This window comes from Coturnix japonica, chromosome 3, assembly GCF_001577835.2.
Source record: "Coturnix japonica isolate 7356 chromosome 3, Coturnix japonica 2.1, whole genome shotgun sequence".
NCBI classification, from domain to species: Eukaryota; Metazoa; Chordata; class Aves; order Galliformes; family Phasianidae; genus Coturnix; species Coturnix japonica.
The window spans coordinates 39,467,532-39,539,620 of record NC_029518.1 but is presented as its reverse complement, the minus strand read 5'-3'; the positions used below and the strand labels follow the sequence as shown (position 1 = coordinate 39,539,620).

At 40.5% G+C, this 72,089-nt stretch overlaps 1 long non-coding RNA gene across 1 annotated transcript; it reads left to right on the top strand.

Annotated features, from left to right (window-relative positions):
- Positions 1–46,689: 46,689 nt before the first annotated feature.
- LOC107311501 lies at positions 46,690–64,954 on the top strand. The gene is made up of 3 exons (XR_001554096.2): positions 46,690–47,039; positions 63,129–63,228; positions 64,630–64,954. It is a non-coding gene; the product is annotated as an uncharacterized LOC107311501 (long non-coding RNA).
- The last annotated feature ends 7,135 nt before the right edge of the window (positions 64,955–72,089 follow it).

The following is a 72,089-nucleotide window of genomic DNA, read 5'->3' as shown; positions in this document are numbered from 1 at the left end:
AGGATATACACCATGTACCGTGACTGCATGTTGAAGATAATGATTGGATTCAATGAGTGCTTAACCTATGGATAAAGTAATTACTGAATTTAAAAGTGACTGCTAGACACTGATAACCAAGTGGGATGAGCTTGAAACAAATGTTTAAAGAGGAGGTGGTGCTTTGTCTCTTTGTACTGAGACTACTGCATAGTGTAGTAACCACCTGCCCACCAAATTGGGATTGTAGCCTGTGGCACTATCGTAGATTCAGTATCCCAGCAAATTGGCACAGCAAGGGTGCTGGCATCTGAAGTGGTGGGCTTGGGAGTGGGTGATGGGGTTCTGGTCATAGGCTGTGAGTGAGCAGCTATGCAGTGGTCTAGTAGTAAAGGAATTGGTACCCAGGGTATTAAGGAATTGCAGTGGGAGAGTTACATCCTGAAAGGAGCAGGATAAATGGGAAGTGTTAAGCACTTAATGCAACAAATTCCAGATTTACCAGGATGGTGTTTTTATTGAACCTCAGGGCTAAAATTTCCCAGGAGTTATAGGGAGCATCTACCTTACATGTTCACATGCATCTCATTGTGTGTCAAAACAAACACAACAGTTTTTACTGAAAAGAGTTCTGCACACATAGGCATCTGAGCTGAATTTTCAACCTCTGGCAATTGCCTGACTTTATTTTGTACACTTGCAAATTGTGCTCCTTTGGGGTGAGCTGTTTCAGACAAGGAAGCTGGGGAATTAAGTGCTCTGCTTGGCTCAGAAGATGGCAAGAAAACAAAAGAACAAATAAGGAAACCCATGACCAAAAAAAGATTAATAAAAAAAAAGACATTTTGGCCATTTGGTCATAAATAGTACTGTTCAATAGCACAAGAAATCATGCAGACTGTGCAGGGAGACATAAAACCTCTGAATTATGTATTAATATGTCGTATAAAAGGAAAAAGTGCTAAAGAAATACTGTAGGAAAAATAAATAAAACCACCATTAGTGAACATGTCCCATTTGGTCAGTTATGTCAAACATAAAACAACAGAAAATGCTGTTTGGAAGTTAACAACACTTTTAATTTTACTGCTGACTTTTCCATTATAAGACAAGCAAAGGTGTGGTTAGACCATAAGCTCATGAATTGATTTTAAGTCTGCATCCATCTAAATCAGTAGGCTTTTAAAATATGTATCTGTATAGATATTTCTCTGAGTATATGAATGAAGGAAGAGAGGAAGAAAAAACTTGGAAAGTTGTGGCTGCATGAGCAGGCTGATGTGTTGCAGAGAAATTATGACGAAGTAGAGGGCTGGATGATAACTGACCACATTAAATTTAATGAGAGCAAGTTCCAGATTCTGCACCAGGATAACCCTGGCTATAAGTACAGACTGGTGGATGTGAGGCTGGAGAACAGCCCCATAAAAAGAGATCTGGGAGTTCTGGCTGATGGCAAGTTGAATCTGAGCCAGCAGTGTACTCTGGCAAGCCAAAGAACCAACAGTACCATGGGGTGCATCAGAGCCAGTGCTGCCACCAGGTGAGGGAAGGGGCTGTCCTGCTCTGATCTGAACTCTGTGGCCACACCTCAAGCACTGCGTGAAGCTTTGGGCGCCATGGTATATGAAAGACATAAAGCTATTATAGAGCAAAAGGAGGGCTACAAAGATGGTGAAAGCCTAGAGAGCAAGGAGTATGAGGAATGGCTGTGGTCCCTGGGTTTGTCCAGCCCAAAGCAGAGTTGCTGAGGGGAGGCCCCGTGGCAGCTGCGGCTGCTCATGGGAAGTGGAGTGGCAGTGCTGAGCTCTGCTACAGCCAACAAGGCCCAAGAGAATGGCATGGAGCCCCTCGAAGGGAAGGGGCAGGGTTTGTGATAGGGAAAGATTCTTCATCAGAGAGTGGTGGACATGGAACAGGTCCCCAGGGCAATGGTCATGGCCAGAGTTCAAGGAGTGTTTGGACAGTGCTCTCAGATATACATATGGTTTGCATTTTGAATGATGCTCTGTGGAGTCAGGGGCTGGGGCTGGGCTCAGTGATCCTTGTGAGTCTCTTCTCCTGGAATATTCAATAACTGAATTGGAGGTGATGCCCAGAGGCTCTCAGAGGGTGTTTGGGTGAAGAGCTGACTGGTAGCAATGAGGACCAGTGCCTTTCAGTTACTGTGTGGAAGAGGCACATGGGCACACCTTGAAAAGCGATGTCCTGCTTGCAGCAGCCTGGTCAGTCCTAAATGGAGCAGACTTAGCTCAGCAACACATGTGGAGAATGAAAGAGCCTCACTCAGATTGCAGCTTTAGTTTCACTCCGTCCGGCAAATGTTCCCAGCTTTAATGCGCAATGACAGGTGCAGCAGCTGGCTGGCATTGCAATGCAAGCTCTGGAAGCCTTGTAGGATGGGGAAAAGCAGCTGCCTACATTTGCACAGCTGGGCCTTTTCATCCAGTGAGTTTGTTTATCTACTGAACTGCCCACTGCAGGACTGGATAGGCTCTGGTTCTCCTCTTTCATGTCCAAAGCAGCTGGTCGGGCCTGAATGTACCTGTCCGACTTGAGCTGTTCAGATCCAGGTGCCACTTCAGAACTGCTTGCAGTTGCATCTTTTCCTTATTTTGGAAGCTGTAGCAGTGACCAGATCACATGCCTTGGCTCAGCCCTGAGTGCCAGGAATGCTTCTCTTCTGCACAGATTTCTCAAGGGATTAAAACAAAACACACAAAAAAGAAAAGGGGGGGTTGGGGTGGGAGGGTGGTGATGGTGGGCAAGATTTTACTAGCAGAAAGCACAAATGACACAGAAACCACTGTGCTGCTGCTGCTGCTTCATTAGATACATTGGCATGCTGAGGCTGCATTGCAGATATCCTCTCAGTGTGTTTTGAAAAGCAAAATTCCCTTTGGTCAACTCAGCTGTGATCATCCTGCTTTCCTTAGCTTAGCCACAGCAATGCCAGTGACATCTCTGCTGTGAGGTGCAGATCAGTGAGTTCTGTAGCAACAGCTGGGGCTCAGTCAGGTGCTATGGCACCTGCTCTTGGGCTGCTCCCATCTGTTGCTGCTTGTTCATGTCCCCCAGCAGTGTTGCCTCCTCTGTGTAGGGGCTGTAGATCAACGCCCAGAGGATGTGACTTGCCAGACATACTGGAGCTCATCTTCCCTCCCAAGGAATAACATGGAGACCAAAGAGTCCCATAAATTCACTTCAGCTAATGTGTCTCCCCTTTAGTTTCTGCCATTGGTGGGCAAGTTTGCAGAGCTGGGTCTTTGGCTTTTCAGTTCAGGACTCCCCCAGCACAAGGAAATGCTATATACTGATACCACTTTGCTTTAGTTTTAGGAACCTGGAAGAATGTTGCAGAGAATGTAAAGGGAGAGAAAGAAAGAATAGAAGGCAAACATGTAAATAATCATAATTAATCTGAAGGCCTAAAAGGCAGGCCTTGCTTCCCACTGAAGTTCACCATATGTTCCAGCACTTGTGTGAGACTCCCCAGTTCACATGCTGTTCATTTGAGTAAATGCGCACAGACCTTCAGCATATTCATATTTTTATTATGTAGAAGCTAACATTTAGCTTTCTTGTTGTGGGTGTGTTGCAGCATATGTTAGTGTTTATGTTGCAGTGAAAATGGATCTCTTGTCTGGAAAATATCTTTGTCTAATATTCTAGCCATTTGTTATTTTGACCTTTTTTGTAATGACGTTTTGTCAATAGTGAAGGCAAAGATGAGTGGGATGAACCAGGAAAAGGCAAGTCACTTGTGTGTGGCATCCATGGCATAATATTTTTGCTGGGCCCTTGAGGAGATACCCACATCCAGGTACAATTCAGAAGGTCAGCCTCAGCTGGGGGGGAAATGATTTCTTTAAAGTGGCTATGGAATGGGAAGTGGTTTTTTCTCCTTTTTTTTTTTTCTTCCTATTTCAGTTGGAAAAACCAATATATGATAGTGGTACATCTATTTTCTTAGCTTTCTGTGTACGTGTGCTATTCTTTTCAGTTTGTTCATTTGTTTGTTTAAAAAAAATAATATTTTATTTTCTAAATTTGTCATGGCAGAATCTCCAGCATTTTCAGTGGGAAATATGTTTATGTCATTGGTATCTGTTTTCTCCAGGGCCAGCAAAGACAAGAACTCAATATGTTATTACTGGAATGAGACCAACAGATAACATGCTATGATTTTCTCTAATTAATGTCAAAAAATGTAATTCAGTGTTTCCACTGAATTTGGGGTCTGGTTTCCTTATAAAAGCCTCCACTGGAATTGTCACAACTTTTCTGTGTTCCAGGATACATAGGAGTGGAATAAAGCCTTAGCCAACTCCCATGGCTTGGCACTGCAGCCAAATCAAGAGGGAAGTCCCTGTAGTGAATTCCTCCTGCACCCACAAATTAAAGCTTGTTCTATGTGACCTCTTGGTTGGAGACAGCAGGCATCTCTTGGGCATCACTTCTGCACCTGCCAGAGATTTGATGGGTAGCATAATCTGGCCTCTGGCAGTGCTGGAGATGCACCAGACCCCAGGGAGGACAGGGAAGTTTTGGGGTCCTATGGCTATGCACTATATTATATCCTAGTAGTGCCTGAACTGTCACCATCTGCTTGTAGTGCTGGCCACTGTGAGGTTCCCAGAGTAGCAGGCTTACAGATGGGACCTAGGTGGATAATCACAGGTCATTTAGGTTGGAAAAGACCTTCAAGATTAACCAAGAACCTCACCTACCAAGTTCCATCACTAAACTGTGCCTGTTAGTACCACAAGACCATGATCTTCGTGCAGTAATTGCCTCCTATGCCCAATGTTTACTGCAAAAAATCTCCATCTATTTTGAAGAATTAAATTAAATCAGTTGCAGCACATATTGCTGGAAACTGGTCCTGTTATCACTTTGGTCCAGGTGTGCCATCATCTGCTCATCACACCTACCCCTTTTGCTTTGACTTGTTTTTTTTTTGTTTTTTTTTTTAACCTCTCTGAGGCAGCTCCCATGCCTGAAAAGCCATGTTTGTATACGAAAGAGAGCAGGAATAGTAAGTCTTTGGTTCCCATTAATTTCATTTTCCATTATTCCCAAGCACTATGGTCTGACCGTTGGTTTGTTTTTGGAAATACCTGTCTTCTGTATTCACAGAAAAGTCTAATTTCATTATCTGCAGTCCTATGACTTTGTATGCTGTGTCCAGGACAGATTCAGTAGTTAAGAGCTGTGGGTTTTTATGACCTCATATGATGACTCAGGCAAGGCATGTGAATTCACAATGAGCAGTAACAAAGGGTGCTTTTGCCTGTGTGGATATCAGATTCTCCACTTGTAGCACTATGAATATTACTGCTTGTGAGTTCCACGCAAACAAGACTGGGAAAATGCCTGGAAATCTTTTCAGTTCAGAAATAATGTCTCCTAGGGCTCTGTGCCAAAGGTTGTATGGGAAATTTTACCTTTTTTTTTTCTTCATGCAGCTTCGCTTTGACTGCAACCCATGCACATTTCAAAACTATGCTAACTACACTGAAAATAAAAAGACAAATTAGGTTTGAAGTCCAAAGTAATTACTGTTACAAGGATTAGAAAAAACAGTTGTTGAAATATGCTTTTAACCTTGATTTGACAGTATTTACAGGATTGATGTTTCCTGAATCTCTGCAAGCAATATGTTCCAGGCCTGCTGGACATAATATAAAAAGACTCTGACACTTAATGATTTATAGCAGTACTGTGTTTCTGTACAAGCCGGAGCCCAATATCTACCAAGTACAGAACATGACCGGGGCAACAGGGAACCAAAACCTCATTTAGTTATACAGAAGCCTAAATTGAGTAGTGCTTTAAAAATCAACAGGATCTTAAAATGAGTCTTGTAAGTAACTCAGCAGCAAGTGAAAGATTTTGGACGTGACGAGGGTATTTTTGACTGGCTTTATGCTGCACTGAATCTGGGACAGCTGGATTCTATGCGGTTCCTGCTCCAGGGAAGCCTGTGAGAAAAGACATATCCATAGTCTGGTAACTGTCCCCATTTCCATTTTCAGCTGTTTCTTCTCTTTGGATCATCAGAAACAGTTGTTTTTTATTTTGTTTGTTCGTTTCTTTCCAGTTTCAGATCAGTAACTGCTCTTTTCTGAATCATTTGCCAAAACTGGCAAACAACAGAAAATCTGAGGTTCTTTGCTTTTGAAACTATAAAGAAGCAATAAGAGGCTCCAATATTTTGTCATGAGATGATTTTTCCAACGGTACTGCTTTTCCTTGCTAAAGTGCATCCTGAGGTGTACCACAAAGATAGAGGGTTGCTTACACAAGAGAGGTTAGGCTATTTTATGAATAAAATACCAAGCAAAAAATATATAGATTTCCACTGCAGAAACTCTCTGCACTGCTCAGTCTTCAGCATCTTCAAAGCAGCTATTACCAGGTGCTGCAAAGCAAAGGCTATTAATAATGCACTGTCAGAGCCTGTTCAGCCTCTCCCTCTTGGATACACACCAGCCCACTGTGGGTGTATCCCCCAAATTGGAGCCACATGTCTTTGTGCTTTCTCAGTCTGGGCAGAGTCCAGGGATTGTCTCCGATCTGGGTTTCTAGGAACATTTTTGTGGCAGAAAGACTTTCTAGGATTCTCTATGAGCTGAGAACCTAGAAGCGCAGAGTTGTTCTTTCCTCAGCATTTGCGGTTTCTCAGAATCAGCTCTGTTAGCTTTCCTGCTGGAAAAAGGGTGGCCTGCAGTACTAGTGAATGCCTTCTCATCTGCTTTCCCTTGTCCTGCTCTGTTCTTTAAAGACCTTTCTTTAAAGAGAAAATTATTGCTTTATAGTTTTGTTCCATCTAGTCAGGATTGATTTTGGTGTTGATAATCCTGTCTGAGCAATCTATTCTGAGGCAGAGATGTAGCCACTGCTACAAAAAATACAGGTCTAATACTCATAACAGATATTAATGAGGGTTTCAACATACAGAATGTCAGCGATCTAAAGAATTTCTGTACCTCTGTTCCTCGAACCATGGCACAGAGATGTTTACCCTGCATCTGCACCACAGTAGCTGTGCGTTTCAGATAGCTGCATATGGAAGCAGAATTTTCTGTGCTTTCTAAGAACACAGAAAGTGCTTAGAAAGTGAAGATACTGTGCTTAGTGCTTAGATAGTGAAGAGGTTTTGGGTTGTCCTTAATAACAAGTCATATCAACAAACTGAACTGTTACTCATGTCTTTATTCTGTGGAAATACTGCATTCTTGTAGTCTGACTTACAAGGCACTATTTAAGGCTGTTAGAACTTTTCCATGTAGAATTTTCCAGGGGGCAAAATTCAGCTTTCTATGAAACACGCCGCATTCGAATTGGAAGAAACTGTTCCCCCTTAAGTCTATCAGTAAATCCACTGCACTGTCCTGAGGTAGCTGGAAACAACTCTCTCTAACATCTTTAAGCCATAAAGATCTGAAGTTGACAAAGTGTTTGTGGCATCTCTTGCTTCTCGCTATTTTTCTCGATAACTAGGCTCTGGGGAAAAGTCTTCAAATCCTTAAACAAGCTGAATGAGATCACTCCCTTTGATCTGTGCTGTGGAAACTTCTCACTGCTTGCACTGCACTTGTCAGAGTAAGAGCCACACATGGGACGCCCACGGCTCTTCCACCTGCAGGAATGGCACTTACCACAGAATAAGATCCGGATACAGTGCAGGCTAGGAGAAGGAGGTTGTTGTTTTGTTTTGTTTTTTTCTCTCCTTGATGATACTGTATTTGCTTGAAGAAAAGAAAATATATATTTCCAGAAATGCCTGGAAGGATGCCTGGTCTGAGAGGAAAAAAAAAAAAAAAAAAAAGAAAAAGAAAAAGAAAAAGAATGAGTCTTCCAGATTCTACGTTTTTTCCCCTTTTGAAAGGAAAAAATGAGGGATCCATGTAATAGATGTCTGATCCTTGCACAGCAGTGTCAGATGTTAGCTGCTGTTTGCTCTCCAAGAATGAGTGTAACTGCTAAATTTTGGTACAATATAAATGTTTTTGCCTATTTTTGTCTTTTATGATCTTTCTGAACATTTACACCAAATTAGATACCACGAAGTCTGAACATACGCCTGGTGATGGGCCAGCTAAATACAGAATGTGTAGCCATTTGGAAACTTCACTTAGAAAATATTTGCTTAATCTTTGTGCATGTATGCCATTAGAATACATGAATCACTTTAATATTTTGCATTGTGGTTGTTCCTGGCAACTGAGGATCTTTCTTGAAGAATTTATGAATTAACTAGATTTGCTCTATTTTGTCAGGTAAATGGTTTTTCCAACTTGTATTATTATGCCCATGAAAAATTCCTTCTGTAGATATTTTTTTCTCTTTCTGTGGAGTCCAGACCAACACTTCCTCTGCTTCCTTGGTGGTTCTTGTAAAGGATTATTGCTGAGTAGTTCTTGATGTTTATAGTGATGAGGCAGATCAGATACTTTAAGTAACGGAATGTGACTATCTACCTGGTTTCAAAAACCAGTGCTCATTAATTTTCCCCTGCATTTTTCTTTCAGTTAGTGTTACTTATAAACCAGTATTCAACATAAACTACTAATAAGGAATATTTGCTGAAAGCTTTCTCTCATGGGCATCCCTAGCATTTAGGAAATATCATGAAAAGGTGAACAATGTGTGATTTTCTGAAAATTTTGGATGTGTTTGCATGATGATTGTTATGAAGCTTTTACTGAGAAACCTGAGGCCCAAGCATGATGGTAATTTCCTTTTATTATTTCCATACAGTGATACTATGGCACAATAAAGCTGGAACAATCTTCAGTCTTGAATACTTATCGCTAGATGAGGGTTTATAATCTGGATGAGTTGGAAGTAGAATAGATGCATGCAGAAAATGTGCAAGGAAAAAAATCTGAATCTTTCTGTACGTATCTATGGCTAGCAAAGTGTTAGGGGCTCTGCAGGTATTCTGCAGGCAAAGCTCCTGCTCCACTGTGGAGCTGAACCTACAGCTCTCAGTGCTGAAGAAGTTCTTTCATGTTACTTCTCTGCTTTCCATCTAAGGAGAAGCGTGGTCAAAGCACATCATTAAAAACTCTGGAGCACTCGTAACATTTCTGTAAAGGAAAAGATACCAGTTAGTAACTGTACCTTATTGCAAACAGTCATATAGTCATGTGTGACCTCTACCTGCATCAGAAGCTTCAGAAAGCCATTCACAGTAACGCTTCTCATATTTCCTGGAGACATAGAACATACTGGCAGTTCAGCTTTAAGGAACTGATTTAAGTTGGGAAGAGCCAATGGACCAAGCTTAATTGTGCTCTGGGTGGGTAAAGCTCCTCTGAAAGAAGCGCTCAGTCTTTTCAGTGATTTTGTTCCTGAAGCAGTGAATTTGTTGCACTGTCTCTTGCTTATGGGACCGCCTTCCTTTTTCCTACTCTCCCCCTCTTTCTTTCCCTTTTATGTATTAATTCACTGTTGTCATGATTTATCTAGCAATGCAATGTGCAAGACACAAAAATCTATATGTCTATCATTCCTCCATCTGAATTTTTTTAATACTGAGCTTTCCAGGATGGTCCAACATGCCTGGTATATCCTATTTAATGTACTCTGTGTGGCACATGGGATAGAAAAAGGGGCAAAAGCATCGCTCCTCTGTGGTTTTCTGCCTGTTCCTTTAGCCAATAGTATAGAGCTAAATATTTTATTATTCTTGTAGAGATAAAGGTACATGCGTTTAGCATGTTATCCGTCAGTGGCAATTTGAGGTTTAGTGCAAACATAAATTGTTCTTTAGGGAAGAGTAAGAATCTGTGATAGCTTGTTCCCACAACTGGCTGATCTATATCAGCCCTGTGACAGTCCTTTAGGGAGAGCTAGTTGCAATTAGCTCATTTATTATTGATTCAGCCTTTGGACAATTAATCAGAATTAATCAGAGTGGTGCTTTTGAAGCCTAAAAATATGTACATAAAGCCCAGGGATGCCCAAGGTTGCTGAAGGAAGCATGTGGTGAACGTTGGAATGTTGTCCTGAGAACTGAGTGCAGCACTGCCTTTTTCATGGTATGAAGAGATTTTTGAAGACTTCTACTTCTCTATCATCTTCCCTTCTCTGTACAGTGTAGATGTGGGAGAGGCAGAGCATAAATAATAGGACATGTTGAGAAAAACTGTTCTTGAAAAATTTCAGCCCAATTGTAGATTTTTCTTCCCCAGTCACTCCTTCTTCAGGCAAAGCCCTACCTCCCTGACGTTGTAAGGCACTGGAGCCTGAAATTAGCTTTGTGATCTTATTACTGCAGCCCTTGTGCTTTTTTTCCCCCTGCACTTCCACATATTAGTTGTTACTTCTGTTCTTTATAATTTAATTTCAGACATAACATAATCTTGTTGGAGTAAGTGCTTTTGTCTCTTTTTGTTGTTGTATTTTTGTTCCTACAGAATACGAACAGTAGTGCCTAGAAGCTAGGGAAGAACACTGGCGTAGTGTAAGGAGCTGATATGAACTAGTTTTAAAAGCCAGTGTGTGTTTGCAAAAGATTTAAATACATATTTTTTCATGCAAAGAAATGTTTCCTCTTATCCACACTCTCAACTGTTTCTAAATAACTTACACTTAGATTGCAAATATCCTGATAAAATAGTTTGGGATTGCATGGATGGTGTACTAGGTAATTTGGAAAGAAAAGCAGTGGAGAACTTACTAAAGTTATAAAAAAATAGAATATTGGTAAATACTAGATGCACATTAATTCTCCTTATATCTTAGACATACACTGATTTTATTAGTGGTAAGTCTTAAAATCAAATACATAGTAATGTGGGACAAGTCACTGAATGTTATTGGAACAGTAGTAGTTAACTGAGTAATAAACTGAACTACGCTTGAGTTTATTTTTCAGTCAAGATGTTTAAACTAAATACATTGTTCCCTATTTCATCTTAGCGAGACATTCCCTCAAAGTAAATGTTTCATTCTGCCCCAGAAGTTCTGTCTCTTGTTAATACAGTGGTTAACATCTGTGATTAATTAAATCATTTTTGCACACTATCCAATCTAAGCCAATGAGCAGAACCGGATATAATTTGAAGGTTCAGTGCATTCTCTGGTGTGTTTTATGACTATTTTTATTTTTTCCTCTAAGGGAGGTAGAGATGCTTGGGTGAAAAGGCTGCAGTTTTGTTTAACTTCTCCGATTTTTGAGGTAAAGTACCATGGAGTGTAACTGAGACTGAGGCACCAGTGCATTACAAAATTATTGCCAGTGTCACATAGTGTTTGAGATTAATTTAGCCATAGGTCTTGTTGTCTGAAAGATTTAAGAGTAACATTCTAAACGAGAGTCCCAACTATGTATTTAATTTAGATTTAATATGACAGTTATTTGTTCTGCTAATAAAAACCCCATTGCATATTAAAAAACATATTAATTGAGGATTAACACAGATGTAGTAGATTTAGAAATCTTTGATGAAAGCATTTGAAAGCTTCATTTGGCATTTACAATTGCTGTAAATATATTAACAGCATTAGTGTGACTGTCTTTTTAAATCTAGTGCATCTTATCCATTTTGGAACAGAGTGCTATGGCTTTTCATCTGGCCACCTCAGCTGAGCTGTTTTGTGTGTTGTTCAGCCACTATTTTTTCAGTGCCATTTGTAGGTGCTGCGAGATATGTAGTCACTTTCTTGATCTGAGCATAGAAACCTGTGCAATGGCTTTAAAGATCATACACTTTGTGTGACTTTTCCTTGGAAAATAATTATATATGAAAAGTGGCATTTCTCCATTTTTTCTGGAGTCTGCTTCCAGCTTACTGCAATCCCAGTGAGGATGTGTATGTATATCTGCACGTGCATAGTGGTGTAGAACTTGACTGAAGTGGTTGTACGCAGAAAAGCTGATACAGCCTCATTGCAGCGTGGTACAGGTCAGCCTGAGGTGCTTCTGTGCCCTTCCTGAGCAGCATCCTCTGTACTCTGCAAGGAACGTAGTTAATCCTAGGGATAGCTGTTAGTGATGTAGTCCATAATTCTATATGAAGTATCTGCTAGGGATAGCCTCTGGCTATGCTGATTGACAAGCTAAGGCCAACTGGAGCTGTTGGTGGAATCTTTGTGGATGGTGCTGAGTTGATATATCTTGTGTTCCTGTTCCCATCTTTTTGGGCAACATAATTTAGTGATCCACTTTGCAAGGAGTGACAGCTAAATTTAACCTCACAGCACCCTTACTGAGGGAAACATTAGCTTGAAGTCTGTTGGAAGAAACAAAAGAAAGACTGTGTCTCCTCTGGGAGTTCTCTTCATGGAATATCAGGCATAGAATGTGTAGGGGGCAAAGTGTTCCTTCTGAATGTGTGCATTTTTTTAACTGGCCATCTTTTTTGGAAGATGGCAGTCAGTGTGAAGGAGCACATACTTTGTCAGGGCAATCATCTTCTGCTTTTATTCTTTTTAGCTTTTAGGGAAGTGAGAAGAGAGTACTTCAGGTATCTGTGCTGCACTCTGGTTCCAGGCAAACCTGCCCTCTGCTTTCTGCCTTGCAGGAAGAATAGTCCTCTCTACTGTCCAGTTAATGCCTCAGCAGCACCCTACTCTGTTATTCTATTCCTACTCCTGCTCAACAAGCTTTGAGCCAACTTCAGGAAGACACCACATTTGATTTGATGACAGCAGCATTCCCTAAAGCACATCAAGACCCTGGGCAGGCACTACACATGGTCTTGCCTTGAGGGCTGGAATGCAGCCTTGTAGTAGGATCTAGTAAGGATGTATTATTATAAATCCTTATCATGTTTATTTCACTTTTCATTCTCATTCCTTCCAATCTTTTGATAGTTTGCCTCGGGGCAGATTCAGCTATATATCCAAAGATGCAACTTTACATTGAATTAATGTGTATCTCTTAGCCTGTTAAAAAGTTAACAAAAAAGGAGTAGGTGTCACTATTTTGCTTATGGTGGGAATTTGATGACGCACTGAACCAAGCAAAACACACTTCCAGAATCTTAACTAGTTTGATTGCATCGTCGACACTGTTATTTCAACAGCTCGGCTCTCCGGCATCTGGCGTAATTGGAAGCAGCAACCAGCAGGTATCAGATGTCAGTATGAATTGTCTCCTGCTGCGTGAGCACTGACTATGAAATTGATTTGCTGTCTTCTTTACGCAGTTTTGTAATGAAAGTAATGTAAAGTCCCAAACAGACAAATTCTGTTTTCATGTACATACAGTTAAAATAAGTATATGTATAAAAATTAGAGAGGGGAAAATACGTCAACAGGAGTTTACTATGGCACCATTAGGCCCTGCTTCCGCACAGGTGGTTGTGGTTGCAGTCCCCACTGTGTTTTTTAAGAAGCTGAGCTAAACCGATAGCTGGAAACCAATTTCTTTGGGTACTTGTATGGATCAAAAGCATAAAACATGAGGAAAAAGAACCGTTCAGTGAGTGAATTTATATCTCTATTTTACTTACTGGAGATAATAAGGCAAGAGAAAGACAGGCTGGAAAGCAAGTCTCCAACCTGGAGCAAATTTTTCCCTGATTTGTCATCAGGATGATTGAGAGCCCTAAGACTATAAAACTGGCCTGAGCAAAGTCAGTGGTAAATTTCTGTTGATTTACTGTAGCCAGAATGTTGCCTTAGGGCACATCAGAAAAAAATGACCGGCTTCAGAGCCTTCAAGATGCTGTCATGTAGAGCAATTTCACAAATATTTATAAAGGTAACATCTGTTGAACCAGCTATCTTAAACACCGATTTAGGGCATGGCTAGGAGGTTTAGACGAGGTAAAGAGGTGTTGTCACCATCCATAGCCTTGAGAAAAGCTGGATCGCTGGCTTCTAGGCAATAGCAATACAAGCCACAGAGGTGAGGCTTCTCTGAGAAGAACTATGCCCATTCTCAAGCAGAATAAGAACTGGCATTGAAAAAGGAGTGTTTATGAGCCTCTTTCTCAGCTTGAGGTGACACTTGGCTTTCATACAAGATGGCTTAGTCAGCTCCTACTGTATTCAAATTATTTAAGGTTTTTAAAAAGAGAAATTGCAACACATTCCCTTCCTGGGATGAAATCAGCTTTAGCATCGATTAGTGATTTCATCTGCCTTTCAGACAAGTGCAATGAAGAAAAATATTCCCAACATCTGGTTCAGTGGAGCTAAAAGCACAGTGTTTAATTGTGTTTTTGTTCTGACACCCAGTTGCATAGCAATAAAGGGGAACATATGATATAATAATCTATATATAGGATAGGTGGGGCCAAACCTTTGACTGGAGGCCAGTTAGTCTGGTATTGCAATCTTGGTGCTGAAATGAAGGCAGCTGGTAACCTTCAGCAGGTCACTAGAAGTTCCTCCTAATTTCAACTCCTCTGTTGATAAGGGAAAGATCCGTGGCTGTTTTGGGATTGACACTTGTCATAACAGGATCCAACTGGCCAGCCCATACTGAGAAAGGTAACAAATGCCCCAAAAATCAAGGGACCAGTTCTACACCAGGATAAGCACAAAACAATCTACAGGGAGCTGGCTGCTGTGTTCAGAGGGCAGGTTCCCACAGAAGAAGGAAAATGCTGCAGTTTTCTTCTTTGCAGAGGAAATCAGCCTTGCTTGTATCCAACCATGGGGGGAGATAGCGGTCATTTGTTCAAGCAGCTTGCCCCTTGTTTTTCCCCACCACAAGACGAAGGTAACAGTGATTTGGCTCCTCCACATACCTAGACCACTTTCTTTCCTCAGTCACGTGTAACAGCTTGTTTTCCCTATTTCTGAGGCAAGGTCTGATTTCACAGCCTGAATCCAACTGCAAGGCTAGATTCAGATGCTTATGTTCTCTGGTGGGCTTAGGCCATTTTCCAGGGAAGCAGACTTTCTGTGAGCTTTTAGCCCTATGATTCAGCCTCGAGGAAAAGTTGTAATTCCACCTGTGAGAAAGTGCTGTTTTAGTTCTCTTTGCAGCTCACTCCCCAGAGGTATATGCTTCACAAAACCCTCCTACCTCCATACCAAAGCACTGTGTGGTCTTGCTCAAAGGCAAGACACCACTGACTCAGTCGTCCCAATTTGCTATTATGATTTTTCTCTCATTTTCAGGGGAAGACTCCCTAAGGTGTGCAGGTCTCCAACAACAAATGGTGGAGGAGGGTGAGGAAGACTTAAGTATTCTTCCTGCAGCTGCAAAAAATTGAGATGTATTAGGTAGACTGTTGCCTGCTGCTTTGTCTGTCATCAAAATCAGGAGAGGAACAAAGACCTGACCCAATACAATTTCTTATCCTGTTTTAAGTAAGAGAAGTTCCATCATTTATTTAAAGGGTACCATTACTGGAGTCAACAAGATTTATTATTACTATTACTATTACTATTACTATTACTATTACTATTACTATTACTATTATTGTTTCAATGTATTCATTAATGGAGAAAAGAGGGTCCTGGAAAGAACGAAGTACAAAGCTGAATACATTAAACAACAGACTTGAAGCAGTGAATTTTATAATGCATTTAACAGATTCTTCCAAGCTGTGTCCTTCCAGTCTCTTTCCTTCCCTTCATTGTTGTGCTGTGGGTGTGAGTGAACAGTAACACTGGGCATCAGTCTCCATAAGCTTGTTCTCTTTTTTCCTGTATCTGTCACTTTACAGCAACTTTTCTTGCTTTCCAGCTTAAATAGGCTCCTTACAAGGGTTCAATAACCCACATTTTTCGACTGAAGTTGAATCCAATTGCACGTTTAAATCCAATATGGTGGGGGAAATCCATTCTGGAAGAGCTCTGCGAGAATCTCAGTGTCCTTTCTCTTACTTCTTACAGATGACTGTTCAACTGTTCCCCTGGTTCATTTCTCATTAAAGGAATAGGCCAGTTCATCCTTCTATTCCTGAATTATTTTAAAGATAAATTTCAGGGGGATTAGTGTAAGCAGAATGGTTAAATTCCTGTCTAATTCTTGCTGAAAACTTACCCTTTGGCTATTTTAGTAGCAGTGAAACTTCTGCAACTGCATGACTTATCTGAATGTTTTACTGTTCCCTTTACAGCAAATGTTGCAGCATGCACATTTGATGTCAAGTTCCTCTTGTGAGCATTTGAGTTTTAGTGACATGAATATCACACAGATGGACATGAGAACCAGGCTGTTGACACAGTCTCTCAGTGCCCTTTTGTTTATGCCTATGACCCGGTCACACAGTACAAAGGGCTTCCTGCTAAACTACATGCAGCTGCCTGGCTGAAAAGCATGTGAGAGCTTTATTTGTCAGGCCTGAAGTCTGAGATCTTCTTGGAACAGGCTCCCAGATCCCACCCTCTGTGGAGACTGGTGATATCACCGCCCAGGCTTCTAAAGGATCCTGGCCTGTCTGGAATCTGCAGTCAGGGATCTGCTGGGTATTACAGCATGTATTTCAGCCTACAGCTCCAAATAAACTGCCCCAGTAAGGCTATGGTTTCTCTGGGTCTTCAAAGCAACACCACCCAATTATGTCTAGGGTAACAAAGTGACACACAGGGGACATAAAATGAGGCTTGGCTGGCTTATCTCCTTTCTTAAAATGTATTTCAATAGATCCACCCTCCACCCCTTTGAATCTCTTTGTGAATGTCTTGTGCTGCCAGAAAAACTGGTCAGAACTCTTTTCTTCTTTTTTTGCTGATAAGAAGGATCTGAAGATCAGTCTTAATCCAGATGCTTCTTGAGATGGCTGCACCACACAGCGCTGTGCTCACAGAATACTCGGCATAGCCCATGGCCAGGAGGAGTCAGAGTTGTTTAGATCATGCAGTGATCTCTGGGACTTTGGCAGGTAGTTGGACAAGATAAATGAAGAATTTCTTTGCAGTTTCCCATCACAACCTCAGATACCCAAATGGCAAAAGAGCATGTTGATCAGACAACACGCATTTCTTAACTGGTCTGTGTGGAACTGCATATTTAGAAGTTATTTCTCAACTACTGGGTGTCTAACAACATACCCTAGAGCCCAGGCCTCCCTATGCCAGCTGGCCAGAATATAAACTCTGAAGCAAAAGAGTCCGTGTAACAAATAATTTTTGTAGTCACAGGGTAAGATGAAGTTGCAGATGCAAACAGTAGAAAATGTAAAAATCATGAAAAGAACAGAAATCTACAAATTTCTCAACAACTTGAACTGAAATGGTATTTTCCAGTACATCTTGTTTGGCATATCTGTTTTCTTCCTGAAGTAGGAGATTGGTTTTGCTCTTCCCATTTCCCTGAAGAGCCACAACTCCCTTTATCATCTCCCAACACGTAGAACACAACTCTCACAACTCTTGTGTCTTTGGTTTTTCTTACATCCTCATTTCAACACTAGCTAGTGATCACATGAGAAAGCAATATTAGGAAACCATTTGGTATATTTTTAGCAGTGTTCAGACTGAAGTAGCAATGAGAAGGAAGGAGTGCCAGCCACATGTGACCAACCAGCTGTCAGTGGCCCACATTTTGGAAATCACTGATTCAAGTGACTGATAATAGGTTGTGGAAAGTTTCCCTTTTAGATCACTATTTCTAATTGACCCAAGCTAAAAGCATGATAGGAAGGACATCTAGCTGTAAACAACTATGAAATGTGTGAGAACTCTGCTTTTTAATGAAAGTGATGTATTTTAATTGGAAGTGAGTTTCTTTTGCACTACTTTAGCATCATGAGCCACTGAAATATTGCTGTGACTGGAATGGAGAGGTTTTGTGCTTCCTCCTTGCTATTGGGCACTTGGTCACCCTGCACTAAGTGCTGTGGTCTTGTCTTCTCTGATTTGCAGAGAGAGGAAACCATTAAACAGGTATAGCTCTATAAGTAATAATATGACAACCACACAACAACAGCAACAGCAAAAAATAATGCATGAAATGTGAGCAAACATTAATTTTCCTCCTTGAACACTTTGCCATATACAGCTGTTGTCTATGACCTCCAGCTCATCATTCTTCCTGTTTTCTTAATCTGCAAGTACTTTAGGAGTCAATAACTTCTTGTTATCTGGCACCTACTAGTACATATGCATCAAAGGCATCCACTTGCTAGTTATTTACCTGTACATTTGAGTAGATCTTGCTCTGCTTGTACATCACCTGTCTGTGAACACCTCTGCTCCAGTTTCAGCCAAGCGTGTCAGCTCAGCTACAAGGGAGGGACTGTGTCTTTACTGTGTGCTATCAGGCTTCTAGTGGTTTTCAGATCTGTTTTTTCCTGCTGGCTCTCACACCAACTCTGAACACAGCAGGGAGTTGGGCAAGACCTTCCAAGGCCCCGGCATGTGCACAAAGTAGGTTGAAGAATGACTCAGTAAGCCAAGTCTACTTAGGTGAAAAATGTCCCAGGCTCCAGCTGACAAGGAGAAGTAGCCTGGGTGGCTGTTCTTAGGGCTGTTATGTCCCACTGTGAGATTCATTTCTTTCTGTAGAGTTCTATTCCTTGCCAAGCTGCTTGCTCCATGCTGACTGCTGAGGAGGTGGCAAGCACGGTGCAGCAGCTGTGATGGACACTGTGGGACTGCTTTCCTTTGTGTTTTGACTGCAGCCATAGTTTGATTCCAAAGAAGTGCCCCAGCAACAATCTTTCAACCTCCAGGGAGGACATTTATTTTATTAATTTTTTTTAGGATGCATTTTGTAAATCACTCAGGTGGTGGCAAGTTTATGTATTTGGATGGCAAATTTATGTTGTGCTGTTGGTTTCAAGGAAATGCAATTGTGTGCATGGACTTTGGGCTGCTGACCTTTAAACAGAATGAATTTTTTGTAGAAGTGTGAAGTAGCCTGTTCATCTCTGTGAGAGGTACTCTGCTGAATGAAAATGCGCTCTTCAAAGACATAGAAAAATGAAAATTAAGGAGCGTGAACTGCCATGTTCATCTTAGCCACTGGTGCCTCCTTTCCATGCTCCTCCAAGTACTCAGAAGACTGTGACAAGCACTGACCATGTATATATTCAGCCTCATACTCTGTGTTTCACAGAAGTTTCCAGAAACCTGGGAAGGATCCCCTAGTACTATATTCCACGAGGAATGAGAGATTTGTTGCTCTCCCTATGTGACAAGAGCCAGGGTTTCCCAAGTCACACTGAGGATAGAGAAAGGGCAGGGAAGAGAGGGAGACATGCATTCATTCCTTTGACTTGGAGATGCACAGCTGTACACCCGAGTTACCAAGTCCAGTCCAAGTTATTTTCCTCAGACATCCAATCATCTTTTCCTTAGCACTCTTCTCCTCTCTCCCCACACAGCAGTGAGCTTCTCCTTCTTCCTCAGCATGTGTGCTGTCTATTTAGCTTCAGTGTCATGTGAGCTTTCAGCTTCGCTGGTTTGATTTCTCTCGAAGTACAAACTTTGACAGAGGCAAAGCATGACTATATGCTTGGTTTTCCTTTCGTGTTTATCCCCCCTCCTATTTTCTGCTAACAGTTAGGTGTGAACTGAACTGTTGTTGTAGGTCAGGTTCAAAGGCAATGAGTTCTTTCTTAGTATCCCTTGGGCTCCCAGCTCATCTGAAAATGAGTAGTCTAGAAAAACTCTTTGACTGCACAGAGTAATCCACTTTATGAGTGAACTCCTAAGGTTGATAGACTTCTCATTTGAAATAGTGTTTTCAATAATCTAGCCTGAAATCATGTATCCTGTGATAAAGAATAGACTTAGTGATTTCACTATTATGTCTCCAATAAACCCCGCTTCTAGCCTGAAATATGGAAAATAGTCCCACATTAAACTTTTCTTCACAGATTCCTTGAATGTCGTAATGATGTTACTTTAGCCTGCAAGCAAAGAAGGTTGTAAGGAGGCAACAGGGAAAGCTGAGTGCATGCATGGTAAAAGGGAAGCTCCAGAAAGGAACAGTGCTGTCAGCAGGATGGAATTATCCCATATTTCAAAAATGCTGATTTTAAGGATAGTGCTTCCCATTTTATTTCCTAAGAAAGAATGGATGGCATATATCAACTAGGTGTATTAAGTGATCAAGACTCAAATGTGGAGAGAGAGAGAGGAAAAACAATGCCACAGTTTGTGGCTACTGAAGCTGATCCTGCCACTGTTACACTGTTTATTTTGTGTTTGTTTTAGGAACCAGTTACATAAATGTGTTCAAGTCAGGTGTACACACCCTGCACTGACCCACACAATATTTCAAAGCAGTTAATGTTAGCACATAGATTTTAAAGCCTTTATAAAATGAGATGCTTAAACAAAGTTGAGCTTCTCAGCTGTTGAGGAAAGACTGTTCTGCCTCAGTCAGTGCGTGCATCTTTCGCCTATTTAATTCAGCGTCAGCTTTAATGAGACTCTCCTAATTGACAGTAGATGAAGATCTGGCCTTTTTTAAGGTGTAAGGAGAAGTAGTGGGCAGTGGCTTAGAATGCACAATATCCAGCTCCTGAGTGTTTTCAGTATGCAGCACTCATAAGCTACTGCTTGATGAATATGGCCTGAAGTGATGTGGGCAACTTATTGTAATTTTTTGCTGTGCTGTGTTTGGATTTATTTCACAGGCAGTCAGGTGGGACACCCCCTAGATTAAGACTTAGCGCACACATTTTGAATCTGTAGACTAATACTTGAGGTGAAATAGGAATTGCTTTATGTTTCTGAGCAGTAATGGCCTGAATTGCCAGAAATAACCATAATAACAAACTGCTTGTTTCCTGAGTCAGGCACATACTGCAAACAGCCGTAGTCTCGGTGCACCAATACTCTCTTTGTTTTTAATGAAAATAACAGGGATGGGAAATGGTCCAAGAAGAGCTTGTTCCCTTGGCTTGACTGATATTCTTTTTAAAACTGTCTACTGCTATGAAAATATATAATTACAAAGCTATTTAAATTGTGTGGGACTTCTGAGGAGAGGACTAGATTTAAACTTGAAGCTGCAGTCAGCACATACACAAACCAAAAATCTAGTGCACTGAAAATTTCTGTTTTCCGGGACATCCTTGGGGGACTCTGTTCATATTATTAGAAATGTTATACAGAGTTGGGCTTTCCAACCAGCAGTCCCTTCCTTCCTTATATGCCTTTCTCAGATGTACTCCTTTCTTGTATGCGCCCCTTTGTAAACTCATTTATCCTGTCGCTTGCTTCACAAGGACTTTTCTGCATGCTCCTTTCAGATTAGTAGTCTGGGTGTTGAGTCTGGGGAAGCCTCCCAGCTTTTCAAAGCAGAATTTGCGTCAAAGGATTTTATTCTGTTCTATTTCAAAGTCCTCATCTTACAAGAGCTGTCTTTCTTAGTCCATGTCTTTCCTTTCTTCTCTTGACCTTCTGAATTCCTACCTTTTATCATACATTGACTGTAATTCTTTCCTCTTTAAACCATTAAAATATCTATAGCGATCTGCTTTAAAAGCTAAGAGCTCATGAAGGAAGCTACAAAGTACACACATGACCGTTCAGGTATGTGTCCTTACTGGCAAATACAAGACCTAAAATTGTGGCTGCAGCAGTGGGGATTGTAATGTGGATATGGTGTCAGATGTGGTTATTGCTGAGGAGTAACTGCAATGTGTCAATGCAATACTTGATCCTATAGGAAAAGAAGGTGGGCCTGTCAATGTTCCCTAAACAACTGAACACTTGCTCAAGGTGCATTTTGGGGTGCAGGGGTTTTGAATTTGCTGATTACTGTCAGTTTATTAAAAAATCTCTTCTTGGCTCATGATGGACTATGCTATACAAGTCTGCTTCACCATGAATGAGTTTATGTCATAGGAGCATGTGCCACAAGCCCTCATAACAAAAGTCATAGTTTGTGACAACTGAGACCACTGTTGTTGTCTCTGAGAGATTGAGGAATGGAGGAACCTGAGGAATGAGCTGTCCTATCAGCCGTCCAGTCAATCATTATTGGTCAGCTGCTGTTTGTGATTAAATTGGTCTGTGGGGATTTCATTCTGCATGGCTGGCAAGCTGGTATGTGTTTCTGTCTGGGCTCTGCAGCCCTGGACCTCATTTGAGGAGGCAGGCCTATTGTTCTGTATCAGGCTTCAAATAGTTTAGCATATGTTAATTTGCATTGTCTGTTCAACCATTATTTGTTGCACTAGTGAGCTTCCTTCTAATTACAGTTCCTAAGCAGTCTGCTCCCTTGTAACAACTCTTGTTTAAAAAAGTAGTGGCGTGCTGACTGTGAGTTCCTGAACCCTCTCACATTGGAGAGATGAGGTTATTTGCACATATGAGACAGAAACTTGCTACCAGGATTTGTTTCTGATTAACTGCTTGGTCATGCTACAGTTTCTTGCCATCAGGGCATGTTAGTGGAAAAAAGTACAAGCCATGTGTAACCCACACTTCCACTGCTTCACAATAAGCAGAGCTGATGGACAGAAGAGAGTGGTACCGATTAGATCCGCAGTGGTGATTCACAGCCTGGGATTACAGTTTCTGCAGTTTGCTTGAGTTCGTACAAACCGAATATCAGATAACATCACAATTTACATTTTCCATGGAACACTGTCTCAAGAATGTATTGATTTGTGCTGCATCAGATTACACGAGGGTGGGAGAAAGCCAGAAGGAGAATTTTACATTTTTCCTGCTGACATTTGAAAAACAAGATTATAAGACTTCACAACTAGCCCTGTGTAACCTTCTGCAATCAGCCTTGGAAAGTCACTTAAGAGTTACAATTTTTTAAAGCTTATTTTTAACAGTTAAGAACTCTTTTCAAATCCCTTGAAGGAAAGTATTAGTCTGTTCCAGCCACCTTAGCCACAAGGAAGATGTGGAGAGACAGGTGGAAAAAGAGGCAGAAGGTGATAGCAGTTCACTCTTTGAGTTCAGTATCACTCTCTCTCTGCCCCAGAATAATCAAGAACCCAGTGAGGATTTGTTGATTGGCATTTCTGGGCTTCTGGATAATCAGCTCTTGCTTCAAAAGCTGTTGTCTTTAGTATCAATGGGGGCACTGCGCAGGAAGGATTTCTGAGTGTTGAATGGGATTGGTCAGCTCCTGCTCACCCAGCTAGTTCTGCCTGTTATGTCACATCCTCAGTGTCAGATTGATGGGATGATGATCCTGTCAATTGGGCAGGAGTTGGATTCCTTCCATTACCCAGTTCATATTGCAGCTCGCAATATCCAGTCACTTAGTATTTAATTAATTTGTTACTGCTACAGAAATTGAACACTCAGTGGTTGATTTTTTTTTTCCCTGAGCTTAGTTGTCTGTACTTTGAAATTAAACTGTTTCTAGGAGAGCAAATTAAGAAACCAAGCCATTAAAAGCCATAGTGCTAAGGTATATGCTTAAACATGCCCACTTTTTCAGAGGAACTGACCTTCTGGGTTTGCCAAGAAAAACAGTTCTGAAAAAGCCGAGTTCATGAGCAATGCACCTCCTGAAAGTCAGAGCTCTCTTAGTTATATGCCTACTTTAGTCATTGGAGTTTGGCATCAGATCTAACATATGTGTGGAAATGAATTGGGAGGGGGAAGCCGAGTTGTTTTTTGTTCTTTTTTTAAAACTTCTCAGCTGCTCTGCTTGGAAGTCACAGACTGCTCTTTGTAAGAGTGCAGCTGTGGCTAGTCCATCATGCAGTATTTTATTTTAGGATAAGACAAGCACCGAGGCATCGTAGCTCCTATTGTTTCTTGTCTGTCATCCTACGTTAGAAGAATTCAATGCATGCAGTGTTTGCCAAGGAGATGTGGCGTTAGAGCTGCATATGTAGATGAAGGCTCCCTAGATGCGTTGTACTGAAAAGTTCAGAGCCCTGAGCACACAGCAGTTACTATTTCTTCCCTTGGAATCTGTATAATTCAGTGAGGCACCACAGACCCAATAGTCTCAGAGGAACTAATAGCCTCTGCCACTGTGGGTCACTCTCTGAAGCAATGGGAGGAGACATCTTCAGAGTGCTGGGCCAGGAGTTGTACGATCTAAAATGTCAACTTGGAACATGTCCAAGCAATACATGAGAAATAACTGCAGAGTTGAATGCTCAGGTGCTGGAGATGCTTGGGTATTTGGAGAGCATTGCAGCTAAGTAAAATGACTTTAGACGTGTCTGAGAAAACAATGGAAACTGCTGAAATTGAGCTATTGAGAGATTCAATTTGCAGTGAAGGAGAAGGAAATTACCTAATTGTTTCAGTGCATTAGGAGATGAATGTATTTCTTCCTAGGGAGAACTCTTGTCTTGTTGTAATGATGTTGTTAACTCCTGAATCTCTCTTCAAGAAGGTGGGATACCACAGGTCTGCTAAGCAGTTAATCTCATCTCTTCTTTTGCTTCCCAGTTCACCTCCACTATGTACTCTTTTGCAAAGACAAAGTGAGGGGTCCCTAAGTGAAGAGTATTTCTGAAGAAAGGTGGAGAGGGGGAAAAGAACCCATGACTGCCACAAGTTAGAGGCTTTCCTAGGTTTCTATTAGTTTTGTTGTCCAGACTACAGGAGATTTGCCACTGTACTGAAACTATCCCATGGGAGAAAAAAGTTTCTGTGATTTCTTTGCTTCTTAATAAGAGATGCTACAGTGATACAGTATCACTACAGTAATAATATCCAACTTTTTCACCTCAGGAATTTGAGTCACCTTTCACCATTGTTTTTTGTTTGTTTCACAGAGTTTAGTGAAACATAGGCAACATTGAAGTGATAAAGAGGAGAATATGAAGATAAGTCAGGGTAAAGTCAGCAAAAGCCAAGGGGTAAAGAAAAAGGCCAGAGCTAAGCTGTATAGGGATGTCTCAGACAACAGGAGGAAGAATCTCAGAAAGGTTGAAGTGCAGCTCCATATGCCAATGATGAAGTGAAAAGGTGACCCCTAATACTGATGTCAACTATGGGTTACCACCGCACATGCCATTACCTTTATGGCAGTAGTAATAAGATAAAACCTGATTTTGCTTGGTCTAGAAAGTGAAAGAAAAGAAGAAAAGGGGCCATGGCTTGCTCCCAGTGAACTTGCAGCCCAGAGAGTCATCCTTTTTTAGAGAGGATTGGTGCAGCCTGGTTTCTTATGTTCAACAGCACTTTTTCCCAAACAGATTTCAAAGTCAAAGGGAACTAGAACAGTCACAGAAATGATTATTAAAAGAGATTACTGGAGAGAGTAGATGACGGAGGAGGGAGATCACTAAGGTGGGTTCATGCCCCTCACAAATGAATGTAATGTGGTTGGTGGTGTTGCACTGTGTAGGAAATTCAGTAGAAGGTCTCCCAACACCCTGCTGGGGCTCGAGCATGGTAACTTGGCTAATATTAAATATGCCAAGCCTAAGCATCCTTGGCAAGTAGGTGCCTACCAGCATAAATGGCCCGAGAAGAATGTGCAGGGTAAAGAGGTATAAATCTTAATAGTTCATAAATCTGACTTCCCTCTTTTTCCTTTATGAAGAAATGCAGCTACTTAGGAATCTGGTAACTGGCTTAGTGACAAGGGGCTGTACAGACTGCATGGAAGGAAAACATGAAAAGACATGAAGTAACATTTCCTTTTTTTCAGGTTTTCTCGTCCTTTGTTTTTTATCCACTGTGATTCTGAGAGATTCTGGTAGATATGGGTGGCTTTTTTTAAGTTGCTCTCCCCCCAAGCCCCCCAGGCATTTTGCAAATAGGAGAGTGAAATACAAAATTGACATAGTATATTTCACTTTTAATGCCAAGTGATTGGCAACTTACAGTCACTAAACATTTTGAATGAACAGTTTGTAAACTGATTATCTAAAATTTGTTTTCACAAACAATCCTTGAGGCAATTAGGAACACAAGAATAAATTTGTAGTGATAATGGCCTGTTTGCAGATAATTTATTTAAATAGAAAAGCAAAGTTGACTTAAAGAGAAAACAACCGTCCTGTAGTGAATTATTTGTTCATATCTGTTTCTGAGATGTGTCTCATCTCCTCCCTGCCTTCATGCATGACTCACAGGCAAAATGATGAAACAAGGGATGTGCATGAAAAAAAAATCCTCCATCTTTTTTAAACAGCCATTTTATCACTTCTTCTGTACTTCCAGCTTTTTACAGCAGATCAGGACTGGAAAAATATATACAGATTATGCAGCTAATGATACCCTGCACAATTGTATCTTTCCACTAAACCTTTATGTTATCTATGCTGTTGTTTTTGAAGCTTTTACTGGGTGAGAGATTTCTGAAGTATTTTTTATCATCAACAGGTACAGCTTTTTTGGGGATGCGTTTTGGAGAGGCTGCTCTTTCTTTACACCAAGGTTTATCGTCAGCGAATATTAAATAAACCACAACATATAGTGTGTGATTTTTATTGTTTGCCAAGGTATCTTTTTCTCCACAGAAGACTGCCAGTAACTTGGTCTGCAGTTGTCTGTGCATATATCTTCTGACTGCATTTCTTTTGTAATGATGTGCTGTGTATGCCATGCATGGGTCTGAAAATTCAACAATACAATAAATAAGAGAAAGATGATGATTGATTTAAGAGACCTATTATTTCTACCACACTCTGCTACTGCCATACTGGGACTGCAGTTTTGAGCAGGCGTCACACTGCTATCAGTATCTTTGAGATAAGCTTTAAATAACCACTGGAAAAACACTCTGGACAGCTTTATGAAGATAATAACAGCAATTAATCGTGACTCTTTGGGGAGAAACCCTCAGCAAAAACACTGAAGAAAATATCTCAGTGAGACCTCCTCGGTTGGATGCAAAGAGGGAAAGACACCCACTGGGAGGCTGGGATTAGCATGGCCCACGGTGGGTGGCAGCTGGCTTTGTGCCTGGCAGGTGGGCAAGATCTGTACTCCATGTGGGCAGGATATATGCTTCATGTTGAGAAGGATTTATGCTGTCCTGTTGCAGGCCCTTGTCCTCCTGCTCCCCTCTGCCACCATCTCAGTGACAGCTGACAGGCCAGCCCAAACTCTGTCTCCTTGGCCAGCCCCCTGTACAGGAGCAGCTGTTGAAAGGCAACAGCAAGACCAAAGAACAAGATTTATGTTGAACACTGTAAGCAGTGGCCTCAGAGGTGGTTAGACACAGCAGGGCAAAGGAGGCAATGTATCCTTATCCTGCCAATAGAATCTCAGAGGCTTTCTTGCTCCTAAAGTACCCTCTGGACTGAGCAGCGTGGCCTGCTATCTCCAGTCACGATCAGGATGCTCCAGGGCCATGTGAGCCCTGCTATTGCCCTTTACTCTTTCCAGGACATCCTGGAGGGTAAGCTGCCTGTCTGGGTCACCTCCTTGGCTGACTGTGTGGCCACAGGGTGAAACTCAAGTCCTGTCCTCGTTTCTGTGTGGGGACATTTCTGTGAGTGCCCTGCAGGCAACAGCTGATGACCTGCTGGTCAGGGCAGGAGCAGTTTCTACTCTTCTACCATAGAGGTGATTTCCTGCCATCCTTCAGCAGCTGAAAGAAATGCTGTCTAACCCAGCCAGAAGCTAGAAGTGCAAACCACATTCTCCCAGCTGACAGCCTGTAGCTAATGGTCTGCTGCTGCTTGTAAAGAGAGCTAGTAACTATGATGGGAGTGGATCCCTACTTCTCATGTACAGCATGTTATAGCCTCTAAAAAGGTGAAAAGTAATGACCCAGCTGCAACCTTGTTTCTAGACCTCATGCAGACATTCAGACTCAGAGCTGGAAAAGTGGTCTAGTGAACCAGAAATGTTTTGGGAGGAAAAGTGGAGAGGATATGAAGGTGGAGTGGGAATATCCAAAAAGTGTGAATAGCTGTTCCTAGTGGGTGCAATTTCTTAAGTCCTTGTTTAATTTATATTCCTCTCATTACCTAGCTGAGTGCTCACTGACTTTGTGGTGGCTTCCTGGAAGTCCTGAGAGCTGTCACTTTGCTATAGCGTTCTCTGGGAATAAATAAAATTAAGTGGTTATCTTGAAGTTGTGGCTATCTGTGGACTGCTACTTTTGTGGGAAATAAGCTCAGTATTATGCATGTGGACCGTGAGCCAGCAGTGAAGCCAAAGTGAGGAATAATGGTGCCTTTAGAGCTTTTATCTAAATGCCTGCTATTAAAGTTTTACATTCTGAAAGGAGCTTATTGCTTTCAGGCAGGACTGTTTTACCACAAGAAAATTGGAAAGGGGAGGAAGAAAGAAGAGAGGAGGGGAAAGAAAGAAAGGAGTCTTGTATTGTATAAAAACAATTGAGACTTAGTGGAAAGTGGAATTGGTTACTAATGATCTGTGGCTAAGAAAGTATTAAACAAATTCTGACTCCAGACTCTGTGATGATAAAGCTCAGTGGCTGAGAGTAAGGCAACATGAATGTCAGTGAAGAAAGAAAGCTATGATCTTGCTGCAGCACTATGTGGCTGCTGCTCTACACTGCTCAGCCTGACTGCATGATGCCTAATGCGTTGCAGTCCTACACTGACAATTAGCAGCAGTACTGGCTGCTCCTTTGGAGCAAAAAAACCCCTCAAATTTCTGTCTAGCATCTGTCCACACAGAGTCCTGTTGAGTGTTCGTTCAGAACTGGGTCATATGGAACCTCCATCACATCAGAGAAGAGTAAGTATAACTACTGCAGGAAGTGCTGTAAAAAATTCTAAGGCCCTGGTTATACAGGAGGTCAGGCTACATGATTATTTTAACAGTTCTTGCTGGCCTTAAGGTCTCTGTCTTTCTCTGCATCAGTGGGTCTGATTTACAGACTAGAGATGATAATCTAAGGTTGGCTTTCTTGTGTCAAATACTGTTGTTTGAAGCTTTCTGTTGCCCACTACATGTGATGACAGTTTATGCTACTTAGAAGACTTCATCTTACTGACAGTGTTCATACAAACTACTTTGATTTTCATTTTGTTTTAAATATTTGCAATGCCAGGCACTTCTACAGTGGCCACAGCCCCCATAGACAGAGAACAACTGATATGGCTCTTTACATAACATGCCTTTGGGACAACTTCTTCCTTGCACTCTACACAGACAATTTGCCCTGTACAGCTCTTCCATAAAGGGTAGCCTGAGAGTGCCCCTGCCCTATCCTGGTGTATGTGCACTGCTTACTCCTGCAGCAGTACAGTGGGAAAAGCAATCTTTCTGGAGACATTATGTTCCCTGTTTGTAAACATACCAGACAGAAGTCAAGAAGGTGAAGGCAGAGGAGTTTTCTTTCCTAGTTCTGCAGGTGGGCATAGCCACCTCTATGCTGAACTAGGACTAGGTGCAGGATTTGGTCAGTGTTTCTTTGTCAGCCACTGCACCCTCAAGTAATTGAAAAACTATGAACAAGTTGTAGTATCACTTCAAAGTCTGCATGGTGATGAGTTGCCAGATAGATGGGTTTTGTGTCAAAGCCTTGATCCAGTCCTGAGAATTGAAGAAATGTGGAATAATCACTGTCTTTTTGTCTATGTGTACGTCCATGGCTCACCCCTATCAGGTGCTACTACTGGCTGAGTGTCGTGCGCCAAAAGGGAAAGAAAACAAAGGCTAGGTATCCAAGTTCCATTCAGAGCCATTTTATTTTCTTACTTTGCTAGAATATTTTCTAGTCTGATGATTTCAATCACAGGCTTCTTTGTTTATTTGCTCTGCTTCTAAACTGTGATTTCTTAAATCACTCCCTGTTGGCCCCTTTATAATTCTCAGCTTCTCTAATAACCTTAATCTTCTGTCCCAATTTTCTCCTTCAGTGTTAACACCTGCTATTTTCTTCTCCATTGTAAACTGGAAACTCTTATAGTGCAAGTTTGTTTAGTGGAGTGGCTATAGTGAGCTGAAATATCCTAATCAAATCTTGTGCTTATATGGGGCTCAAGTATTAAGGAAACTTGAAAGAGGTGTGAAAACGTTTTCTGGGCAAACAGTGAAAAATTATTTATCTTCTGTACTATTACATAGGCAATTCAACAGAAACAAGTGGTATGGTCATTTCAGTCAGACTGCTGCTTTTGATCTTGCTTGTATGCTTGGGATTATTAGGAAAGGAAAAGAGGAATCCATATACATGTATTTTTTATGTGTTTAAGAATGCATGTATATGAACCAGTAGGCACTCAGGTGTTTTTCACTCATCAGGAAACCACTATTTCTGGGAAATCTTTGTGCTCTATCAAATATATGTGTTCTAGTTGTGCTAATTTACACCATCACACTAGAAGAAATGAAAAAGGAAAATCCGTTTTTCACTAATACACTCAGTATGTATTGTATTGAAGATAAAACCATCCTCTGTACTTCACATGGTCTCTGCTCCTACCTCCTCCTCTAGGTAGGAATTGTATCTATAATGGTTGCAGAGGATAATGTAGAACAAGACATGATGAAAGTAGTCTCTGGGCAGACCGAAAGCAGAAGGCACACTTTAAACAGCACCTTGGAAATGGTCATTCAGCAATCAAGCAATGGGGTCCAAAGTTAGGTACAAGCACTCATATTATTTATACCTATTCCTCATGTTCACAGTTGAGGTTTCCCATCAGAAACTGACTCCTAATACTGTAGGTAAGCACATTCATGAGTTAGGTTGAAAGTATATTACCAATTAATTGTACCAATAGCACCAATAAGTTCAGAAAAGTCCAGTTACAGAATCACAGAATGACCCGGGTTGGAAGGGACCTCAAGGATCATGACCTTATCATGATCTCCAACCTCCCTGCCTGGCAGGGTAACCAAATTTCCATGTTTACTAGATCAGGTTGCCCAGGGCCCCATCCAGTTCAAGGACACTAGCCCTGAAGAGGCTAATACAGGACAACACAAAGTCCTTTCTTCGGGTAACAGACAATTTGGATATTGAACAAGGTATGCAAAGTGGCCCAGACTGAGAACAAAATGCTTATCTGCATAAATAGCTACATTAAGTCAGACCAAGGACTCTTCAGCCCAATATCTTCTCTCCTGCAACTGCTGTGAGCACATATCCTATAGGAATAAAGAAAGATTATCCCCCATCACAAAATTGTAGAATGGCTTGGGTTGGAAGGAATCTCAAGGATCATCAAGTTCCAATCCCCCTGCCACAAGCAGGGTTGCCAGGTGTTAGATGAACTGCTACATCAGATAGGCCAGGGCCCCATCCAACCTTCCTTGAACTTATCTTCATAGTAGAGGTGCTCCAGCTCTTGGATCCATCTTAATGGCTCTCCTCTATACCCTCTCCAAAGGCTATAGATCTTTCCTGTGTTGGGGCACCTGATTTGTACACATTATTCCAGCTGGGACCTCATGTGGGCAGAGCAGAGGTGGGACAATCAGTGTGCAGGCGCACACTGCTGCCTCATTGCCTGGAGAACAGAAAGCTAGGGAGACCTTGTAGCAGCCTTCCAGTATTTAAGAGGGCCTACAAGAAAGCTGGAGAGGGACTTCTATCAAGACATGGGTTGATAGAACAAGTGATAATGGCCTTAAACTAAAAGAGGATAGGTTTATATTAGACTGAAAGAAGAAAATCAGAGTGGTGAGACAGTGGAACACATTGCCTAAAGAGTCTGAACCCTGGAAACATTAAAGGCCAGATTGAATAGGTTTTTTAACAACCTGGTCTAGTGAGAGGTGTCCCTGCCCATGGCAGTCCCTTCAAACCCAAACAACTCTGTGATTCTATGATTCCATGAATCTCATATTCTCAGCAGACGTTGATACTGCCCTAGACAATCACCTTTCCAGATCATTCAGGAATATATTAAACAATACATGTCTCAGAACAGACCCTAGCAGAATTTCACTGCAAAGGGTACTTTTTCTGTTGTAAGGACAGACCACTTTCAAGTCTGTTGGCCAATTAGCTGTCCTTGCCAGTTCTTTCACTCTTACTCCATGGTGACTACGTTTCTTTAGAAACTATTAATGAGATATGTTGTCAAATGCATTTTGAAAATCTAGCTGTACTCTTTTTGACTCACCACTTCCGTTTGTCAACTTCAAAAAACTAATGGATTTTACAAGGCAGAAATTTTCCTTACAGAACTAACATTGACTTTTCCAAGTAGACTGCATTTATACGGGCATCAGATAAAAAGTCTGTCTTGTGTTGTAGCTTTTACAGATTTGAGCACTGGAGATATCAGCTTGCAAGCCTGCAGATATCTGGATCCTCCCTGGCATGATATTTAGTAGCATTCAGTGTTAATTGTACCCTAAAAGTTAAATTGAGAGGTCACATTATTGATTCAGCTCTGAACTCCTTGGATTTTCTCAGAGCTCTTGGCTAAATACTGCCCAATAAAGAGAAGTCATTAGCACTTACGATAACTTTTTGATAGCCTCTGCACAGTTACTGACATTTCAGATGGGCTCTCTGCAGCACTGCCTTCAGAAAAGGCTTCTAGCAAGGAAATCTTAGTCACTTCTACAGTGAGCAGTGATGCAAATAGTCATTCTGCTTTTTTCTGCAGTAGCCTTGCCCTCTCTGAGTACTCAGCCTAGCTGTCAGAAGGCCCTACAGACTACTTGGCAGGCTTTTTGCTCTGATGTGCTGGAAGAGGAATTTAGTACTACTTTTGATTGCTTTAGCCAACTGTTCCACAAATTCTATTTTATTTTTTTTTTAGGCCTACCTAATTATATTTTTACTTGTAATCTACCAGAGTTTATGATCCTTTTTATTTTCTTCATTTGGATACAGCTTCTGCTTTTTGAATGATGCCTTCTCAATTCTAATATCCTCTTTTACTTCCCAGATCTTTAGATCACTGCTTCACCACGCCTGCTTCTTTTTATTGTTTTTCAAGCTTTTTCTAACAGACAGGATGCAGTGAAGCTTTGCTTTCAGTATGATGTTTTTCAGTTGAGTCCATAAGGATTTCATTCTCTCAGCTTCTTTTTAACTTCTATGTTATCAAGTTTCCTCAATTTTCTCATACTTCCACTGCTCAAAATTCAGCAAAACTGTGGTGGATTTTTGACTTTTGTTGCTCCAGAGGGTTTACGGGATGTAGGTACGTTATAGTCACTGCTCTTGACTGGTTCTTTTCCTGTGAGGTTTGGAACCAGAACCTACATGTTTTTTAGTACTATGAAGCAAAACTTAGGCCCTGGAATAGGCTGCCCAGGGAGGTTGTGGATGCCCCATCCTTGGAGGTGTTCAAGGCCAGGTTGGACGGGGCCCTGGGCAACCTGATCTAGTAAATGTGTATGTTTGGTGGCCCTGCCAGGCAGGGGGGTTGGAACTACATGATCCTTGAGGTCCCTTCCAACCCAGGTCATTCTGTGTGTGTGTGAAAACTTTGAGAGCCCGGTGTGAATAGAATTGAGGGTACAAAGGAGGCATCTCAGAAACTTGAGCCAGTGTGTATGAGATTGTTTTGAAGAGGCAGGGAGAGGTTTAAAGAAGCTACTCTGAAGAAGTAAATTATTCTGGAATTTTTTACAGATCAAGAAAGAAAGCAACGTAGAGACAGACCGACTGAGGCTAATATCACCAGAGGAGCAGAGCTGAGGTCAGCTAGAGATGATGCCATGAGAATGGATTTGAAGGATAATAAAAAATGTTGCATAGTGTGGCATGAGGAGAAAATATGGCCTTTCTCCATGTTAATTCCTTTATGCAGATGAAGTTTCCTCTGTGCAAATTGGGCCAATATTATGAATGTGTTTGGACAACTGGGCCCCTGTCAGAACCAGTTATTAAATTAAAATATGATTCAAACTTTATAAAATGTTAACCTGAATAATACATGATAGAAATTATGAGAAGGACTGGTGGCCTTGGAAATATACTATATTGCTGCAATGCTATGAGATTGAGTATGCCATAATGCTTAGAGGATTCTCCAGTAAGATGAAAATTAGCAGAGAAACCTCAGGTCAAAGATGGTAACAGAAGGCTAATCCTTCAATTAATTCAGTCACTGCAGATGAACCATCTTTACGCTAAGGGAGCAGGTAATTTTGCATTAGCGTTTTGCACACGTGGGTTTTATTCAGTGATGGAAAGTAATTGTCAGTCTAGGCAGTGATTTTCTCCTTGCCCCCCAACTCCCTAGCTTAGAAATGAATGTGAGCAGAATGGATGTTTGTGGTGGTAGCTATATTCTTTTCCCTTGATTTATTTGGTCCCATACATGCTGAATACATTGGGCATTTGTTTAAATGTGCCTTTCTGGGTAACTGTGGGCTGGTAGAGTATTGAACTTGGTATAATATGAATCTCTCAATAAATAAAAAATCTCCTACTAAATCTCCCTTTATAAAGGCTGAGAAGAGAGATCTGTAGCATTCCACCTGTGTATGAATCGATTTCAATCAGCCTTTAGGAGGTTTCAGGCTGTGTTAGCTGTGGGATAGCATAGGGAAGCACTGAAACTTCCCTCACCTCTCTTATTGACAGATTTTTTATGAAACATGGAATATTTCGACTGAGAAGATTAATCTCAGTACTGCTGACACCCAGTCTTGTTATCTTCACTCAAAACCTATTGTAATACGGTCCACAATGAGCACACTAGCTTTCCCATCACGTGTAACAGGGCACAAACTTATCTAGATAAGCCTTTTCTGGAAACTAATTAGATCTTTAAAGAAAAAAGAAAAAAAAGAAAAGAAGAGATTTTCTGATTGCTTTTTTTAGGACAATTTATGTGTTTAGGAAAATGGGCCAACTTTCTCATTTCAGAATCCCCTGATTCTGATATGGGAAAGGTGAGAGGTTAGAGGCCTCCTTGTTAATGAGAGAGACAGACTGATTTTTATACTAATTGAAGCATTTACATTTTTTCAGCAGAACTGAAATGCAAAACTAACACATTCCTTAGAGATTTATAACCCCACAATGGATTCTTCTATCCTCTCTCCCTTAATTATCCCAAATTATCTGAACTCTTATGAAGAAGAAAGAAATTAATATTAATATTCCATTTAGAATATACTCTAAAATGCAGTAGAAAATGGAGGCAATAATAATGATAAAGAGGAGAGCTGAGATGATTTGGAATATATAATTCTTCTTCTCTCCGTTGCAGCTTCTTTATACCAGAGTATGCCAGGAAAAGTGCATTGCATTCATTTAGCAAAACAATTTCTGTGCTGCATTGACTTCCACTACGGAAGTAAAAGCTTAATAAAATATTGCTGTGTCAGTTAGATGCAATATTTAGCTTTTTTTGCCTTGATCAGAAAAAAAAAAAACAAAAACAAAACCCCCAAAAAACCAAAACCAAATGTAAGAGCACCTGAGCAACTTGTTCTGAAGAGTGCTTGTACACAGGAATGAGCTGACAGATAAGGCTCATCACAGGATAGTAGAAAAACAGCAAGAAGAAGAAAAGAGCTTAAGCTGGACATGAAATACAGCAGAAGTTATTCTGAATTTGAGTTTATTTTGGAAGAAATGAAAGAATTGGAATTACCAAAATAGCAAACAGTGGGATCAAATTAACTGGAAGCTTCACGTGTTGAATCTGTACATATGGGCTGTACAGCAGATGGGAAGTTCTCATCTATGAGAATTCATTCAAGTTTATGAAAGAGACAGACAGAGACATGCAACAAGAAGTGAAAAGAGTGTGTCTTTGTTTTGATGGTAAGACCCAAGTACATGGAAAAAATCCAGTTAGTCACTAATTAACTAGTGATCACAATTTAAAGGTTTGCAGCTGGCCTTTACTACTTGGAGGTGGTCTCCAAATATTACACCAAATTCCTTGCACCCAACTTTATGGCATTGGCTTTGGGCTCTCAGTGCTTTGGCAGCTGGTAGTTACAAGGAATGAGAGAAGGTGTAGTATTAGAAGTGCCCCAAGATGCAAAATACCCTTGTTAATGATCCTTGGTGCTGGGTTACTGTTCATACTGAATGCAAAGGTAAGCCTATGTTCAGCTTTAAAATTTAAGGAAAATAATAAACCCAGGCCCCATAACCACTTCTTCATCTTGTGTTGTGTACATCTGTTCAGCATTTGCATTAACAGTCACTCGCTGTCTGGAGCAGAGACTTCCAAATGACCCATCACCTATGAGCAACTTGATTTGCATTTGCCCAGACATTTTGGCTATCCTATGAAACTGATGTTTGATTTCTGATACAGTACTTTGTGGTAAAGATGTACCTTTTTAATGTCAGGAGAGATGTAGATTAGACCCCTACTCTCTTATTTGTGTAAAACCTTTTGTTTTTACTATCATCTTAGAACAACTTTGTCAAGTTATTATGAAGGCAGGAAACATCAACCAATGTGAAGTCCAGCTACAAAACTGTTGCATATGACACACTTATCAGTCTTAAGCGAAGACTGTGGGAAGAAAAGCCTGCTGTGTTAAAAAAAGAGAGAGAGAAAGAGATAATCAACAGAGTATGACATTAGAAATGGGGAACAGGCTTGAGATCAGCCATAAACTAAAAAAAGCATTTTGCTGCTGCTTGAAAATAGTCTTTTCTGTTTTTGTAATGCTTTTGCCTGCTCTTTTTTTGTTTGCTCAGCTTTTAGGGGCTGAATAAATGTTTGTGAGAAATGTTGAGAAATGGATCTAAACTTGGGTCTGACAGTGTATATATATATATATAGGAACCGTGTATGGTCAGCATCCAATATAGTATGCATGGTACATGGGACCAGAAATACATACTGTTGAGTGTGGCCTTACCACAGCACTCTCTCAAAGTCATTGTGCACAAAAAGCAGGCAGAAGATGCTGTGAACTTTCTGGGAACAGGCATCACAGCATCGCATATAGTGATGCTGCCCTTGCAGTGGAGACAGCCTCAGAACTGCACCTAGCTCCCTGGATTGACTTGCTGGCATAAACACCTCGCTGTGTGGGGTGACTGTGTTATTGTATGCTGGTACAATTATACTGCAGCTAGAGGATGTTGTGCGTGGGATGCTTTGGGTTTGTTTCTAGGCTTGAACACCTGTAAAAGGAGCTGTGTTTCTCAGCCTTCTTCCAACAAAATATTTGGCAAAGAACACTAGATCATAGTGCAGTGGTTTGGTGTTCCTTTAAAACTAGTGACTCTTTGTCATAGCAATTTTGTGTTCCTGCTTCCATAGCTTTATAGAAAAGTAAGAATGAAAACCAATCAAAAAACTACTGCTAAGGATGTCAGTAATAGCTGCATTTGGCGTGTGTGCATGTTTTGAATAGTTACTAGTGAATATGTGACCTTTAAACATAATGGAACCAGGAAACAAGACTTTATTTCATTTAGCTTGATGCAACATTTTTGATGTTAGGCACTGCAAGAACATTTGCAATTCACTGCTGAGAAACCATAATGTCCTGATAAAGTACCGGACTGGGATTTTAGCCTAGGCATAGTCACATACTTTCTACATTAATTTGGCTAAGAAAATTAAACAACCCCCTTTGGCAGGGCTTTCTTATCTGTGAAATGAGAATGATAATCCCACAATACCAGTCTGTGACAAATACATGTGTATTTACCAAACGGTTTCAGATTAATTTTTTCTCCTGTCTAGTTATTTCAGAAAACAGCCATAAAGAAAACTTGACTAAAGCAAATGAAAGCTGTTATGTTAGACATCTAGAATGAATTGGCTGCCATGTGCCAGACTGTTGAATGTCCCAGGATGAGAAATTAAAATAATTTGTTTAAATTCTTGACTGCTGAAAGTATCATGTGACCAATGACACCTCTTACTGCCTTCATAATTATTGAAAATTTCTGTAGCAGTCATAAAAAAAGATGCATCTTAGATATGTTCCTCATTAATTCTGTTCATTAAGAAAGAGATATGTAGCTAAAATGCGACAATTTTATTATTAAAACTCTGATTTGATTTCCAAATAACCTTTTGATTTGTTCTGCAGCAAACATTTTATGGATTTGTTTCTTGTTCATCATTTAATGAGCAGCAAATGGTTCTGCAAACTGTCTCTGAACAAAATAACACATGTGAAAGAGTAAGGAAACAAATAAAACAGCACATGCTATAAAATGGACAAAATAACAAAAAGGTAACCTTGTATGTTTCTTTATGACGTGTTTTCTGTTTTAGCACTCTGTGTTTTCTCATATGAATTCGGATAAGAACACAAAACCCCCAAGCTGCCTGGTGCCTTTATTTAATTCAGAAAAATAAGTAAGTCTTTCTTTCTGTTCTTGGTTTTTTTTGTTGTTGTTGTTGGTTTTTTTTTGTTTTTTTTTCCATCCTTACAGCTCTCTTCTGTGCATCACATATAGAATCTGCACTGGTGTACCTTTTGAAGAAAAGTGCTACGTACATGTGCACGATAGCCTGATTGTGAAATACTTCCCTGCCTTCCCCTTTCTGGAGATCCCAAAGGCCACATTTGTCATATAGTCACTTTGCTATGAGTGTGTAATTAAATGTAAAGCACTTTGGGATGTTCAGCTGTATAAAGTATTGCTGTTGAAATGCAAGTTGTTTTTCCTGCAGACAAACACAAAAGGAAAAACAAATAAACAGTAACAACAAAAACAAAAGAAATGAAAAGGTTTCTAGGGATAAAAATGTAAACACTGGTAGATAAATAAAACATTAGAAAGAAAGAGAAATACTTCCGGAAAACAAATCAATAAGATTAAAAAAAGAAAAAGAAGATTTATTTGAGAAAATTGACAGGCTTGCAGAAATTTCTAGCTTACAAGCTATTTACAGAGAGAAAATACGATGAATCAAGACACAATCATCAAAGTAAAAACCCTAGGTATTAAAATTTTAACTCTAACTTGTAGAAAGAGTCCAGATCTTTTCCTCTGTGACATAAATTTGCACAGGCAGTAGAAGTTTCCAATTACAAAGTTTCTTCTGTATTTTCATCCTTGGAGATAATGTTTGTCCTTTTGTGAAATAACTGTAATGTTCTGTCCTCCCCAGTTTATTTCTGATAAATACTGACAAAATATATTAGGAGCTGGAATTATTTATAACAAGCCTGAACAAACTTGCTGGTGGATACAAAGAAACAAACACACAAAAAAAACCAACAACAAAATAAAACTGAATTTTCATTCAGCCAAAGACTAGACTCCTGGAAGGTATGCAGCCTTACTGAGGAATGCTCAGACCATAAGGTTTTAGAAATATGGGCGTGTTGATACATTTTTTTAATTTCCTTTGAATCTCTTGGTTCACATCCACTATGATAGATCAGGGAGCTGCATGGAGGCCTCCCATTCCAGGGAAACACCTCAGCTCATGCTCTTCCCTTGCTGTTTTTGGAAAGAGTACTTGCATCTAAAGTCAGTGACATTTTCCAGCTCCTTTTTTCACCCAGGTTGCTTTTGGAGCTTACCAAACCACTTCCTCATAAATCTCCAAAAAGATTATCATATCCTCAAGATCTTCTGAATGAGCTGCTCAGCTGATTGTGCCTTGACTCATCTCCATCAAACTCAGCCAGGTTAGGAGGTTTTAAATGAGAAAGCTAGTCTGGCTCAGATTAGACAAGATAGATGATGGAACGATAGTGGAAAAGCTTGAGTGGCTTGTGGAACTGAGCCATGACCTTCAACTAATGGCAATGATGGGGGACTGAGGAGCAACCTTTGAATGAGGCCATGTTCACACATCATATTCTGACTCTATCTTTGCTGAGCACCTCATGTTTTCATCAAAAGAATCTGAAAAGTAAGTGAAACTATGACCTAGACAGTTTTGGTTAGGTATTTTTACAACAAATACAGTAAGGCACCATATATGCTGTATACATATTTCTCAGGACACATTATAACCAAAACGGTTAATTATCAATAGATGTCTGCTGTAGACTCTTACGGCCTTTAGTGACCACATGCCACCAGACTTCATGCCCTGAAGATCCTGGGTTGCTTTTGCTTTGGTAGCTTTCCCATAGTGCACCATATTAACTCCTCTTATTATCTCCTATTGAGTTCATGTTGAAGCTAATGGATTAATGGAAGTTCACTTTACAAAATATTTGTGATTCTCAGTTTTACATTACCATGTGTTGAAGCCCAGAGAGTAACAGAACCAAGGACTGCCTTTCAATTTTCTACTTACCCTCTGCACTTTTGTTTTTCTCTGATTAACAGTGTCACATATGTCAATTCACTCAGTTTTAGCACTGTGATTTCATGAAAGCAGAGCTTTCCCTTCATTTTACAAAGGGTATAGCAAAATGTGTTCCCACACCAGGAGAACTTTGTAGTAGGTATTTGGACTACCCTTTAATATTTTGCTTTAACTTATCAGGGGCTAAAAAAGAATATCCTGGAATTCTGTAGTTTGCTCCATACACACAACCCTGAGGCATCCAAGGCAATCTGAGTAATGCTGTGCATTCCCACTTTGTAACTGAGTATCTGATTTTATTTTTATTTTTGTGAGAACCAGCAAATTCCCACTGTTGAATTTGTGTTTCCCCCTTGCTTGTAGAAATAATCCAGTGTATTTGATTTCCATAAATCTCTTAAGAAAATATGACTTTGTTATGTAGCTTTGTTATGCCCAAGGCTGAGATAGAGTGGGAAGATGGCAAAAGGCCTCAACTAAGTTGAAATTAAAGAGAAAGAAAGAAACACACCATTGAAATATTCATTCTTAGAAGATAGTTTTTATGGTAACTTCATTATTCACATGTCTCTGATAGCCTTCTCATTTCATATTATTGTGAAAAAGGGGAGATGATGTACTGCCATGAATGCTAGTACATGGTCTAAGCAGCAGCTTTCATTATTACTTCCATTATCACAAGGGATCTTCATTGGCCTGAATTGCTAACATTCTTATAGGAATGATAAGACTAAAATGGCTCTACCTGTTATTCACTGATGTGCGAATTGACAATCAAATGATTGATCAATTTTTCTGCACTTCAATAGCTATTTTCAAGCCACACATCCTGAGTTAGTGTATGAAATGCTTCAGTTCCAGATAAGTTTTCTAAGGGATAGGCAAAGCAAATTAGGCAATTTGACCTAATCTTAGATTTCAAAATTGAAAATCCATCAGCATCTCTGTCTTGTAAAGAAAATACATTTCCAAATCTGAAAGGAAAAAGTATCCTCACAAGTGAAAGCTGTAGTCCTGATAGCCTTTCTGTGAACAGTTTTCATGAGTTTCTTGTATGTTTTCCTTTTCCTCATTATTTTTCTAAAAACTTTGGACCCTAGAAACTCTAAAGAAGGAGTTTTGAAAGTTAAGCAATAGTAAGTGCTAAATTTTTCATTGGTAATTTGTGAAAACATGCTTTTACTTTATTTCTTTAATAGGAAAAATTCATGACAGTTAAGCAAAATGATGAGGATTAATGTATGAAAATATATTGCATGGCAGATTCTGAGTAATGGACTTATAAACAGCTCAGTTTTTTTAAAATTTGATATCAAAATGAACTGAAGAAGACATTCAAATTATCAGTCAGGTCAAACAGGATACACAGGCCATGAGTTTTCCTGTAATCTGCTAAATACTGACCGAGATCACCCAGTCCTGATCTAGTACCCTTTCTAACAAAAATACCTTGTTCATTTGCTCATATCCCTGGTTAAAATCAAAGACTAAGCAAACCTCTGGCTTATTTGATTTAGGGAAAATGTTTCTTGATGTTAGTTAATCTTCATCCCAAAAATATATATTTTGTGTTGTTATGAAATCTTTTTTTGCAGTTATTAGTGAACCTGTGCTCTTCACGGTACACATGGTGTACATGGTGTACATGGTGTACAGGCAAAACTAAGAAACAAAAAGGAGTTTCAGAAGAAGAATAAATAAGTCCAGAGGTAAAGGGCAAATGTGAGGCAGAAACCATCAAAATAGAAAAGTTGAGGCAGACAAGGGCTAGGTAATGCTTCCGACAGTCTTACTGTAAGCCACTGTGCTTTATGCTGTGAGGGCTTCATCCAGATTTCACTGAGGAAGTAGAAAGACTTCAATGGGCTTTGATGCAAACCTAATTCAGCCAATTTATTGAATGATTTCTTTATTTTGGATACCAGTTTTGTTGCTGAGCAGAGATGAGGAGGAAGGAGACTAGGAGGCCAAAGGAAAGCTGACCACACAAAAGTAATGTTGGAGGCATTAGACCTAGTATGTATGGGGTTGTTCAGCCTCCACAAAGAACCAAACTTATTCCCATGGAAACCAGTGTTTAAAGATGAATAACTAGGCTGGCTCTCAACAGCTCCCTTTCCTTTTTCTCTTTTCTTCTCTCTTGGGATGTTTTGTTGTTGTTTTTGGTAAAGGGAAAGAAAGAGGCTCTTCACCTCTAAGCAGCTTGAGAAAAGACTGGCAACATTCATTCCACTAATAAGCTGGCAATTAATGCAAAGAGGAATGTCCTGGATTTCCCAAAGAAAAGTATTTTTCAACAGGAGCTAGTCAAGATGTTGATGAGGTTTTGTTTCTCGTTTTTCTTGTTGTTGTTCTTTAAATGGGACTTATTCTTTCTGGAAAAGGGGGCTGCTAAACTGCTGTTGTAAGTCTGCCCTCACGTGTTGAATTTTAACTCTTCATTAGAGAAAAATGTAAGCTAGCTCAGTGGATTCCAGCAGATATATTACGGTATCACCAAGATACAGATCTTCAGATCTGCTCTTTTTATTTATTTATTTATTTTTAGTTTTATGTGCTGATGGATGCACAGCAATGGGTTACATATGCAAGGAATACACAGAGGCACACAGCATCCATTTGATATAGCAGATATGGTTCATTATCACTCCTGCACTAAGAAGATAATGAATTCAAAGGGTATGTTACAAAGGTGTTGCTGATAGTATCAGTGTTAGAATGTGTTGCAGCTATTGACTGACATAAAAAAGAGACAGCCAAATCTAGGCTGAGAAACAGAAGAATTAACTACTAACTTTCAGTAAGAAAGAAAAATGATCTCAGACTCTGTAGTCTGAAGGAAATCCTTTGTATTTGGTTTCTTGTGAGAAGAATTTCAGTTTTTGAGAATAGGAAATATCATGGGAGTATCATCATGTGGGGAATTTCCAGCATGAGTCAGCAAGATGCTTGTGCTTAGATAGGACATAAGTGGTTCTACAGGCTCTGAGACTAATGATGTCAGGTTTCCTGCAAGCTCATATCTCCAAGCCAGTTGACTTTGGTGTCTCTGAAAGTGCAAGTTCTCATGAAACTTCTGTTGGAGACAGCATCTATAGAAGACTTTTGCTAGGTGGATTATCTGATACATACATGAGGGTTTCATGCTGCAGCCTTTCCCTTAACATGAAATAAACCTTCACTGTTCTCTTTTACCCCTCTACATAACTGTTTAAAAACAAAAAACTTGTAGAAATATAATGGCCTTTCAGAGCTCTGTCTCTCTATTCCACATGGCTGAAATCAGTTAGTGAGCTCAAAATTATTAGGGAAACCAGGCAGCCAAAACGATTGCCTAAGCCTCATTTCCATAGAAAACAAGGTTAAAAAAGTTAATGTCAGTAATAACTCTTCAGTTGGGTCTACCATAGGGGAACACACTGAAAGCTGTATGTGCCAAAGTGGTCTGCCATGTCCTCTGTGTCCTCCCTGTAAACTTTCTCATAGGCCCTGTAAGCAAACATTCCTTCCCCCAGATGCTGTATGGATGAGTGGTCACAACAGTGCCCTTAGTAGGGAGGAGTCAGAGCCCCTTTGGTCCTTGGTCTGACTCTGGGTTTACTCACTGGTGATTTTGGGATGTGGACCTTTTGCTCACTAGAAAGTGGTGGAGACCACACATGCACTTAATGTAGTGCTGGACTTTGCCTGGCCATCTGACCATTTCAGACCTGCACTCAGATCAGCAGTTTGCAATGGGTTTCACATAATATTAGCAAGTAATTCATTTCATGGTAAAACATATTTTCCTAATCCTTTAAAAAACCTACACATTCTTCTGTGTCAATTTGGCTTAGGCTATCTGGAAGCTATAAACTGTTTTTGAATTTACTTTTTAAAGTTCTTTCTAGACAATGATTTACAGCTGTGCAAAGTGAGAAACAAATTTTCTGCTGTGATGAGTGGAAGCCTGAGCTTCCATTGCTGCCCAGGGTCTGCATTTTTATCTGTTCTGAATGGTTCATGGTATGCTTCCTACTTTTCTCCTTGCCTTTTCTTAGAATTCTGCTTAATAAAGTGCATTTAGGTTTTCAGGATATCATTGAGCTCATTTCTGTTTCTTAATAATAATAATAATAATAATAATAATAATAATAATAATAATAATAATAATAATAATAATAATAATGTAGAAAGAAAACACATTACAAAGCAGACTCTTCCTTCTTTATCACATATGGTCAGTGATAGTTGCGTCACTGAGATTTGTCCAACTCCTAGTGTCTTTTAAGTAGCTCCTTGTATACTAAGAGAGGCATATGGCCAAAGCTCCTTGTGCTGAAATTTTTACTGTCTAAATAAGTATGAAGCAAGGCAATGGCATTGTAACTGCTTCTCAACATGAGTTTATCTTTAGTATTTCGTTTTATCCTGAGGCATTGACCTTTCTATTATCAGACTCTTTGAAAGCAAGGAGTACAACCATGTACTCCTGTATCATCTTGTCTGTGTCATCTTGTTTATGGTTTATATGTGGCTTCAAGTTCTGCCAGAAACTTAATGTCATTTTACTGCCTAGTTTTATATCCTGCCTGTGATGTACTAATTATTGGGGTGCAAAGGAGCACTTATTTCCTATCATAAACCAGGAACTGTTATTTGGGAACAAACTTTTGTACAAATCATGAAAGGATGTAGCAATACAAAACATTCTCAGAGGGCCATATTCCGATATTGTTGACAGTGATGAGAAAGATATTTTATTTATTCTGTGGGAGCCACAATGTGGGGCTGTTGTTATACCTCAGCTGAGAACCTGGTGTAGCACCACCACAGGACATATAGTGTGTTTGAGAGCAACAGTGCTTTTGGATATAAATTATTGTAGTTCCTTTCACATCAGTTTGTGCATGGTATTAAATTGTGGGGAAATCTTGCTCTCAGCTTCAAACTGCTATTTCCTTCCCCTTTCAAAACAGAAAACAAACAATAAAACAAACAAAAAAATGTTTAGCTTTTAATCCATTCCTAGCAAGGGGCGGATGGGAGGTAAGAAAGAAAGTGATTTGGAGATTGTGCAGTAGTTTCCTGCTTTGCTTACTAGTGGCACACAGTTAATACACATGACTTAATGAGAATGCATTTGCACTCAGCTGCACTTGCCTACGGCAGGAGAGATAATGAAGTATTTCTGCTTATACCATCACAAGCCCTCACTTGTACAACAGAAGGATGAGTTCAGACCAGATTCAGTCCAACAGCAAGGGCAAATTGAGTGCAGTCTCCAGCCTGGCCAGGGCTCTTCAGCACAGCTCTTGGAGACATACAGGGAGTTGTTGAACATTTATGCATGCTGCTAGAGCCTATTTCTTCTTCCTCTATGGAAGAGAGAATAAAACTTATGCTGGTCTATTTAGCCAGATTCCCATAAACTAGACAGCTCACAATGTTCCAAACATGTGTGATGCCATGTTACAGGCATTTCTGTTTGTAAGAGCAGAATTCAACCTTGAACTCATTTACATGATTACAAAGAAGCCAGAATGTCCCACCATGTTTTTATAGCACTGGAATGCAAATGTGGATTTACAGTTCCAGCTCTGCTCCTTCGCTTACTGATATTCCCCTGCCCTTCACCCTCATCCTGGAAAAACAACAACCAAACATCTGTGTCTTTCACTTCAATCTTAATAATCTCTTTCTGATCTTTCACAGACTGAGCCTTGAATAGTTTGTAAGAAGACAGATGATTCTTCTTTTCTACATATCCCATAACTCATTGGCTTCTTGCACCTGTCAAATGCCACATTTTCTACCCCTGGGAGTATGCCTCCATTCACGTAATCCTCCTTTCTCTGTAACCAGGGGAAGAGATAAAGTTGCAGGTGTCAGTTAAGCCATGTCTCCTTCTTTGATGTTTCCCAGTAATTTTCTTTTTTACTGGAATATTTCCTCCTAAGTGTTTTTCCTGTGTAGATTTGATTCCAAATAGACCAGCATTTTTTTTTTTGCCTTCAGCAAGCGTGGATCCTCAGTTCTGCTTGTGCATCACTGAAAAAATGGAAGTGATTCCCCTGATCTCAGCAGATCATGCAAGGCTAAACCTTGTGTACAAAAATGGCATTGGGCCCTCTGTCATCTTGTTCAGAAATGAGATCCCTCTATTAAAAAAAAAACAAACAACAGTGAACAACCTTATGATGTGTGATTCATATTCACTCCTTAGTTGAGTGCACTGAAGTACTTCCCTGAATCGGGAAGGCAGAAAACAATGTCACAAAAAAAAACAACAACCAGATATATTGAATGAAGGAAGATTCCATGTTTGTTTTTTCTGTTTGCTTGTTTGTTTTTCTGTAGAAGTGAGATACCTTTTGTCAGGACTGGATATCTTTCTATCTAATGTCCTGTAGCTAAAACAGAAGATAAGAGCACGAAGCACACAGTACTGGGAGGCCATTTCCTATTGCTGTTCCAGAGGCTGGACATAGTCTCTGCTAGTTTTCCTTGCCTCACTGAAATGCAAACTGTTTGTCTCATCTTTGTGTCTTCCAGACCAGATAATCAGACATTTTTAAAGTAATAACATCTAAAAAGCACAGTTTAATATTAATGCTATTAGCTAATGCAGGCATTTTGCATAGCTGGCATGGAGCATCCAAGTGACTGCTTTCATTTTTGATTCTGATCTTTCTCCCACTGGTTCTTCCATCCTTGCAAAAAGATGATGCTTGTGTTAGTAAAATGACAGGAAACTGTCTGCATTTCAGGCAGATAAATCATTACCTGTGAGGTTTTCAAAAACCGTGGGAACATTTTTATATGCACAATTTTGTTTTTCTTGGTAATATTTTTTTATTTATTTTTCTTGGCAAAGCATTCACTTTGGGGCAGAGTAGAGCAATTCATTTGGCTTTCTTTTAATGCAGATAGTGACAAGGTTTACTCCCTTGGACAATCTTTGCAGATCCTGCACGAGTCCTTTGTGCTCTGTCCTCTCTCCTCCGCACCACCCCCAGCCCCCAGCCTATTTTATTCCATAGGGACTGAGGGGAACAACACACCCTGTGCCCTCAGCGCTACCTCACAATGACATCTGCTGGTGGCATCGCCCTGAGAGTAGCATAGCTCCTCTGGCCCTCAGCTGTGTCCTTGTGATGCCTACCAAATGTTCCAAATATATATTACAAACAAATAGGCATTAAGGTATGTATATATATTTAACCCTCTGTGAAATGAATTTCTATCTTCTTTCAGCATGACGTGATGGAATTCAGGAAATTTCAAACTGATTTGTTCAGCTGCATTTCCCCATACTTTAACAGCCCCTTCCAGGCGAGGTGGCTGGGCCGTGCAAGCAGAAGCTTTTGGCAATGAACATTTTCTCATCTCAGTCTGTTGAACTATTATCTTTAAATATTTTTTCTTTGGCAAAATCACTTTGAAAGTACACGTTTTATAAATGTGAAGGGGATCTGTAAGCTTTCTGCTATGTTTATTCATTCCTCAACCTTCCAAACACTTGAGAATTAGAATTATTCAGCTAGGCTTAATGAGGCTGACTCAGAGTAAAGTTATATGCATAAAAGTCAAGGATAGGAGACCGATGTGGTGCGTTTTTAGGTGGTTGCAGGGTTTTTAATATTAATGTTTATTACTGAATATTTTAAAGGAGAAGAACTTGGGCTCTATCTTCTCCTCAGTTCCCTCACAGGAGCACTCTGTGGGGCTCAGAGCAGAGGAGCTTGGCTTGGTGGGTCCCTACAGCCTCCCAGGGCAGGTCTCATGCTGGGAGCTGGAGCAGGCTGGCTGTCCCACAGCTCTGCAGGGATGGGAGTTGTTCAGGTAGCCCAAAGGAGATGCTCATGATTATGGGAACTTTTCCATCCTGGTCTGAACAAAACCTTCTGGGACTCACAGTTCATCTTTACAAGCTTCTCTGGGGCTTTATCCTGACATCGTATCTGATTCCACTCACAAATGGATTAAGAAAAATGCCTTTAGAGTCACCTTTAAGAAATGTTCAGAAGAAAATTCACCTTTTTCTTCCCAGATGTGATTTTTGTTGTGACATCCTAGCAGAACTGAATGGAGAATTTTGTTTAACCCAGGTAGAGAATGACATTCTCTTCTGGCTTGCAGTGAGCATACAAGGGTGCAACTCTCTTCATTTCTGAGGTCCTGCACTTTTATATCATATAAGAAAGGTCTTGGCATCTCTGCTGCGAGAGTAGAGGAAGAGGCACCTTTCATTTTTCCTAGTGCTTTTTATTCCACTTTTGCTGAGGCCTTCAGAAGCAATTTGCACATCTGTCTTTATAATTTTGAGCTGGTAAAACATTTTGATCAGAAAATGCTGACTGTGGGAAAAGGAAACTTTTTGCTGAAATATCTCACTTTAATGATGTAAATATCATATTATGCTCAGATCACTCCCATAAAATCAAGTATTTGTCCTCCACAGCATGATTTTCAGTTTTACACTGTCTTGCAATATTCATACTGTAATTATAAAAAATGCATAAACATAGAATTGCTTTCGGAGTATTTTCTTTCACAGTAAAGTTATGAGATTATTGACTTTTTGTCTCCTTCCAGTGGAAGTAAAATTAAAGGATCTGAGAATTAGACTAAATAGAAATTCCAAATTTTAATTAGTTTTGCTAAATTTATCATCCTTCTGCCCCCCAACTCCCCAATCTCAATCCCAGTCTTTTGCAATCCAGGGCTTCAGAAGGAAATCCCACGTGTTTCTTACAGAATGTTGGGGAAGAATGGAAAGTAGAAAGGCAAGAGAAGGAGGTGTAACCAGTGATTTTATGAAACATAAGCAGGAACATCCATTCCAACTTTATCTATAAAACTAATTCTGGTGTGAGCCAGCTGCTGCCTCTGAAGGTTTCTACGTATCTCTTGAAATCCCAAGGATCTTTTTTTTTTTTTTTTTTAACCTGTATTGTATCCTCATTGCCCTTGAGATCCTACATTACAGCTGCTTTCTTCAGAAGGATTTGATAAGAATATCTCTTTTGGACCATGTCAGTGTTAGAGAATTGCTGTCAAGCATCAAGAGATGCTCTCTTTCTTCCCCTGGGGTTTAAAGATGCTATTCTAAAATTAAAGTGTTTGGTATAGATAAGATACTAAGGGTTATAATGAGGTCAAGAGTTGCTGGCAGTTTCCATCTGGATGTTTTTTAGAAGTTGATCCGATCCCTGGCTGTGTTATTTTCCCTTTTAGATGGATAAATATATACAGACCATGTAGAGACATAGCCAGGAACAGGAAACTTTTAAAAAATATTTGGAAATTATTCTGATTGCATTGTTGAAGTCACGTTGCACCACTTGATTGTGCTGGCATTCTCTGCAGTGTAATGTGACACAGATTTTGTGATGTAACAAGATACGCCCGCCAAAACCCAATGTGCTTTGTTTTCGTCAGAATGTATTAATCCACTTACTGAATAATTGACCCAAAGAGATTCTGTCAAACACTACTAAATTATTCACTGGATTTCCAAACCAGCAGACAGCGTCCTTTAAATATTTAAGAATAATGTCAAATGATTTTCTATACCAAAAATATTCTTTTATTTTTGCACGTGTGTTTGCTTAAGTTCCCTAACCCTTTTTGGTTGCTTAATGAGAGAAGACCATTTAAGTAGTAGCCAATGCACCCTACAGAGGTGCCAGGGGAGGGGCTCTTTTGACTGTGAGTGCCCAGAGAAGGAGCAGCACAAGCTCGTCCCACTCAGCTGTCAGACCCTCTGGATGCCATATCATTAGCATGATTTCACTGCCTCACCCTTGTGTTTTAAAGCAAAAGCCAAACCCTCTACATAGATATATATATATTTTGCCACGTAACGTGTGCCTTGGCAGTTAAATACCCCAAGACAAGGTGCTGTATTGCAGGCTGCACAGCCAAAGCTGTTAAATGCTTTGCTATTCTCTACCCTCAGGCCTCACAGTGCCTCTCTAGGTGTGCATTATGAGATAACAACCTTGCCGGATCAATTTTGGTGTGGAAAATAGGTTTCCTTAAAAAAGGGACACCAGTATAGCAGCATTCAAGTTCTACCAATTACAGTGTCTGACACCTTTCCCCTTGAAGGTTGCATGCTGAACGAGAGCAGGGTATATTTCTGGCTTGTTTAAAAGGGATAGGGACAGGCATCTGATAGCTTACCTTAATTATTCCATTTCCTCCTCCCAATATGCATTTTCTAAATCTAATTATAGAGCTTGTGGCCCCTGCTATCAGCCAGTACCCAGAGATTAATGTAAAGCCATGGGAAGGACAGATACCTCCCTTCACGCTTTACACAATGTTGCAAATATATTCCAGCAGTCTTTTGATACTAATATTTTGATATATTCATCATTGTGTTAGCATCTGCAGTGAGTAATATTTACAGTTTATAAGCTCTTCCAGGACCAACTGTTCATATTACTCCTATTAAGTCCATTCAATTTTCCACCTGAAATACCACATTTGTCTAGTCAAGGTTTGACATCTATTTTCAGGGGGGAGTGTGCTTTTAATAACAAGTTTTATTTAATTGTATGCTCTTCTTCTCCCAAAGAATATACTAGGCAATCTGTTATGTATTGTCAATAGACTAAGATGCACTTGGCTGCATTCTCATGTTTATCATCTTGGCCTTGATAAGGGGATATTTTTGTGTGTATGCATCTGTGTGCATTGAGGTATAATTGTTTATCAGCTCTTCCACAGCTTTATTTGGACTGGAATTTGCTGCAATGTCCGCACAAGTGCAGGAATGCTGTCCAGGGGGTGGGCTCTGCATGTAGGTGGTGGGCAGCAGGCAATCCTCCTTGACAGGTTTGCTATTCCAAGCCATAAGTATTGTCACACTCCGTGTGTCCTTTAAACAGACAGCCAGAGCCCAAACATATTTAATATTTTATTTGGGAAAAATAAATAAATACAGTGATGATTCCTGTGCTCTGCCCTTCCTTAACAATGTTTAGAACTGGCTTTAGGAGAGAGCAAGCGCTATCATTCTGATTGGTTTAAAAAGAGGAAGTAAAGGCCTTTGTTAACAGCAAAGGAATAAAAATATATGGGAAATTCTTGCACATCTTTCTCCTATCTTTATTATTACTGTTATTTAAAGGAGAGTGGGGTATACTGGCTTTGAAAATAAAATTTGCAGCTTCTGCAAAAACCTAAATTCAAGACTTACATGCCAAAGAGTCATCACAGACACTGGGGAATTCAGTGTCTTGGCATTTTTGAATAGTAACAACAAACCAAGATTTGGCACTGGTTTGTCAGTTTGCTTGATAATTGCCAATCCCTTATTCATTGCACAGGTAAAGCCCTACTCGCAGAGCTTGTGAGAAACATTTCATGCAATGAAATTCTATCCTTTTCTATTGCTTTCTGTGGATGGAAATGCTAGAATTTGCATGCTTATGTGTGGGAAGAGCATATCTAAGACTTCCATTGACAGTCGCTGCATGTAGCACAGGTGATAGACAAATCAGTTGCTCTTTGTGAAAAAAATTAGACATTTCAGAATATCTTCTGGTAAAAAAAGATAATTTTTTAAAAAGCTGGAAATTCCCAGGGAAAAATATAAGGGAAATTGAGATCATATCAGAGGCTTTTGCTTAACAGAATCAAAACATTTGATTCTAATTCTAAATTCATCCCTCTAAAACAATTGTATAATAAACGTGCCCATACAAAGGAATGAAAAGCCATAATATTAAAACAGAAATTCTACTTCTTTTTCAGCAATAACATATTATAGCACTCTGATATTCCCTGGATGGTTAATTCCTCTGTGCTTTTGGTTTCACGTTTTGCAGCCTTTTCTCTCACTTACCTGATGATCTCAGGTGCTTTGAGTGCAAGCTCCTCTTTCAGCACGTTATTTGTACCACACCTGTAAAACTAGGCAGCACAGAGCTATGACACTGACTGTACTCTTTCAAGAGCAGCTTTCTCAGCCTCTGCAAAAGATCAAGCAGGCAGAAGAGATGGCAATAATTATTTGTAACAGCAGCACTCACACTCTCTCTTGTTCTGGATATGAGGCAGTGTTTATGGTGTGGTATTCTTAAATAATATTAACTACACTATCAGACAAGTACTGTGTAGTTTGCTTAAAACGTGGAAAACCAGTGAAATGAATTTGGAGGCCAAATTTGGATGCTGAATTGTTTTTGGCTGGGTTATAGTCCTGCAAAGCAAGCTTTCCAGGAGAAAGGCTGACAAAGCTTTGCAGAAAAACACCTTAGAACTCAAGTTTTAACACTGCACTAGCAGGCAGGGCGCCAGCATGTACTGTGTGTGCTGGTGGCTTAACGCAAGTGTGAAGCAAATGTCTTTTGAATGACTTGAGGCCAGAGGGGGCATGTACAGCATCCCAAGACAGCTTCAGTGAGACATCTGACAGATTAGATACTGAGGTCAGGTGCTGGGATACCAAGGTCATGCCACATCCTGCTTTCCTTGTGCAGTTGGGCTCCGATAACAGAGCAGTTGGTGGGACCACCCATCAGATAAATGTGGCAATTTCTGACAGTCTCAAATTATGGTTGCAGCAAGGGAGGCCCTGATAAGATCAGTCAGGCTCTGGAATGATTTAGCTAGCCCTGGTTCTTCTTTTTTTTTTTTTCTCCTTTATTTTCTTTCTTTCTTGTTTTTTTTTACTGAGGACACAGCCTGTCTTTTGAATACAAAAGCAGAGAACACTCGTGGAATCTCATATCATCCTTGCAAGGAAACGAGGATTGATTTATGGGCTGGATCACTGAGAAACAGTAGTTCTTTGCTCCTTATGATGTTTTGTCAGAAGGTGCGATACCCTCCAGTCAGAGCAGCATGATTTCAGCTGGGTTTCCACAAAAGAGGCTGGAGAAGGGCGGGTGGTGAATGCAGCAACACCTATAGCACAGCAGTTAATAGGACACAAACACATTAATCATGTGACAGATATTGAGTCTAACAGGGCCAGGCAGCAGGTTTTAAAAACAGCCAGTTAAGTTACTACCTGGTAGAAAAAGGCTGACTGCAAGCCCCAAGTTTTATGCTACTATCTGCAATTAAAGTTTTCATCCCCATTTTTTTTTCTCTTCTGTTTGAAAGTTTTTAAATGCTTTTTACTACCTGTCAGAAAATAAGCACGCAGTATTGGAACAGAGGGCTCTGCAGTCCCTTTCCTCTTGATCAGCTGTGGCCCAGTCTTTACCTCGGACATTTGTACAGCACTGCACTGTGGCCCCTCTCCCACGCCTCAACGCCAACTTATAGATACAGCTGAACTCGCCCTAAGGGTCACAGCAGAGAAGATATACTCTGCTGCTGTGAAACAGGATATATTATCCCACCTGACTCTGTGATCAAAGAAGACCTTATTCTCAGCTGCAACCTAACAATGTGAGTCCCTTCCTTCATGTGACTCATCTTTAGCACTGTATGCCACATAAGCCTCTGCCTCTTTTATTACTACCCATCCATTAAGGGAAGATGGTTGGGGTGATCTTTATTCATAAAGGCAGATGACCCCTTTGCCTCCTTCATGTTCTTCATTTAAAGTAACTCCAATCACTTCAATCATGAAGTTACTGATGCTCCAACACAGCTTATTTTTTGTTGCTAAAACATTTTCTGTATCAGGAGCAATATAAAGCAAAAGAAGAGAGCATTAATAAATGAACTGTTCTCATGATTTTATAGGCTTTCTGCACATGCACGTGCCCTTCACTATGAGCCTTTTTCTAGTGCTGTTTGCCATGGCAGGTTGGGATCAATAGGACAGATTAGCTATACACTGCCGTGTAAGTATTTGTCTTCCTTCCCATATGAAAAATGAAGATTTCCAGGACTATATCTCCTGGCCACTACTGAAATAGTAGGATAGAAAGAGATGTCACCAGCAGAAAAGAGTCATAAGATCTGCCTTCTGAGAGGACGTGAAAAGTCCATCATGCTCATTAATCAGTCTCTGACAGTGATCAAAACCTGAAGTTTCAAGATGAGATTAAAAAAAAAAAATAATTGTAATGAACAGAGACATAAATGCACCTTGCTATTATTATCTGCTGATATGGGAAAAAAAGAAGTCATTTAGACTCAGGACTAGTCATCAGTAAATGACTATCACTGAAAAGTGAATGGCATGATGGTGGATTCTATTGCTGAGGATCATAAAATGGAGTTTCACAGCCAGTGTTGGCTGTGGCTACACTAAGTACTGCTCTCAGGGGAATGGCTGTATTTGCAAGATGCAGACTATAAATTTGGGTAAGGTACCTGGCTTGCCTGATTATCACCACTTTCATGAGAGTTTGTGGTCTGGGCTGAGGAACTTCCTTTACTCCAGTGGATATGATTACTGGTGCAAATCACTGCAGCTTTTTCTGAGCTGATGTAAATGAGCGTTGCTCCACTAGAGAGGAGGAAACCATAGTGATTTGCAGCAGCAGAGAAACTGACTCACAGTTTTCAGATGTTGGTTTGTTTTGACTTTCAAAGGTGCTTACTGGTAGCAAATTGAATTTAGAGAATCTTTGTATTTGGTTTTATGGTCTCCTGAAGTCATTTGACAGTAACAATGCTGCGTAACAGCTGCTTGGATTTCATGATGCTAATCAGATGATTTCTTTTCTTTTTTCTTTTAATATATTTCCTGTGCTAAGGAGTTTAGTTGAGATGTGCCTAGGAAATAATTTTTCTAGCAAGTTCTGATATATTTTTCTGATAAGTTATTTTAAATTTATTTTATGTTCTCCCAGCTGTTGCCTGCAATTTCTCTTCAGATTATACTATCAGAATATACTGCATGTTACAGAGTAACTGAGGGAGATGCCTGAGCTAGTTTTAACTGAGTGGTAGTTTGAAATAGCACTGCTATGTTTCTTCTGGCATCCAAGCCAGTTCAAAGCAGTTGACTATCTCTACTTGACACTGCTGCCCGGGGTGGAGATATACACTTCCAACTGTTAGTCAATTAGCAGAAAATATTGACAAACACTTTCACACTTTAACATTTGTTTCTAGGTAGAAAATCCTTTCCTAAGTACATTATGGTGTAATTTCACTAGTAGCTGACTAAATACAAATATAGTTCATGCTGTCATCTTTGCTGCCCAGCTCTCTTTCTGCAGAGCTCTATGGGCAAACTCAAGAGACACAGGGGTGTGTGGATGACTGCTGCCACTGGCCTGGCCAATGGAAATCTTGGCCCCACTGAACTCACCAACAAAACTCACTGATTACTCATGGGACTAAATATTTATTGCAGCTGCGTGCAAAGAATGAGTATGCCTCTTTTCTCTTCTAGAATCAATTGGACTTCTCAGCTAGACTGTTACTTTGAGCACTGGTGCTAAACAAATCACTTTGTCATCTTCACACTCTTAACCAATAGATATATCTTCACTTTGTGGCTCTGATCATATGATGTCATTATCAAAATTAAGATAGGCTTTGTGTCTTTCTTCTTTCTTTCTTTCTTCCTTTTTTTTTCTTTTTTCTTTTTCTTTTTCTTTTTCTTTTTCTTTTCTTTTTTCTTTTTTTTTTCCCCTCCATTCTTGGCATTTGGATTATGTTTGTTTCCAGGATTGGTTTGGGTTTTTTTTTCTTCCCCAAAAGAATACAGAAGAAAAAAAAAATCTAGGAAAGCATGCAGTTGTCTCACAATTGCCAGAGCATAGATAACTTGTGATGGGTTTAAGTCTACTGACTCCTCACCTGTAAGCTCTATCTTCAGTCCACACTGACTTCCCAGGAGTCTTTTCCCTGCAGACACTTGCGTGCATTAGCTAATTCCCTAATTAGCCTAAATGTGCTCCGATGGCTCAGTTTTAGTTGTGTATTCATGCTGAGAAGCAGCTGCTGGGCTGCAAGAGGCTCTTGTCTCTGCACCAGAATTCTGGTGGAAGGGCAGCAATTCTCATCTTACTCCCCAGGGGTGTCTGCAAAGTCTGTTGAGGGGCTGGGCTGTGACACCAGGTAAGAAGGCAGAGCCCCAGTGCTTCAGGAATGACCTCAGGGGCAGCAGTCACATCAACATCATTCTCTTCTCCACAGCAGATGAATATTTGTGGCTTGAACCTCAGGAATATCTTGTTTTATACGGTCAGTGGACACAGAAGAGATGATGAGGTTATACAGATAGATCACCCTCAAGAGACTTGCAAATACACCTTATTTCCATTTGCTAGAAAAAACAGGAATCACGTGGAATCAGAAACGTAAAATTTTCCAAGGCAGCATGTAAGTTGGACACTCAAAGCAGGTGATTTGGGTTCCACTCTTGGTTAACCAATGATCTGTATGGAAATACAAACAGAAATGAAAAAAATGAAGGAAAAAAGAAAAAAAGAAAAAGAAAGAAAAAGAAGAAAAAAGCTACTGTATCTTTTATTTGGAAATGCCCCAAAACTTTTTTTGGTAATTGCTATGCAAACATATTTTATATCTGTGCAAAAACATCTGGATGCTTACAGTGGCATCTGGACATAAATATTAAAAGATCAACAAAAACCTGATGTAAATTAGCCGTGTGGATAGCCATAAAAACCACAACCACAAAAACTTACTCTTTGGCTGCAAAAGTGGATGTGTTGTCCTTTGTTTTCAGCATGCTTATGAAGTGATATTTAAAAAGAAGCAGTCTTGACTACTGGGTTTTCTTTCGTTTGACCAGTCTTCATCAGAGTAGAAATTCCCTGGCCTGATTAAATAGGTAGGGAATGTCTCTCACTTCCTCCTTAAACACTTTGCCAAACGTTGGGTGATTCATGGGAAAATTTTGGCTTTGGTTATGAAATGAATATTCCTTTTTCTTCTGGATGCTGCCTAGACTTTCACTGAGTTCTGTGTGAATTCAGTGCCATAATCTGAGGAATCAACAATCATCATGGGCAGTCTATTCCCTGTGTTATGAGAACTGTGGTTTTGGTGGACTCCAGTTTTGCTGTAGAATTCACACTGGAGAGATAAGCTGTGAGTAAATAAAAACAACTCTGAGGTTTGCCTACACAGGATGTCTGATGGAAAAAGGTAGCCCTCATCTGGTTCTCATGTCAAAAAAGTAAGCTAAAAAGTTAATTTGGTGACTTTTTTTCATCTTGTAGATTCCAGTCTCATGACTTCTGAGCCCCTCAGGTCTGTAATGCTGCTGGCTGTTTTTTTTCCAAAAGTAGCAGGGACATGAAGAGATCTAAGTTCCTTTGCTTTTTAATGAGTATGAGGTGCAGAAAATGAAAGATTTTAGAAGCTGACATGAGTCAAACATGCAAATTGGTTATATAATCCAGGTCTTTTTACCTTCACTTTTCTCTTGGCGAAAACAGGAATTATAGCTTTCCCCCTCCAGAAGTGAATACATGAAAGACTGAGCAGTGCTAGGATAACAGCAATCTGTTAATTTTTTTTCAGAGAGAACTCACCTCATCTTGTTCTTATTCTCAGTGCATTCTTCCTCATCTTTCAGTTTGGTTTGTTCTTTCACTGCAGGCTCCAGTGCTGTTCACTATTCTTAGGAATAGTCAACTGCAAGTCGCAGACATCCCACCACCCAAGCTAGATTGCTCAAGGAATGGGTTTGTTCTTGTGAAGATGTTTCTGTTTCTTTGTCTGCTAATGACATACAGCTTTCACAATGGAAAAACAAACGTTCCTGTTGATAGTTGCCTGTTGTGGCTGGTAGCCCAGTGGGAGATCCTGAGTAGGCCTTACTGCAAGGTGAATAGATGGCTTTGAAAGACTCTCAAGAATGGAAATGCTGATGTTTATACTTGATTTTTGCCCTAATATTTGGTGAGAACTCTATAATTTAAATAAAAGGGCTAATTTTTTCCCCCAGTTTAATGTCTTTTTAGCAGTGTGGGAGTTATAAGCATTATAATAATTTTACCACTTTCATATTTAAAAATATGCCCTCTAAGCATTTACATTCAAGATTTGTTTTTCTTCAGATGTGTAAATAACGCATAGCAATTTGCATCTCATGCATAAATCTTTCTCTTGTTGAATACAAATTAAAAAATAATAATCCAGCCCCCAACCCCCAACCCCTTTCATTCGCCTCTTTTCCCACATCCTCGTATTTATGGTGACTCTAGGTGGCTCATTCTTCTAAGGATAAGTTTTGGGGATTTATGTGTGTTTAAAACATTTTCTTGCTGGAGTTTTCTTCCACCGTGTAGTAAGATGCCTGAAGCTGATTAATAGAGTTTCCTTTTCCAGTCTTAATGAAAATATTTCAGGTTTTATGCATCCTTGATAAATCTCTGTTAAGTCATGTGTGTGTGTGCATGTGTGCACGTGTTGCTCTTTCTTGTGATTTGTCCTACATTGTTTCTGGGGACCTTGAAGGCCAATGTCAGTGCTGGCGTAACTGATTTCCATTTGCTGTTAAACCAGAAATGAGGCATTGCTCAGGATAATTCAGGAAGGGTTGCATGGACTCACTGCAAAATTTGCTGGAGAAAATGTGCTCTGGAAAGTTACTAGAGCCTGAATATACAGGAACCTGTTCTCTGACATGCACTTGACATCTTGTCTGGTTGCATCTTCAGGGTACTTTTACTCTGCAGATTTCCTGTTCTGGCTTCTATGCCTATGGATCAGCACTGTGGGGCTCAGCCCACTAAAAATGTCTACCCTGCAGAAGTCTGGATGCCTTGGTAAAAAATGTGCCTGAAATACCTCATTGAATCATCTCCCTCAGATCAGACCGGCTGTGCTATTTTTGTCTGCAGAGCCCCTTCTGCCTTTCTGGCTGTGGAAGGTGCGGGTGCCAGGAGCAGCCCAGTGCTGGGAGGCAGGTGCTGAGTGGCTCTGAGCAGCACAGAACCACCCTAGCAGGCTGTGGGTGAGCATTTCCTCCATGGCCACCTGATCACAGCAATGCTAATTTTAACGCAGGGAGGAAAGATAGGGATGTGATAGCAGGATGGTCCCAGCTGTTCATCCCGTGGAGGCGAGCGGCACTTTTATTCTGAGAGGGAAGGCAGGAACTCCAGTTTCACTGAGCAGGCTGGGGGAGTGAGAGAGGAGTAAAACTTTTGCTAAATTCCTGATCTGTCTTACAAAAGTGCTTCCAAAAGCTCAACCTCTCTCCCCTTCCCTGCAAGATATATTTAGTTTTAAGCTCTCTTGGCTGCTGCAGTGATAGCTCCTTACCATTTCCACCGCAATTAATCACAGTGGGGTTGATTATGCTTTTGTCTGATTGTGTAAATGAGGATCCTTCTGTCTGAGACTGAGCAACCGGTGCTGCCTTGCACATGACACATCCCTGGCACCACCAGCCCCACCAGAAACAGGGAGGGGAGTGACAACCTGCCTCTTTGAATACAGGTCAGAGGCACTACAGGGTGGTGCTTGTGCAGGATGAATTGACAGGAAAGTGAAGTTTTGGATACAAAAATTATTCACAGTGAAGAACTGAGAGTTCTAAGGAGCTCCAACATTCCTAACAGCCTCCTGATGGCTCCTCCTTTACTTGAGGGACAGGAATGGAGGTTTGGGATGAAATGGCCCAGGCCATGGGGCTGTCTGGCTCAACCTGTGATGGCCAGATGCCCACTGAGATCAGTATGTTTTAGGAGAGCAAGAGCACAAGAACAGCTGTGAGGAGGGGTGGTCAGCAGGGATAGGGAGGTGATCGTCCCCCTCTACTCTGCTCTTGTGAGGCCCCATCTGGAGTACTGTGTCCAGGTGTGGAGCCCTCAGTACAAAAAAGATATGGAGATTTTGGAAAGGGTCCAGAGGAGGGCCACGAGATGATCAGGGGGCTGGAGCACCTCCCTATGAGGACCAGGCTGAGGAGCTGGGCTTGTTCAGCCTAGAGAAGAGAAGTTGCGGGGTGACCTCATTGCAGCCTTTCAGTACATGAAGGAACTTACTCCCAGGAGGGGAGTAAACTCTTCGAAAGGGCTGATAATAGCAGGACTAGGGGAAATGGTTTTAAGTTGAAGGAGGGAAGATTTAGGTTGGATGTAGGGGAAAGTTCTTTACTAGAAGGGTGGTTAGGTCCTGGAACAGGCTGCCCAGTGAGGTTGTGGATGCCCCGTCCTTGGAGGTGTTCAAGACCAGGTTGGACGGGGCCCTGGGCAACCTGATCTAGTAAAGGCGTATGTTATTTTGGTGGCCCTGCTAGGCAGGGGATTGAAACTACATGATCCTTGAGGTCCCTTCCAACCCGGGTAATTCTGTGATTCTGTGATTCTGTGATGTGTGACACCCTCTATGTATTTGGAAAGGTCAATGGAATTAACAATGTGGCAGGAGCTCCCAGTTGCCATGCTGTAGATATTAACTTTACTGTCTTTTCAGCAACTGCTCTTTTCTGGGATACTTCATAGTCTGTGAGTCTGTCCAGAAGATACTTGTCTGTCTAGAGTAAGAACTATTGAATCATAGAATGGCTTCGGTTGGAACGGACCTTAATAGCCATCCTATTCCATGCTGCTGTTAGCAGGATTGACACACACTAGATCAGACCACCCAGGAATCTTAAAGCACTTTAAAATACTAATTTTAAGCCCAGCATTCAAAGAGGAGAGACTTATTGCATAGGTTTGTCATATGAAGTGTGGAGAGGTTAAAGTCATTTACCCAAAGTCTTAAGACGCAGAGCTGAGTGGGGAGCAGAGCTAAGGAGCCACAGTTCTCAATATACCACTCCAGGCACTTGTCTATAATCCCTCCTTTTCAGCTAGAAGCTGATGATAATTTACAACATTTCCTTTTAGAAAAGCAAGTGGAGTGTTGCTCTCCAAAACAACCTGGGTCAGAAATCTCCCCGTACCAGCGAAAACTGCAGAAAAATCTTTCTGAGGGACAGGCATACAGTGCGCATTATTATTCCACGTGCCTGAACACTAGGTTGTGTGGTTCCGTTCTGGTTTTGAACAGGATTGATTAGTTGCAACTCCAATTCAGCTTGCGGAGTGTAACGCTTGAATTTGCTGTATGTTTGGCTAGCGGATCACATCCTTAATACAGCCTTACTTGTCAAGCAACCACTCTGTAGGCAGAGATGAAAGCAGCCAGGGAGAACGTTTCCTTTGCTCACGTAGGAGAAGATGACAGGTAACATGATCTTGACCTCTGAAAGTTAGAGACAGCTCTGAGAACGGGTAACTTGAGCCAGGACTTCTGCTCATCGTGTAACAACAACACATGCAGTGCCACATGAACTTGGTGGAGAAGGCTCATTCTGTGCCTGTTTTCCCAGCTGGTACTACATTGCTCCGGGTCCTAACCCCTATAAAGCTAGAGTTATGTTTAGAATTAACTGGAGAAGGGTATCCTGTATTATTTATAGTTTTAACTACTTTTTCTTTAATCAGAAAGAAAAGCAGGCTGATTCCTAGCGGTTTTTGTGTCTGAATTTTTGGGTGGAGAAGCAGCAGCTCCTGGAGTGAATTACATCTTCTAGTGATGTCATGGGGACCATCACTTCAGGGTTTTATTGCTCCCAAAGTAACATCCTGTCTGCCCTTTCCCTGGAATCTAGTTTTATACCATTGACAAACTGCAAGGGAGCCAACAATATTGTCTGCAGAATTTAGTAAACTCACACAAGTAAACTAGGCGTTAATGCGTACATTTACAGATGCTCATTCTAACCCAGATGCAGCTACTGTACCTCAGTGATCTTGTAAATGCAGTGCAAAGGCTGCACTACCATGTTCCGTGGGGAGCTGACAAAGTCACAGGATGCTGTTGTTTCCATCTTATTTTTTTTCCCAGCTGCTAAATTACATTATAAGGCACTAAACAGACACTCAATATTTTCCTTATATAAATTTATCATGCAGCAATTATCGCAGTTAAACTCATCGCAGGTATGTGATTGTAAATGGGAGGTGGCAATCAGTGTAATTAGAAAAGATGCGCCTGCAAAACACCCTCTGCATTACAACATTGCCCGCACTATAAGCACCCTACCACGTGATGTGTCCCTTCTCGGTTACACAGTGTACGTCCTGTGTTGATTCAAGCTTGAATTACACAGTAAATCTTGCTGGTGAATTTATAGACTGTCCCTTTGAAGGCAGATCTGTGCCAGGCTATTTATTTAAAGTCCTTTTTTCACTGCAGCGGCATGCTTTTGAGATGTAATACCTTATGTGCAAAATCCCAGAGTGACAGCAGCTCTGGAAGCTCATGATACTTATAATACATTACATATTATCAATAAAATGTTGCAAGGCATGTCATAGATCTTATTAACATAACTTTAAATTATGGGTACAAGTTTGACCTATCTGTTGATGGATTAGAAGCAAAGCGTGGATTTTTAAACAGAAGTAAGAGGCTCAGGGCATCATTAAACAAACTGTCCTGAGTAAGATGTCTGCTTATCACCAGAAAAAGTCACAGCATACCTGAAAGAAGTTGACCATCCCCAAGGCACAATAGAAAATTTAAAGAAAACTAGAAATAACTTTCAGGGTTATTTTATTTTATTTATTTCTATTATTGCATTTGCTGCTGTCTCAATATGAATTGTGATTCAAATTGCTGCCAGAGATCTTGACCGCTCTAAAATAGTTTGCTCTGTGCTTCTCCCCACTCCCCCTCCAGGCAAACTGGAGAAAATAAATAAGCTCTGAGCGTCCAGGAGACCCCAGCAGTAACCAAACCTTTGAGCACAGCTGAGGCTTATATTGCCCGCCTACACATCCCATATCTGTGTTGAAGTTCATTATGTCAGGATGAGAAAGCACAGCGACAAGTAGGGTCCAAGCCGAGGATTAGAAGTGACTCCTCAGACATGCAGGAGCCTGTACTGGTAGTCTCAGCTGCAGCTTCTGGGAGTTAGATCAGAAACTGATCTTTTATTACAGATTTCCTCCAAAACATCTAGGCTACCTGTGTGCATTTTGGTAGTTCCACTTGATTTAATTTATGGATATGTACTTTTTATTTAATTGTGGAGCCTTTGCTGCATCTCTTTGTAGTGAGCAGTGTTGTTCTCAGTTTGGTACAGGAAGAATTTAAAGCAATCCGTTTAAATGTCTTACCTGAAATTCTGTAGAAGGACCAAGAACAGCCTATAGATGTCCTATTTCCTAGCTCTGTGCTTTACTCTGGAGATACTCCTTTTCTTTTGGGTGTCACTGGGAGTAGCCTTCTACAGGAAGTTATATAAAGCTCCTTTTCTCCATGCTTTAGCTTTTAAAACATTGAATTTTGTTTGAGTCAGGGTGGGGGAAGTTTCCTAAATCTAATAAAGATGGGAACTGCAGGACAAGAATCCCAGAAATGATTGCTGTTTTGTATTATTCTTAGAGGATCATTTCTGGTTCAAGTACAAAACCATGACCGAGAGACAGTTCTGTTGGCCCGGGAGGAAATGGGGAGAGACATTTCAGAGAAATGGGTCCGGCTGGTGAGTAACGTGGTGCACCATTAGTAATGTTTGTTCTATCAGAGGGGACAGTCTTGTGCTGTTAATGAAAGTTACCTCAGTCCATTGCACATCAAATTGAAGAGACTGCACACACACACCACAATCCCCACTCCCTCCCTGTGCACTGATAGGTAATAATTACCTTTTGGGTAGGGGGTGGACGCAGATAACTAAATACTTTCAGGTTAATTATTACTCTTCTGTGCTCAGGAAGATCATAGAATTTTAATAACAGCAACCTTTCTGTCCTGGAGGTCCTCTGAAACGTGAAATTGGCAACAACAAAAGAACATATATCTTTGGACAACAGCACTCTAAGTCATTCTACTGCTTTGTTGTTCTTTCTTTGTAATCTCTCCCAGAGTGATGTAAAAAGCTTTTTTTGACGAGTTCAAAAACATTGTTGTTCATTCCTATAGTCTTGTATGCTGAATAAATATAGGCACAAATAAGAACAGCTTTAGCCCTGCACCAGACTTCCCCATCTCTTTCTGTTAACCTTAAAGTTCACTGTGCTGAAAGCTAATAGCGCCTAGTTGTCAAGAAGCCAGAATAATGACATTTTGTGCCATTATTCTAATGTGTTTTTCACTGTACATTTTCTTTAATTATTTGCATGAGTAACATCATTATGCATTCATGCCAATACAATTCTGATAATTAATTTACATGATGGCAATTTCTTAATGATTTTGATGTCAAAGTTAATAGCAACAGCTGATAGTTGATCTGTTGGTGCCGACATAAATTTAACTTTTAATGTATTAATGCCAAAACCAACAGCCGCCTCACATTACTCTAGAGAAAAAATAAACACCCGTTGGGTAAAAATTTCAGTGGAAAAGTCTTGATCCTTACCCGAGGTTCATAGGTTTGAAATAGAACATGTCATATTCTTACTTTATCTTGTTTTATTTATTTATTTGCATCAGTAATATTACTGATGCCTGAGATTTAAGAGATCAAATTAGGTGATAGCATGTAATAGCTGATGTTCTCTTGCCTCCAGCTTGTTGCATACATTCTGTAATGAAAAGGGGGGGAAAAAAAAAAAGAAAAAAGTATTAATTAAGCTTTTTATCTGTCTGGTTCTTTAAACATGAACTCCAAGCTGCACCACAGTGGGAAAATCTGGAACTGGTGTCTGAACCTGAACCTCGTATTTTGCTTTGTGATTTCAGCTTGCACAGTGTGGTAATGACATCAGCAAAGTAAACTCGATGCGAAGGCAAATACTGTTAATATCAGTAAAACAAGAAACAGATCAATGCATAATAAGGCTTGAAAAATCAATACTTTTAGTACATTTTTATTGTATGGAAGTGATGTGTAGATTAAGCAACAACTGCATACTATTCATCTGACTTTTTTTTTTGGTAGGCTCCTGCTAAATATCACAAAGCAATTATATCACAGAATACAAGGACATTCTTCAGCCGTTGTCCAGGTGCTCTGACAATGCCTTTAGAGGCTTACAGACATTTTTATTTACCAGTTAAATAATTTACTATACCTCGATATTGAAAAAACGTATGTGGAACAAATTACGATATCCATAAAATGGTGACGGTCGCTTCCCTTTATTTCTTTTTTAATCAAAAGTGACCCCTCATTACATGACACAGTTGCTAACATAGTGTTTATTTCCATCCACTTGAGACAGTTAAATGTATAGGTGAAATATTAAAAAACTTTACAAATGAAACTGACCCTGCCTTGTATTTCAACCCTTTCTGCAGTTGTTTTTTCAGCAATTATTATCACCAAGTGAGAGCACATTCCATTTTATATAGCAAGGAGACAATTGTACAGCCTCAATTAGACCTTCAGCTGGTGGAGTATACAGAGCGGTTGGTGTAGTCCCAGATCACCCAGATCAAGACCTTTTCTACATCAGCTTCCACTGGTGAATTTTCTTTCCATACCTGCTGAAAAACAAATTTCTATCTCTGATTCTTTTTAGTCTATTTTATCTTTGCTTCAGAAAAGTTAGGGCACATAGATGTTTAAAGCCTATTCCCCAGAAATCATGCTTGTCACTGGAGACTTTTGCTGTGCACACCCTGGGCAGATGGACATTGCTGCATTTGGAGACAGCTTTTGCTGAACAATTTTCAGACTCCTGCTTGCAATGACAAAGGAGCAAAAGGAGGTCAAGGTAGGTGAATTGCCTTTTAAACAGCTGCTTAAAACAGTTTTCAATTAAAGACTAGCATTGGCCTTAATGAACAGCTGTCCTGAGGCATGTAAAGCATGCAGCTGCATAGAGCACCTTTGACAGAAGCCCTGCTTATCTCTGCGAGCTTACAGCAGTGCAGCTGCTACTCCCTACTTCCAGCACACTCACTGCCTCTGCCCAGTGCAGTGCCTGAAAGGCAATGCTGGGCACCTGGCTCTGGGAAGGACTGATGGCTTACCTAACTGGCACTTTGTAGGAGGAGGTAGGAAGAGGAAAGGATGAGAGAAGCAGCAGGCAGTGGCCAGTCTAGGAGCTGGAGATAGCTCTGCTAGGAAGAATCTATCCAATATATGAGGCTCCCCAGTAATAAAGAGAAAATCTGCTGAGAGGGAGATGTCTACATGTGTTGCTTGCACATCTGCAAGTGCACGGGAGATCTTTGCCTGTGCACATGCTATATGTTGATGTCTTCTCTTCCCCGATTTCTGGAAAGCGGAAGATGTAATGGTCTGGTGCTTAATTCCCGAGAGGTGTCTCTGGATAACTGTACTTTGGAAGAAGCCTGTAGGATGACGTAGGCTTTGTTTACCCAGAATTTTAAGATAGCCTATACAGTGTACTATAAATGTAGGTGTGCAGCTACACATCTGCAAAGTCCTCTAAATACAGTGCTCTGTCAGTGGAGTACAGGATAAAATCATAGACAAGAGGAGACATCCAAGAGACTCTGGACTCCAACTGCCTTCTGTCATGACATATATCTCATCACACAACTGGATGTTCAGACATAATCTGGGCTCAGCTCAAACTTTTATTCTTAAAAGAGCATTAGGCTGAAGAAGATACTAGACTAGACAAGATACAAGTAAGGACAGTAAGAAAGTAGACTGGAAAAGAGCCTGATATATAGAATAAAGATATTATATAGATTTTCTGAGAAGTGCTTAATCCCTACATATTTGTCTGTGGTGAAAATTTGGAGATATTTTCCAATACCGGAATAATTTCTTATCGACACCTTTATTTTTGTATAGAGAAAAGAAAAAGGGAGACTTCTTTTTATACAAAATTACCCTGTATTAATTAAAGATTATTTCAATAATAACTTTAAAATAATAGTATTTTATGTTATGAGACTTTGAGAAATGAGCGGAATGCCAATCGACTGACCTTTTTCCTTTGTCTTCAGAAAACTTTTTTTTTTTTATATTGCTCAAGCTGCCTTTGGAAACAGGTTAGTCAAGAACACTTGTCAGTTTTAAGAATAGCTGCTCAACAAGGAGCAGCAGTGTAAATGTTATCTTTATTACAGGTGAGAAGGAAATTTCTTAAAAGCATTTCTGAGTGGTGTTGGCTTTGTGGGTTGATTGTTGGAAGGTACAAGAAATGTGACTATGATTGTGGTTTGCACACTGAGAGGCTCTCCCCCACAACCCAAATGGCTTTCAGGCGTGTGGCATTTCAGAGCACTCTTTTTTTTGCCTCCAAGCATGTGGAATGCCTGGGCAGAAAACATTCTTTTTGGTGTAGGTCTTGTCATGAATTGGACACAAGATGTCTGAAAGGTAGTGTAGGAGTTAGAAAGGGAGGCTTTAAAAATTCAGATCTGTCTCATGACTGGGAACATTACTAATGAAAGTATGTTTGTGTTGAATGCTGAAACTAAATGCCCCATAGAACAGAATGACATTTAATTTTTCCTTCCCCAAAATTCATACAGAAGTTTCCATTGCCTTGAATCTGGCCCTGCTAACTTAGCCTGTGAGTCAAAAGCTGCTCCCTACACTTCACATAAACACCCACACCCAGCCAAAGGCATCTCATATTATCTTCCATGTCTTCAGCCTCTCAATTATTTGCTACACCCAGTTATGATGGGTCATCTTAAATTAGCTCCCCAGTGACTCAAACATTTATTAACTGCTCAGATGCCAGGAGTTCAGCATGAGCATGAAGGCCAAGGGCCTGAGGCTTTACAATGGACGCTATTTAGGGCACAAGTGATAAGAGTCTTTTTCAGACTGAAGTGTCGCAGCAGGGTGTCACCTGGGAGAGGGGTGCTGCTGGAATGTCCTTGTCAGCCCGAGATCTCTGTTTAGTTTGACCGGGGGGTTGCTGGCAGCTGTTCTGATATGGCCCTGACACCAAGCTGATTTAGGCAGAATGAGGGAGCTCCACATGCTGTAAATAACTGAATCTCACTGAAAACAGCAGACCCTTGTCCCTCTGCTCCTGGCCATGCCAGCTGGCTGCTCGCCCCCTGGGAGTGGTAGATGCAGAGCCTGGGCCACCTCTGGGCTCTGCAACAGCATCTTTCTCCCCTGGGTTTTCACCCCTTTGCCCTGCCAGCCAGGGCCCTGGAGGGAGAACAACTAAGACCCTGAACACCACTTGGTAGTTACAGAGCTCTGTTCACAAAGGCCATCCTCCAGCATGGAAATGTGGAGTGCTCCAAAGGAGGGGATGCATCTTGTTAGCGATGTCCTTTGATATGACTGAGCTGTGGATTTTGAGGGAGATGGAAGCAACTGTACTCATTTTCTCTAATCTGCTGCAAGCTCGGGGGTGTGACTGTGAATATGATCTGAGTGCTTTGGTCCTTAGCGCAAAAGCTGCTTTCTGCAGAGGTAGTAATTAGTCAGTAGGCAGCCTAGCTACTAAGTACAATGCTCATTGTTTCTCTTCTTGACAGCTAGCTCAGGCTGGTTATTAACACAAAGAAAAGCTTTCACTTTGAAAGTCTTATTTTTCCCTCTGTCTTCCACCATTACATTTCCTCTGCAGAAAGCAAGCTGAAACCCTTAATCTGCAGCTGGTCTCGCAGAATCTCTTTAAGGTGCCATCTGATGTGCAGGTCCACAAGTCTCAGACTGGACTAAGATCAAAAGAAGCAAGTGGCGTGTTTTGGCGGAGCTGCTCTCTGAGTTCCTCTTGTACACACTGCTGCATGTTGAGCTGGGTGAAGGTTCTGCAGCAGAAGTTACACATTTTGTTCAGAGGTAGCACTGTAACAGCAGGAAACTTATTTTGCCTGGTACTTCTTATCAAATGAGGATCGATTGTGCTGAATTTGTTCTGTAGCCAACTGGATGTCTTCAGTCTACAGACTGCAGAGACATTTCACTGTAACTGGATAGTAACTAATGCCCACTCATTCCGCTGTTTTGTCACCCAAGGCTCTAAGCTATAGATTTTACAGACTAACTGTACCAAGCAACATGTTTTTAATACAATAGACATTTACAGTCTGTAGTACCAGAATACATAAAACCTTAAAAAATATCCCATGTTTGACTCCTAAATCAGATGATTTTGAAGGAGTCGTGTGTATATATTTTTTTTCCACCCACTTCAGACTTACGCACATACAGTATTTGCAATTGTTTACATATGTTAGAATCTCTTGCATTTAAATAGCTCATTATGCAAATATTTACAAAATACATGGATATTTATTTTTACTGTACCCTCTATTCAATCACTGAGCTGAGATTTAATGTCTAAACATTGTCTGCAGTGTCACATGTGCAGTAATGAATTATGAGTAATTATGTGCTATATTCAATTATACAACAAAAATTATAGATTCAAAAAATAGTAACATTGCAAGGCCAAGCACTAGGGTTCATGTAACAAGAGTTGACATACAATCCTAATTCAATCCCCAGTTATATACGTGTGTCATAATTTATTACTTTATTTATATAAAGCCTTTATTGGTCAGACTCCGGTGGTCTCGGAAAGCTTTCAGTTGTGATGGGCACATGACTACATCTCTGGCCAAGGCCCCAGGCTCCAGCCAAGCCTTGGGATCAGACCAAGGCCAAATTTGCAGTGTTTCTCAGGAAAGAAGTCTTCCCTGGATTTGGTCACCTAAGCAACAGACCTGGCTTAGTGAGCATGTGTCTCATTTTCTCATCCCAATTGCAAGAGCTCGCAACAAGAGAACACCCTGCATTAATTTACCTCTCAGTCCAGAGCCATGCATAGAGCAAGACTAATTTTGCATTTGAGACATTTGAAAGAGCACTGTGTTCTCATATAATCAAAGCCTGAGTCTGAAGTACATTTTGTTGAAAGGTTTTGGACCAGAATACCTTCCACCAGGAAACGCTGCTTTATAAGAACTGAAAAGATTTGTAGGAAGGTTTTGCATATGATGATATTTTTAACGGGAAAAATAAAAGTAAGCAATTCATAACTTTCAGTGCAAGTATTTCATTATGGACCTCATTTCTTTTCCTTTAATTTCAGAGATTGTCGTAGAATCAAAGAATCATAGAATCACAGAATATCCTGAGTTGGAAGGGACCCACAAGGATCACTGAGTGAAACTCCTGACCTTGCACAGCACCACCCAAAATTCAAACCATATGTATATCTGAGAGCATTTCTGAGAGCAGTGTCCGAACACTCTTCGAACTACGGCTCTTGGAGCTGTGCCCACTGCCCTGGGTGGCCCGTTCCATGCCCACCGCCCTCTGGTGCAGACCCTTCCCTAACACCCCCTGCCCCTCCCCTGACAGCTCCATGCCGTTCCCTCTGGCCCTATAGCTGTCATGTGCATGCACGATGCTTTCCTATATTTTAAGAAAGCAAACAATTTCCAGAAATTTAATTTCAGCACAATGTATAACTGCTGTGAGGGGGATACCCAATCTAAAAGCAGTTCAAGTTCAATAGCCATCATAAATTTCCAGATTAAGTTGAGTGATCTCATTCGTACATGCCATCCTTAGTTTCATCTATTGTATTGCAAAGGGTTTGTCCTTGGAAGGATTTTTTCACTGAAAACAGTAACTGCATTTCATTTTCTGAATTAAAAAAATATATAGAGAGAGGATTTGCAAGATAAAAGGAGGACAGCTGAAGCCAATTTTTTAGTGTTGGCAGAATTGGTGATTAATATAAATAATTCAAGCAAAGATTATGTCTTAAGCTAATTTATAGCAATATGCAACCTGCCTTTTAATAAATGCCAGATTAAACACAAGTTTTCTTAAGCTGGGGACAGGTTGGACTACAGTAATATCACTTGGGTAAAGATTTCCCAGGCTGTTAAAATGAATTTTATCCTGAACCTTTTATTTCTAGTTCACAAAACTCTTTATCACTTCCTGGGGTTCTTATGTTAATTCACTTGCAGCTCAGCACACTGTGGCTATAGAAAAGGTAAAGCAAAACAGTGATGAAGGAGATTATCATGTAGACAGGCTGCAGGAAATATTGAGAATCTTATTAAAGAGCAATGCTTTCATAATGTTTCCTGTGAAATAACCAGTGTTTTGCTAGTGTCTGACATCCAGATAGGGAGGCTCCAGTTCATTGCTCAGATGCTGCCTATGGAGACATTTGGAAAGACGTGTGCTCACAGCAGGCAGGCTTGGAAGCATAACCTGGGCAGTAAGAAATCCACCTCCATAAAGGACGCAGCAACAACAGCTTGTTTGACTGTAGGCTTGACTGCTTTTTTTGTGAAATATTAATTGGCTGGATAAAAGGAGACACAAGTAGTTTTCCATAGACCCTTAGTCTGAGGTGGCCACAACCTCTTCCAGTCTTTTTAACATTCTCTTCCTTAGGAGGTGCTTTTGGTGGATCTTAACAGAGGAATCAGCTTTTGATCTTTCAAAGCCTGAGGTTCTTGAACAACTTTACCACAGATGTAATGGCAGCAAGAAAGCATGGAGGGATTAAAAACTGAATTCCTATGCATTTATGAAAGGAATTATAGGCCAGCTTTCCTCGCAGTAGCAGCCAGCTGTGGTTGGTGGTCTAGGAGTTTCCTGTGCTTGCCATTCAAAAGGTCTGTTGTCTTTCCAAAAGCTTCAGCTTCTGTTTGGAGGCCAGCAAAAGCTAGGTGAGGCATAGGTCTTAAGATGCAGGTTTAGGGGTCAGACATGCCCAGCTCCGTTGAGACATCAGTGGGGTTCTGTGTCTTTTGCTGAATACTTCTCCTATCTTATTCTCACCTTGTGGACTTGTGAGTTCAGACATGTCCACATCCCATTTTCTCATCTAAAATAATAGGAGAAGCATTCCAAAAATCACTTTTATCAAGGCTGTGATGGTAAATGACTCTGAGGTACTTGAATAAAAAGCAGTCTCTGTGCAAATCCAGTAAGTCTGTAACATGGGTACTGGGAAGGTAAGGACCCAAGTATTTTTACAAGCTCACTTTCCCCTGCTGTGAACATAAGGCCCTCTCTGCCCCCCATCTCCCTTTACTGCTCCATACAAGCTCTGTTTCAGCTGAGATGCAGAATGCCTTTAAAAAGAAACAGAAAAAGGAGTGCAAAAGAACAGAAACACCTATGCATTTCACATGATTTTCACCCACTTTGCCACACAGCTACAAAAATGTTGTTTTTATTTAAATATAAACACTTTAAAAACAAACAACAACAAAAAGCCCCACTGCAACTTGTAAATAGGAAATGAAGTCACAATCCTCAAAATTATAATGGCAGGCACACAAAGACACAGTTGCTGGCACGGAATTCAATTAACAGATAGCAATCACCCTTGGGTGACTGTGTGAGGTGGAAATATACAAGCATGCTAATAAGTAATATCTTAAAGCCAAGGCGTTTATCAGCCAGCAGCCAGACACGGGCATAAGTGTGGGCAGACAGCACTGCTCTGGGATATTTAATAAAAA